Consider the following 71,868-nt stretch of genomic DNA (forward strand, 5'->3'; position numbering starts at 1 on the left):
TTTGTAAAGTATCTGTGATATATATATATATATATGGGTTTCGACATATTCGAGTGTCTTGAGTTTATATAAAATATTTGAGAAAGTACTATCCTTGTTGATTTTGTGTGGGGTACTTAGAATGTTAATTTGAGTGTTATTAGCACTACCTTAGGTACCTCCCCGGTTATGGGTTTTATGTTTGAGAGTTTGTTTTGCCCAAGCCCGTCGGAGTTTGTCCAGGCCCTTCGGAGATTTATTTTGCCCAGGCCCGTCGAAGTTTGCCCAGGCCCTTCGGAGATTTATTTTGCCCAGGCCCGTCGAAGTTTGCCCAGGCCATTCGGAGATTTATTTTGCCCAGGCCCTTCGAAGTTTAATTTTGCCCAGGCCCGTCGGAGTTTGCCCAGGCCCGTCGGAGTTTGTCTAGGTCCTTCGGAGATTTATTTTGTTTTGCTCAAGCCCTTCGGAGTTAGTCCAGGCCTGTGATGTCTTCTTAATACGATGCCTTTGGAAGAAAGTGATAATGTTTCAATGTGTTTTTATCGGATTTAGATATTGGGTTATTATCGGAGTTGTGACCGTTGATGTATCGTTGATTCTGCTTTAAATATTGGTTTATTATCGGAGTTGTGACCGTTGATGGTGAGAACTACGTGTGGCTTGATCCCTTGTCCAAGGGTACGTAGGCAGCCTGGGGTCGCACCTAGGTGCAGCCGCGAAATATTATTGCGTTTAAAAAGTTTGATTGATTCTGAATGTGTGATCGGATTTTTGATATGGTTAATGGATTTAAATCTGGTTTAATGATTATTGGGGGTATTCGTATAGTTGTTCAAGATCATTAATTGTATGGTTTATGTATTGTTCGACTTAAAAGCATTGTTGGTCCTGTTTTGAATTATTTGAAGGTCGGAGGCCTATTTTGTATTTGCATGTTGATAACTTGTGCATGCTGCCAGTTGGGTTATAAATTGTGTTTATATTTTCAGGTTGAAATTTTGGGAAAAGTCAAATTTACAAGGGAGACTCTACCGAAATTTCGGCAGAAAGTCTTGGTTTTTAGTAAGTGGGCCCGGCATTGGTATGTTGTTGAAATTTCCACAGGATTCGTCTCGGGTTTCCGAGGAATTTGGGGCGGGTCTTGTCACAAACAATACCCAAAGAAATTAAAAGAGAAAAAGAAAAAATTCCAAAGAAAATTGAGATTACGAAACAAATCATGAAAACTTCAATGACTAAATGCATATGCCTCTGAATATTTTGGAGGTTTAATCCTCTCAATATGTGTAAATTATCATCACATTATAACATTACAAGATTTCTATCTAATAAATTATTGGAAAATGGAAAGGAATAAATATATTTAATGAAAATTATAATTATTTTGTCAGATCATGTTCCTCTCTTTGCTTGGCACAGTTTCCTCCTGCAAACATGGGGAATGTGAATGGCCAGATCATGTTGCACAATTATTAAAGATCTAGATATTCCTCATCTCCGGAGACTCATTTTGCAAGACCAATACTTAAGTCTTAAAATGCAACTAAAGCTTTCCCCATCTCTGTCCAGCACATGTACACCATGTAGTTTATGTTTTTCGTTCAGCATATTGGCCCCTTGCTCTAGACTACCAACGGAAGCTAACCCCAAGAATCAAATAAAATGAAGAGCTTGTAAAATCCATTGTCGTGCTGAAGCTAGAAAATTGCAGGATTGCAAAGGAGTTTCAATCCCCTAACGCAGATTCCCAAAAGGTAAGTGTAGGTATGAACGAAAAATTGATGTTTTTGCAGAAAAAATTGACTGATCAGAACAAATTAATTGCATCTCTAACCTCTGACAACAAAGCCCTTGAACTTGAACTTAAAAATTCAAAGGAAAGGATTGTTTCTTTAACCATTGGTGTAGAAAAAATTGACAAGATGATTAGCATGGGAAGAAGAGATGGTGACAAACGAGGCTTGGGATTTGAACCAAGTAATAAGTCTTCCGCTGTGTCTAAAACAAAGTTTGTCAAATCCTCTTCGCCTATTGAACCTTCTGTCGCTCATGAAGTCAAGAAATTCATTCCAATTTGTCACTTTTGTGAAACTTGTGGGCACATAAGACCAAGATGCAATAAGCTTCGAAACGAATTTGTTCATTCAAATTCTCATGTCATGGGTGGGAAAGTAAGTATCCAACAGAAGATTTCAAATCTTATGACAGAGGTAAACCTCTTCTCCAAACTATTTTCTTTTCATTGTTTGCCGTCAACTAAGAAAAATTTAGTTTGGAGGAAAAAGGAAAATTATAATTGTATGTTTGCTTCCACTAATGTTGTGCATGAACCCATTGCATTAGAAAATTTGGATCTTAAATGTCTTGTTGCAAAAACTTTAGATAATCATCAATTTGACAATATTAGACAATCTTTAGGTATCTGTGCTCTAGATTAATTCTGAGTCTACTGCATGCCAAAGCCTCTTCTTTGTTTAACAATATTTAAATTACTTTCTGTTTTTATAAATCTGTCCAGCTTGTGCAAGGAATGTTAGGTCGTATCAATCATGTAGCTGTTTGAACGTATTTGATGATCTTAGATTGGGCTCTTGCATTGCACTCTATTGAGAACACACTCTCACAGCTTCCCACACATGTTTCCATTGTCTTGGTGCATGATAAACTTCATTAAATGATCTATACATCAATTTTTTGTTTAATTGCACACCACACTCTTTTCTTTGAAGTTCCTTGAATATCTCCTCTCATGCATTTGTCTCTCTTTGGATTGCCATAACACTACTGTGCGTAAGTTCTTGATCTGTTTATAAATAAAAAATAAAATAAGAATAATAATAATAATAATAATAATAATAATAAGGTGGTGACTTCTCATTGCTCAGTAACCAGGCCTCTTGTCTAACCAACGTCGAGGTTCGAGTCACCAGGCTGTGATGGTTTGCTATCCTTGCTTATCTTTGGAGCCTTCATGATTCGGTTCAGTATTTCCCCAGGGGTCCCTCATCACCCAGTTGCTTCTAGTCATCTGACTTAAGCACACTGATTGACCATCCGCTACATGGATCATGTCGAAAGCTAAATAAAGTGAGCCACAAAATCCATAAAGAAAAATAAAAATCACATAAACTGATCATCATATACTTTCTATGCACTCAGTGTATGTGTTATCTTCGGTGGGGTCAATATTGGGTGGACATATTCTTTGTGCTTAATTGAACAGAGTTCACTTCACACCTTTGCTTCTTGATGGTAGACTCATTTGGTGCTTTTTATTTTTCACCATGACTGTGGTATGCCTCCTCCTTTATCTGTGAGTTTGTGCGTCTCGTGTGGTGTCTTGCTTTTGTCCCTGTCATGCTTTGCTTCACATAAGATTTAGATAGTGATGGGTCTGCTGCTACTTTCTCTTCTTGCTCAAATGCTTGGCATGTTTATGAATGGAAAATAATTACATCTTGAAGAGAGCTTTGAGTTTGCATCTATAGTGTGTTTTCTCTCTTGATTATTTTGAGTTTTATGGCTTGATTGTGTTGTTTTGGTTTTGTACATTTTGTCTTGATTGCACGTTATGTTTTGATGCTTAAAAACTTCTCATTCTTTTTGTTTCAGATTCCTATTTTCTTTTCGTTTTTTTTTTCTTTACAACACACACAAAAAAAAAGAAAAAAAGAATTGTGTTTTCAAACATAGTGTCGTTTTATGATTCTTGTTTAATTGTGCAGCTAGGCTCTACTTCATGTTACTAAGACGAAGACATGATAAATTGATCTAGGGATTGTAGTGTCATTATCAATCCTGTCAGTTGCAGACCTGTGGCATAGCATGCTCACAAGAACATTTCTTTGGAAATATGTATGACACAATGAAGAGCAGAAGACATGTCACCACAGAAGTAAGTATCATATACTATTTATATGATTGAACCTAAACTTGTGTATGTTGTTCTTGTAGGTGTTGCATGGATCTTGGTTGTGACAGATGAGACTTTTGCACCCATTGCACATCTGGAATTGATATGCTCCCTTCTATTCTTTCCTTCCCCTTTGGATTTCTTGACAAAAAGGGGGAGATATGACTGTGTGAAATTATGATAAAAAGGGGGAGAGATTAGTTGTGTTATAATTTTGCTTTGAATTACATTTCTTCTCCCACATGCGTCACTGGTTTTGTTGTTTCATAATGTGCAGGAATTCAGAGCTTTGAGTTTAGAGTAGGATTTCTTTTGTTAAATTCCATGCAATTTCTTTTGAGTTGTAATAGGTGTTTTGTGTAGGAAATGCCAAAGGGGGAGATTGTTGGTATGAAAATTGTATTGTCATTTCCTAGACTCTAGCATAGGTTGAAAATTAGTGTGTGAAGAATTGTTACTGGACGTTTTGGCACAACTCATTTAACCCCATACATCCGAGGCATGACTTGACCGATATGAGAAACTTGACAACAGGTAAATCATGACATAATCATGCATTCATTATAGAACTCCTAGTTGGAATTAGTTTCACTCAAGTATTTTTATGTTAATCCTATTTTTAATATGATTAGATTTTATCTCTTGATATTATTTCCTACTTGATTGGTCTAATTCATTTGTTTTAATAGATATTGTTTTTCTATTAAAGATTACTTGATTGGTGTCTTCATTAAGAGTCCATATTGAATTAGAATTTATATCCTTATTGGGTCAGAACTTATATTCAAAGTTGGACAGCTTTTGGTTAGCTGCTGTGTTGGCGTCTCATGTAGAGACATGGGTGGATCAGGTTTGGAAGTCCAAATTGAATAGAAGTTTTGGTCTATGAGGTTTCTCTCCTTGGAGAGAATACTTGTCTTGATTAAAAACAGAAAAGTTCTTTCTTTTTCATGGCACAGCTTTTGGACGTATTAGGGCTTTGAGCATATTGAATCTATTTTTCTTATTGCTGTTGTGCCTATATTTCTTGGTAAGTCATCAAGTGCTCATGGGTTGCTTGGTGTTTTATGTAATCCCTTGATCATTCATAATACATTCATATGCATGTCGATGACTCATACGGTTGAGGACACCAAGACCGTGGTGGCGGTTTTCCTCCGGCGAGCTTGAAGCAATCGTGACCAGTATTGCGTTCAACATAAGGAGTGTCGAAGATCATCCCGTGACAGAAGTTGAGTTACGAAGAAGTCGGTAAACATTATCTAGAATGTGTCTAGGATAAGTGTGTGAGTACTTCTTGTAATCATCGTTTTATAGTGGATTTGTGTTGGACTAAGGAGTCCCGTGGATTTTCCCCAGAGGTGGGGTTTTACCACGTTAAATAATTCTCTGCGTGTTCTTTTATTTTATGCCCAGCACATTTCAGGATTGATAAGCCATATCAATCCTGCTACCGAAGTTTATTGATTATAATATTAAATTGGCCTATTAACACCCTCTAGGCACATATAGACATCCTACAGGTATTTTCATACCATTTCCATTCGTTGACGTAATTAAACAAATTCAAAGAGGAGTAATTTACGCTTGAGGTTTTTAGGGTTTTTATACAACTCCTTCATATCATGATAATTACACGAACACCCTTTCAAGTTTCAACACTCCATGAACAGCCAAAACACTCTTACGCAAATAGTAATATACCTTTGGTATTAGAATACAGTTGAATACCATCTACACATTATTGCTAAACGGGTCTAGCCAAGTGAATTGCAAAAAAAAAAAAAAAAAAAAAAAAAAAAAAAAAAAAGCCTATCTGATCGGTTCATAATTGTATATCATTTTGTACCCTTCTAGCTTATGATTTGGTTATGTTTTTGAGTTAAACTTGTGCTTTTAATCCTTTTTGTGTTTATCTTTCAGTTCATTGAGCTTTAGGTAATAATGATGGCTTTGGATAGTAAATGATGCAATCCATGCATGTTAGGGCCTAATTTGGATGAATGGATGAAGAGCTTAAAGACAAACTCAATTTTGGCTACGGTCCCCTACCAGCCCAGTTTCGTAGGTCATATTGCAAGCTTTGTTTCAGCAACCTACATAGCTCGGATGAGGCCACATTCTTCATGAAAGTTGTTCCAATGGGTGTGTAATATAACATATCCAAAATTCAGCCCCATTGGATAAATATGGAGTCTGTTACCTAGCAAACACAGAGCCATGCTCAGGATGGATTTTATCAGCGCGCAAAATGAGTTAGCAATTTGTTTTGGCCTTAACTTCCTCCTCCGACCTTGGATTGGCCCAAATGATATATGGCTGGAAAGAAGACATTCTGAACTTCAAGTTTGAGTGCTTAAAGTCTTAATTTGCTTAAGGGAAGCCCAATTCGTAAGCCCTTGAAGTTGCTGGTCATGCTGACCTCAGGATGAGCTATTATTTCTGGTTGGAAGCTTGGTCATGGTGACATGAAGATGAGCTAGGGCTGCTGGTGGAATTTATTAGTGAAGTGCATCAACCATTTCAGATTTTATAATGCAAGTGTTGTATGCATTAGTGAAGTGCATCAACCATTTCAGATTTTATAAAACAAGTGTTGTATGCATTAGCCATACTTAATTCAGATTTTCAGCTTCCTTAGGCCTATATATAGTGAGGTTTCCCAAGCTTGTAAACACACCCCAAGGGGGGGAGCTCTCAAACACTTCTCTAGAGCTCCCTTCCCTTCTCTCCCTCAAATTCTCTTAGTTTCTCTTTCTAGTTTTCAATTGTTGTAATGAAATCTTTTGTGTTGAAATTTTCCTTAAGTTTTTCCAAGTTCTACTTAATTTTCATTGTTATGTAAATTCTTTTCTTTAGTTTCAAGTTTGATTAGTTTCCAAGTTTCAATTATGATTTTTGTTCTTATTCATTATGCTTATAAGTTAATATGCTAGTTTGAATGATTGATCACCATTTAGGCTTGCATGTTAGCTATCTTGGTTTGAATTAAGAGTAGACACCATGCTTTAATTCGAATTGAACTATGAATAGGAAGAGTATGTATGGACATTCGACAACAGGGATTAGATACATGCTTGGTTGTTTAAATTGTTCTTCTATGCTTAATGGGTTCCTAATGCTTAATTTTAGGTTAGACAACAAATGATCAAATTAGGGAATTAGGAACACAAGGTTATGACCAAACACCATGGCTTAATCATACTTTAGCTAGAATCAATCCGTTAATCTAATTGAACTTGGGAACTTATTTGCTTGAGTTATTTCTTCCTTGTTTTATTTATTTCCTTTCTTTTTCATTTCTGTTTTGTGTAGGGAAACTAAATTGGATCATTCAATCACCAATCCTCGTGGGATCGACCTCGCACTTACATACGCTATACTACCGAACGGCTCGTGCACTTGCGAGTATCACAAGTTGAGGATGCAACTGAATCCATTTTGGTGCAGCTGTATCTACACAACACTATCCCAGTGAAAATTGACTTTAATTTATTGACTAATAGTCTACGGTTCAAACTCCTCTGACATCTTGGTAGTGTCTATGTGAGAAACCCCCCTCTCGTTTAAGTTTCAACAATCGCTTGTACTAAAAAAGGGTTATCTGTCGAAATGTCCACCTTGAACTTGTTTTCCTGCCAATTTAGCCCTCATATTAAATTTTCTTGCCAATTTACTCCCCACCGTTAGTTTTTGGCAATTTTCATCCAAATCTCTATTAAAAAGGTCACATGTTAGGCAGATGCTTCACTGTTGAATTAAAAATTGATTTTTTCTCTGCTTCTTTAAAGAGCTCAAATTTCTTCTCCTTCCTCTTTCTGGGTTTTGGGTTTAGGTTGGTTTGAAATTTACATCCTCTTCCTCTTCGTTACAAAGGTTGAGATTGATCAAACGGTGGAGAGATTAGGGTGCAATGGAAGGTTGGTGGGGCTGTGGCGCATAAGATGATTGGGAGAGAGAGAGAGAGAGAGAGAGGTTCTAAGTTATGCGGTTAGAGGCGTTGCGGCTTAAGGGGTGTAAACATTGTATTTTGGATTTATTTGATAAGTGTGATACATGAGAGGTTTATACAAAGTTGAAAACCCTAGTAGAGATGTACAAGGAAACTGATTCAACAATACAAGGAAGGTAAATCAATATTAACACGTATACAAAGGGTAAATGGTCTAATACCCCCCTGGACTATCACGCTAGTTGAAATGTCCACCCTGAAAAAAAAATTCAGCCAATTTAGCCTTCATATTATTTGAAATGGTCAATTTAGCCCCTACCGTCAAGTTTTTAGACTTCCATCCAATTTTCTGTTAACGATAAGGGTAAATTTGTCATTTTACAAGGACAATACTTCAAAAAAAAAAAAACAAAGTAAGTAAAATCATGATTTCTTCTTTCTCTTTCTTTTTTCTTTTTTTTTCTTTTCCGTCTTCTTCCTCTCTTTCTTTTTTCTTTCTTCTCTCCCTGTCTACTCCATATCTGCGTCTCTCTCTCTCTCTCTCTCTCTCTCTCTCTCTCTCTCTCTCTCTCTCATTTTTCTTTCTCATTCTTCTCTCCCTCTCACTTTCTTTCAAGAGCCAGTCCCTTTCTGGTTCAGCAAAACATTGTTGTAAAATATCTCAGCCCAAGAATTCTACAGTAATTAACTTTGTTCTTGAACAGCCTCAGCTGCAAATGATCACCAACTGGGTTTTTGCACACGTTTGGCTGAGACCCGGTTACTTGAAGAACTTTTTCTTCACTTGCAGCAAAAGAAGGCTGAAGCTTGAGCCATTCTTTGCGCTTCAAAGAAGATGCCGGCAAAGTCATCTAAGCCAACGGTCCTTATTGGAGATCCTGACCATAGTTCTAGACATTTCCTCTGAAAATTTAAAATGAGCATAAGGGGTGTTCGTACCACTTCTACAAAAATCAAAGGAGATAGTATCGTATAGTAGTGTAGCTCGGAAGTCCGAGTGTCGTATCCACAGAGAGCAGTGTAAAGAAAATAACAGAGATGAAAAAGAACAAGTGTGATTGAGAGGTAGATTTATGCAAGATTTGATTTGGAGAAAATTTAATTGATTAAAACACTAAGGCATTGGGTTTCCACTTTTAACATAAGCATGCAACTCTTAATAATTTGATCCACAAAATATTTTCCATTGTAGTTGTTCAAAATAATTAAAGCTCTTTTTAATTTCCTTTAGAAGTATTCTAAGCATAACTTGTACCATTGGCAACAAACTATCAAAAAATAATCTTCATCAAAATTCTATTAATCTTTAGTAATTCTCTTCTCTTTTAAAAGCATGAAAGTTTTTACTACACTATGGGAAAAACATGATTGAACCCATGAAATAGATTATCAAACATTCATCAATTAATTAAAAAGAAAACTACAAATTCCATTTGAACAAAAACTACAAATTCACATTAAAGCTTAAGTTTGGATCAAACTAATAAAAATTACACACTTATATTAAAAGTTTCCTCCCTAGCCCTAGCTAGGGAGTTAGTTCCCCATAATAAAATAAAACTAAAAACAGAATTTAAGACTTAGAAATATGGAGGGAAAAGAGAAAAAGCTCAAGATTGTGGAGCTTGGTGTAGTTTTACAATGCCGTAGCTCCATCTATTTATAGGAGGATGGGAGCAATATTCATGATTTTAATATGTCTTCCACTTGCCATCAAACCAATTGCCAAGTTGCTTCCTTTAATTAATTCATTGTGATGATGACTCCTTATCTAAATTCTTCAAAACTTTCTTCCACTCGAACACTTTGTCATGCATTTCCATACTTTCCTTCTTCTCATTGTCGGGTATCACTCTTGAATTTCTCCACACCACTCTCCACTTGCTTCTTTACTCCAAGCTTTTATCATTTCAAATAAGTACCCATCATTTTCAAATATATTCCTTAATCTTGGCCTAGTTCCTTGACTTTGGTTTTCACAAAGATCTTTGAGTCTTCTTATCAATTGCTCCACTTGCTCATCTATCGTATCTTCTCATAAAAACTGCAGCAACTTTCCTCAAATTGTAGCTAGATAACAACTCAAGCATCATCATTCTTCTTTGCATTCATTGGTTGCAAGTAGTCAATTTGAACTTCTCCTTCATTGTTTATTCATTCTTTCTTTATTTCTTCAATGATGGAAGCTTTGCATGCATGTCCTAGAGTATATTCATGCAATTGATTGCTTCTTCTTTTCATTTGTTTTATCTTCAATTGCATTTGCTGCTGCACAAGTTGTCTCGAGCAAATTTCCTTGGCTTTGGCTGCACATATTTCTTCTCATCCTTTACTTTCTTCTTGCAACACATTACTTACTTCTTTTCCTCAACATGCTATTGGTGGAAGACACTTAATATCTACAAACAACCACTCATTAAATATAAAAACAAAGATTGGAAAGAAACAATAAAAATACTTTAATAGATTTATATAAAACAAAAGAAAATACTAACAAATATAAATTTAAGGATAAAACTTGTATTAATTTTGTGCTCATCAAATACCCCCAAACCTATATTTTGCTAGTCCTCGAGCAAAAGAAAATAAAAACTAAGTAGAAAAGAAAACTAAGCCACTTTCGCAGGGATCTCGATTGCATTTAGCATATGCAACAAGCCTTTAAACCCCTAGGTTACCCTAGTGGACGAGTATAGTCTCGTGAGGGCTTTCAGTGATGATACCCACAAACATCGAAATGAGAGTTTAAAAATTTATGCTACAACAAAATTTGAAAATTTAAACAAATGCTTAACCATCATCAAAAGCTATTTGGATTGAAAAATTCATGAACAGTTTTTAAAAGAGCAAACATGTTTCAAATTAATCCCCACATAAAGTTTTGATCACTTATAATCATTTAGTAAATTTTTCATTTGTTTCCTTTGGTGTTTAAGTGAACCAACACATTTTAGAGACAAAAGTTAATTTCAATCATAGTAACCTCATTATTTCAATCATTATCAAAATTCAGTGCAAATAACTAACCAAAGCATATATATACAATTTTTTTTTTCTTTTTTCTTTTTTTTTTTTTTTTTTTTTTTGATTGTGACTGTGCAATGTTTAGTTCCATTAAGCTTTCTAATTAACCCATGTAGCGAGATTTAGGCCAACGACTCTCAAACCAAAGGTTTTAAGGCATTAGGTGTAGAAACACCCTTAAGGGCTTATTAACTCGAGTTAAAAAGGCTACAGAACTAAACTAGTCACAAAATGTATTTACCCCAAAACTTTACCGTTTGACGCGAACACTCGCTGCTGTTTAGGCAAGAGGCCCGGTTACTAAGTAAAACTCTGGATAAATTAACATCATTATTATTATTTTATTTATTTACTTATTTGTTTTTTTACGCCAAGGTCAATCAAGAGCAATGTCTTCTAACTCTACTTAAAACAACAAAGTTAACTATAATTGATCTTTTCTTTCATTCTCACTAAAGTGTTGATGTGCATGTGAGAGTTCAAAGTATAACTCATGAATTATCCACTAAATAGAAATAAGTGAAAAAAAAAAAAAAAAAACTAAAATTATGGGTTTAAAATTTAATAATATGTTTCCAATCGTAAAAATCATTCATGAGTGTTAAATCTGATTTGATGATAGTAAGCATAAAAATCTAGAGATAACACCATTTTTATTTTTTAATTAATTTTTTTTTTAATTTTTGGGTGAAATAAAATAATAAAAAAAACAAAACAAAACTTCTAAACCTTACCCCCAAACCTAAATCAATCATTGTCCTCAATGTGGAAGAATGTAGGTATCAACAAAGTTATAACAAGAAATGAAATGGAGTAAAGCAATTAAATAAAAGAACAAAAAAGAATTAAAATTATAATTTAGTTGCAAAAATAATAAAAAATAAAAATAAAAATAAAGGAAAACAAAAATAACCAAACAAAACAGTAAACCCTAACAAACAGTTCTACGCAAACCGAAACCCAAAAGACGAAGAAGTCCAGCCCATTGGAACCTCCAAATCAATTGAAAACCCAATCCAAACGAAAGCCCAAAATTTTTTATTTTTTATTTTTTTTTCGGAAAGAAAATAAACTAAGTTATAAAAGAAAAAGAAAAATAAACACATTTCCAAAATTTTAAAAATATATATATATATATATAGAAAAACAAAAACAAAAACTGGAAAGGGAAGGTCACGGATAAAAGAAGGAAGGGATGTGTCGGCGTGCAGAGACAGCGTTCAATAATTAAGCAGAAAACACGGAAAGTGAAAGTGAAAGTGAAAGTAAAAAACATGAAGGTAAAAGAAAAAAAATTGTCTCCCCTCTAAAAACACGCGGCTGCAAAACGTTAGGGAATCCGAGAGAAACAAACGCAGAAGCCGAAGTCTATTTAACCCGTCTCTGTGGAGTTGAGCTTGCGTCTGTGTTTCATCCTGAAAACTCAGAGTAAAACATCAATAAGCAAGAAACACAAATCACAATGGCAACCTCACCCACTTCCCTCGATGATTTGAATCTAGAGTTGGCCCTTGCGCCATCAGTGGCTCAAGTAAGTGCTCCTCCTCAATCCGTCTTCCCAAACTCCACATATCATCATGGCTCGGCCTCAAACTTTGCTGAGGCAATGCCGAGAAGAGTAGTGCTGCCAGGAGGGATGACTGTTAGGAGACTCACACCGGCAGATCATCTGTACATGACACAGAGGTCAGACAAGGCCGCGGTGGAGGAGTCTCATGATTTAACTGTTCTCCACGCAACCTCCTCCACAAATCTGGGCATAAGATTACTGGCGAGGACGCGAGAGTGCGCAGTTCTGACCGAGGAAGTAGCCTCTTTGAAGGCTCAGGTGGCGGATTTGCAAAAGCGGCTCTACTGTGCCAACCAGCAAGTAGAAGCACTGTGGAAGAGAAACAATGATCATGCAGAGCTTTTGCAGATTCTACAAATAAGAGAAAATAGAGGCAATTAGTATGATGCCTCAGGTGGCTCAATATCTGGGAAGAAACATGTGATTTTTAAATATATGTATGCATTTTCACGTCTATGTATGTAATCACATGTTTATGAAATGAATAAGTATTCGAGCCAAATTTCCGTGTGTGCAATCAAGAAGCAATCTACTTCCCAAACTTAACAACAAATTAAATACATAAACAAGTAAAAGAAAGAAAGAAAGAATTACAGTAATAAAAGCAAAGAGAAACAAGAAATTCAGAATTGCCTTAGTTGGAGATCGGGTTCCGATCTGTTTATTTATTTATTTATTATTTTTATTTTTATTTTTTTACAGTACTTAAATAGAAAGATAATACCTGGAAAATATGCGTGTCAATCCCTTTGGTATTTATCCCGTACAGAATGAAAGACAAAAATAATAAATAAATAAAATCCAAGCAAAAAGAAATAAAGACCAAAATAAAATAAAACACACAAAAAGAAAACTAAAATCTATACAAATACAAAATAAACAGTCATAAAAAAAATACAAAAATAACCACACAAAGAAATAAGCAAAAATTATATTGTTTTTTTTTTAAAATTTTATTTTTTATTTTTAACACTTTGTAAAAAATAACTTATTTTAAAAACACAAATATACAAGCAACTCACGGATGACCAGTTAAGGGCCTCAGAAAACACAGCCAGGGGATCCGGGAAGGTTGGAGGGGTCACAATGGTCCCGCTTAAAACCCAAACTTCTTAAACACCAAAGGTGTCGCCTATAGAACTCCTAGACACTGTATTGACGAAGACACTCACTGGAGTTACCAAAAGTCAGCTCATATGAAAAATCTTTTTTTTTTTTTTTTTTTTTTTTTTTTTTTTTTTTTTGTGTGTGTGGGTAATTTCTACAGCTTATGAATATCTAAAAAAACATAAATAGCACAAATAAATAATAAATACGAAACTAAAGATAGTCTGAGAATTCAATCCTGATAAACAGGATTCTCCAAGTGAATCGTGTCATCCTGCATAACAAAATTATCCAAAAATGGTTTAAGACGTTGACCATTAACTTTAAAAACATTACCATTTTTTGGATCCTCAATCTCCACTGCTCCAAAAGGAAAAACTCTTGTGACCACAAATGGACCTGTCCATCTGGAACGAAGTTTACCAGGAAAAATATGCAATCTCGAATTATATAAGAGAACTTTCTGTGATGGTTCAAAGTTTTTCCTCAAAATATTTCTATCATGAAAAACCTTCATTTTCTCTTTGTAAATTCGAGAGTTTTCGTAAGCATCATTCCTTAATTCTGCCAACTCACTCAACTGAAGCTTCCTATTTGAACTTGCATCATTTAAACCAAAATTAAACATTTTAATTGCCCAATATGCCTTATGTTCAAGTTCAACTGGTAAATGACAAGCCTTACCGTAGACAAGTCTGTAAGGTGACATCCCTAAGGGGGATTTGTATGCTGTACGGTATGCCCATAAAGCATCAATTAATCTCAAAGACCAATCTTTACGGTTAGGACTCACAGTTTTTTCCAAAATTTGTTTTATCTCCCGATTAGCAAGTTCAACTTGATCGCTTGTTTGTGGGTGATATGGGGTAGCGACTTTATGAGTGACACCATATTTTTTCATTAAAGCCTCAAAAGGTTTATTACAAAAGTGTTTTCCCCCATCACTTATAATAGCTCGAGGTGTTCCAAATCTTGCGAAAATATTTTCTTTTAAAAACCGCAAAACAGTTTTATGATCATTATGTCGACAAGGAACAGCCTCTACCCATTTAGAAACATAATCAATACCGACCAAGATATAAAGATATCCAAAAGAAATAGGGAAAGGACCCATAAAATCAATGCCCCAACAATCAAATATTTCAATTACCAAAATTGGGTTCAAAGGCATCATGTTTCTACGGGTAATTGCCCCCAACTTTTGACAACGGTCACAAGTTCGACAAAAAGAATTAGTGTCTTTAAAAAGCGTAGGCCAATAGAATCCACACTGCAAAATTTTTGCAGCGGTTTTCTTTACAGAAAAATGACCGCCACATGCTTCATTATGACAAAAAGAAATTACTGCATGGATTTCATTATCAGGTACACACCTTCTAATGATCTGATCAGGGCAATATTTAAACAGATAAGGGTCATCCCAAAAGAAATTTCGAACCTCTGTAAGAAATTTCCTCTTGTCTTGAGCAGTCCAATCAGATGGAATTTTACCTGTAGCAAGAAAATTAACAATGTTAGCAAACCAAGGTAATTCTGAAATAGCAAATAATTGCTCATCTGGAAAAGAATCATTAATTGGCAATGTTTCAATGATATCCTCAAAACTCAATCTAGACAAATGATCAGCCACTACATTTTCTACTCCCTTTTTATCTTTGATTGTGATGTCAAATTCTTGAAGTAGTAGGATCCACCTAATCAGTCGAGCTTTAGCATCTTTTTTTTCAAAAAGGTATTTTAAAGCTGCATGGTCAGTGAAAATAACAATAGGTGATCCAACTATATAAGAACGAAACTTATCCAAAGCAAATACCACAGCAAGGAGTTCTTTTTCAGTTGTAGAATAATTCATCTGAGCACTGTTCAAGGTTCTGCTTGCATAATGTATGACATGTGGCTTCTTATCCTTTCTTTGCCCCAAAACAGCTCCAACCGCGTAATCACTAGCATCACACATAATTTCAAAAGGTAAAGTCCAGTCAGGTGGTTGCATAATTGGAGCAGATGTGAGCATTTTAATTAATTTCTCAAAAGCCTTTTGACATGAATCAGACCACTCAAATTTACAATCTTTTAATAGGAGATTACACAAGGGTCTAGATATTGCACTAAAATTCTGAATAAATCTCCTATAAAAATGATCTGACATCTTTAACAGTTTTTGGAACTGGCAATTTTGAAATCAATTCAATTTTAGCTTTATCCACTGCAATTCCTTTAGATGAAACAATATGACCAAGAACAATTCCAGAAGAAACCATAAAATGACACTTCTCCCAATTTAAAACAAAGTTTTTCTCTTGGCATCGAACCAATACTTTTTCCAAATTACTCAAGCAATTATCAAAAGAATCACCAAAAACAGATATATCATCCATGAAAACTTCAAGAAATTGCTCAACCATATCACTGAAAATACTGATCATGCATCTTTGAAAAGTAGCTGGAGCATTACATAATCCGAAAGGCATTCTACGAAAAGCAAAAGTACCAAAAGGACATGTAAAAGTAGTTTTTTCTTGATCTTCAATGGCAATTTCAATTTGATAATAACTTGAGTATCCATCTAAGAAGCAATAAAATTCATGACCGGCTACCCTTTCTAAGATTTGATCAATAAAAGGTAAAGGGAAATGGTCTTTTCTAGTTGCAGAATTCAGCTTTCTATAATCAATGCACATACGCCAACTTGAAACCACTCTAGTAGGTATCAATTCATTTTTATCATTTTCAACCACAGTTATGCCAGATTTCTTAGGTACAACTTGAGTAGGACTTACCCATTTACTATCAGAGATGGAATAAATAATACCTGCATCTATTAATTTTAACACCTCAGTTTTAACAACATCTTTCATGATTGGGTTTAACCTACGTTGTGCCTCCCTAGAAGACTTGGCTTCATCCTCTAAAAATATTTTATGAGTACAAACAAGAGGACTAATTCCCTTAATGTCAGCAAGAGTCCAACCAATGGCAGATCTGTGAGAATTCAACACATTAAGTAACTTACCTTCTTGCAAAGAGTCAAGTTCAGAAGATATTACCACTGGAAAAGTGTTGTTGGACCCCAAGAAGGCATGTTTAAGTCCCATGGGTAAAGGCTTCAATTCTAGATTAGGAACTTCCACATTTGATGGCAATGTCTTTTCCTTTCGAGGTGGAAGCTTCTCAAACCTTGGAGTCCATTTATCAGCCTGTAAGGAATTAAACAACGAATTAAGATAAGCAATTTCTGGCTCCTCAAGTAATTCGGATTCTTTAGAATTCAATAAAAGAGTCTCAAAAGGTTCAGAAATACTAGTCTTCTCAAATTGGTCCTGTACAAGAACTTCAATCAAGTTCACCACTCCACATTCATCATCTTCATAAGGTTTCCTGAAAACATTAAAAATGTTAATTTCCAATGTCATGTTACCAAAACTGAGTTTCATTATCCCACTCCTACAACTGATGTGTGCATCACATGTAGCAAGGAAGGGACGTCCTAAAATGACAGGAATTTCATTTTCAGAATGCAAAACAGGTTGTGTATCCAAAACAACAAAGTCAACAGGGTAGTAAAATTTGTCCACTTGGACCAATACATCCTCAATTACCCCTCTCGGCACTCGTACAGAACGATCAGCAAGTTGCAACTTCATTGTTGTGGGCTTCAATTCACCAAGACCTAACTGCAAATACACTGAATATGGCAACAAATTTACACTAGCCCCCAAATCAAGCAAAGCACAATTGATGTAATTTTTTCCAATTACACATGAAAGAGTATCGTATAGTAGTGTAGCTCGGAAGTCCGAGTGTCGTATCCACAGAGAGCAGTGTAAAGAAAATAACAGAGATGAAAAAGAACAAGTGTGATTGAGAGGTAGATTTATGCAAGATTTGATTTGGAGAAAATTTAATTGATTAAAACACTAAGGCATTGGGTTTCCACTTTTAACATAAGCATGCAACTCTTAATAATTTGATCCACAAAATATTTTCCATTGTAGTTGTTCAAAATAATTAAAGCTCTTTTTAATTTCCTTTAGAAGTATTCTAAGCATAACTTGTACCATTGGCAACAAACTATCAAAAAATAATCTTCATCAAAATTCTATTAATCTTTAGTAATTCTCTTCTCTTTTAAAAGCATGAAAGTTTTTACTACACTATGGGAAAAACATGATTGAACCCATGAAATAGATTATCAAACATTCATCAATTAATTAAAAAGAAAACTACAAATTCCATTTGAACAAAAACTACAAATTCACATTAAAGCTTAAGTTTGGATCAAACTAATAAAAATTACACACTTATATTAAAAGTTTCCTCCCTAGCCCTAGCTAGGGAGTTAGTTCCCCATAATAAAATAAAACTAAAAACAGAATTTAAGACTTAGAAATATGGAGGGAAAAGAGAAAAAGCTCAAGATTGTGGAGCTTGGTGTAGTTTTACAATGCCGTAGCTCCATCTATTTATAGGAGGATGGGAGCAATATTCATGATTTTAATATGTCTTCCACTTGCCATCAAACCAATTGCCAAGTTGCTTCCTTTAATTAATTCATTGTGATGATGACTCCTTATCTAAATTCTTCAAAACTTTCTTCCACTCGAACACTTTGTCATGCATTTCCATACTTTCCTTCTTCTCATTGTCGGGTATCACTCTTGAATTTCTCCACACCACTCTCCACTTGCTTCTTTACTCCAAGCTTTTATCATTTCAAATAAGTACCCATCATTTTCAAATATATTCCTTAATCTTGGCCTAGTTCCTTGACTTTGGTTTTCACAAAGATCTTTGAGTCTTCTTATCAATTGCTCCACTTGCTCATCTATCGTATCTTCTCATAAAAACTGCAGCAACTTTCCTCAAATTGTAGCTAGATAACAACTCAAGCATCATCATTCTTCTTTGCATTCATTGGTTGCAAGTAGTCAATTTGAACTTCTCCTTCATTGTTTATTCATTCTTTCTTTATTTCTTCAATGATGGAAGCTTTGCATGCATGTCCTAGAGTATATTCATGCAATTGATTGCTTCTTCTTTTCATTTGTTTTATCTTCAATTGCATTTGCTGCTGCACAAGTTGTCTCGAGCAAATTTCCTTGGCTTTGGCTGCACATATTTCTTCTCATCCTTTACTTTCTTCTTGCAACACATTACTTACTTCTTTTCCTCAACATGCTATTGGTGGAAGACACTTAATATCTACAAACAACCACTCATTAAATATAAAAACAAAGATTGGAAAGAAACAATAAAAATACTTTAATAGATTTATATAAAACAAAAGAAAATACTAACAAATATAAATTTAAGGATAAAACTTGTATTAATTTTGTGCTCATCAAGGGGGCATTGACGCATTATTGGCTTCAGCGGCCCGCCAATAAAATTTCAAGAGAAATAAACCCAAATTTGGAATTTCATAGAAACTCATGAACTCTCAACTCTCCTCCTTCTCACCCCTCTCTCTCTCCGCTCTGCCTCCAAATTTTTTTGCTCACTCTCACTTCCCGCTCTCTCTTCCCCCCATCTTCTTCTTCTCTTGTTCTATCTACCTCTCACTCACTCGCTGAGCTTTTTCTCGTCGGCAAGATTTCTAGGGTTTTTGAAACCTTTGCGTAATTACATATTCGATCTTCGTTCCCTAGAAATTTACTCGAGCGCCCTGCTTGTTCGTTTTCGTCATTTCTGAGCTTAATTTTGGCTGTTTGGTTCTCAAGCTCTGGACTTGCAGATAGTCTTGGGAGGAAGGGGCTGGGGAAGACGATGACCCCTTCTTCTTTTTTTTTCTTTTTTTTTTCTTCAGTTTTGTAGTTTTAACAATTTAATTATTTTAAACTAAAAAAAAATTAAATTTTAATTAAACAGTGAGTCACGTGCCTAACATGTGACATTTAGATAGAAAATTGGATGAAATTGCATGAAAACTAACGGCAGGGGCTAAATTGACCATTTCAAATAATATGAAGGCTAAATTGGCTGAAATTTTTTTTCAGGATGGACATTTCAATTAGCGTGATAGTCCAGGGGGTATTAGATCATTTACCCCGTATACAAATATGGAAAGAGATTCCTATAATGGAGGAAGGGCCTAACGGCCATGAGTTAATTGCGTGATACTCCCCTGAAACTAGAAGGCGGACCTCGACGGACAAGTTTGTCAGAGAGCCGAAGATGACGACCTTTGTGAAGACCTTTTGTGAGGAGGTCAGCAACTTGATTAGTGGAAGGAACAAATTGAACACGATGACTACCAATGGCAACTTTCTCACGAACAAAATGGTAATCCAATTCAATATGCCGGGTGCGAGCGTGATGAATTGGATTCGCAGCAAGATAGGTGGTACTGATTTTGTCACAGTAGAGGAGAGTAGGAAATGTAATCAGGCAACCAAGCTTATGGAGAACACAACTAACCTAGAGGATTTCGGCATATGCATGAGGTAAAGAACAGTACTTGGATTTAGCACTGGAGCGAGCAACATATGGTTGCTTCTTGGAACACCAAGAGATGAGTGTGGTACCCAAAACGATTAGATAACTGGAAGTAGAGTGAAGGGTATCAGAGGAGCTAGCCTAGTCAGCAGCAGAGTAGGCATGAATAGTCAGTGATGAAGGAGAGGGACGGATATGCCAACCAGTAGGGAGACCCCCACCCAGGTTTAAAAGTACGTAGTAAAATATAATTCTTAAATATAGCCCAGGCATGGTTTATCTTAAAACCAAAATCATAATGCACAACAACATAAAAGAAATATTTCGCTTACTTCCCATTAAATCGGGATGTTAAGATAAAACGTGGATGCTCATACAACTTTTTAAAACCAAGTTTTCATATATCCAGTAACATTCTTTAGATTACCAATCCTCGTATGCCAACTAACCATTCCACAAATTTATCCAACTCAGGTGGCACAATAGCGAGAGTGTCTATTTCATGGCTATACCTCATTGAACTAGCCTCACAGCAGCACGGACTGCAGCACTAGTCGGTCCATATAACTCCTGGCCAAGTTTAGTGGATCAAATCCTAGGGGTGGGAGTGGTCCGGTTTGGTTCAATTTCCACCTCAAATCGAAACCGGAACTGATACTATTTAACCGGTCTGATTTGGTCCAATTTTAGTAAAAAAAAATTATAAAACTAACAGGTTCGGTTTGAACCGATTTTGGTCCAATCCAGCTTGAACTAGATTATTATTATTATTATTATTTCAATTTTATTTTTTTGGGCTTGAAAATGAACAAATGATCAAATTTCATACAAAGAGAGATATTGGGCCTACAAAAGAGAGATGTTTTGAAGTTGGGCTTGGGTAAATGTTAGATATGAGACAAAAAATGTACCATTGGATTTAAATAATTTTGTAAAAAAATTAAAATAATATACAACCAATCCAGTCCGATTTGGTAAGGAGTGAAACCGGAAGCGGAATCGGTTGGAACTTGTTTGGTTCGATTCAGTGCCAGTTTGTTGACTTTTTAGTGAAACAATTTTTTTTTTTCAGTTTTTTCCATTCAATGCAGCTTGGTGTTCTGGTTTTCCAGTCCCGATGCGCACCCTTATCGAATCCCAAGGTGGTCGCTATGCCCTCTTCACTCTCAGGTCATCTCGGAACACCGTCAATGAAGCCGATGCCCAAAGTATGATTAAATCCATACAATAGATATACCAACCAAAAGCAATTGTGAAGTTCTCATGCAATCATATTTATCATTTCATACATAAAGTGAAATATAAGTCTGGTTTAGTGGTCCCTCTACCCAAAGTCCAATGATGATGCTTGGTCCCACACACTTTATTTGCCAAAACTGGTTCACACCAGGTCACGTACATGTTCGACTAACTCGAGCTCCTAATCGTGCCACAACCAATGTGTTAAACCAAGTTAGAAATAAGCTCTTAACGTGCTAGGGTTGGGTCGGGTCATGTTTTATGAACCCTAGGTCGAAGTATAAACCCCAGTTCGGAGCCCTACGTAGTTGTCGGAAACTTAACCTTAAGGGCTCGTTTGGTACACAGGATTGGCTTGGACTGGCTTGGACTAAATTTAGTACCATGTTTGTTTTATCTAATCCTAGTCTTAGATGGGATTGCTAATACCGGGCCCACCAAAAACACCTCCTTAGGAGGGGACTACTAATCCCATGTGGAAGGGGAGGATTAGCTAGTCCCAATTCTCACCAATGTATAAAATGCATATATTATATTGTAAAATTAATAACATATATTATTATTATTAAACTTACTTACACATATACTATAATGTACATATATACATGTATATACACATAAATATATCATATATCTATATATATAAAGCAAAAGGCAGAGAATGGTGAAACATTCAAAAACCCCGAATATGCCCTTGGTTAAACAAAAAATTAAAAGCATACAATTTTAATTAAAAGAGGGTGAAATTGTAAAACACCACTGATTTTAAAAAAGAAAAATGAAAAGAAAAATGGAGTCGTGCTGTTCAAAATAGAGTCGTGCTGTTCACCAAAAAAAAAAAAAATAGAGTCGTGCTGTGCTGTGCTTGACTCAAAGAAGAAGAGCTGATGAACGTGGAGAAAAATTCCTCAGGTTCAGAACCCACGAAGCTGGCGGTTTCCCCAATTTCAGAACCCATCACCACCATGTTACTTATATTTTCTTCCTCCACTTTACTACTTCTCTTTTCTGCTTCAGAAATCCAAATCGAGAGTAACCACCCAGGAACACCCAGTGTAAAGACTGGTCACACCCAAAAACCCTGCTTTCTCATTCCGCACCACACCTGCTACCCTGTAACTGAAGGTAAAACATCAGTTTTTTTGTATTAATGCATGTATATTTCAGATTTTTCATTCAAGTTGTGGGTTCCATCAAATTTTGTATGTTTCAGGAGAGGTTATACACCATCCACCAATAGAGAAAGCACCAGCTAGCCCAAGGCTTATAATTCATGGTCACCAACTCTTGAAGCAGTGAGTTTCAAATCTTCTGCTTCTTTAAATATTGTGGGTTTGCATTAGGATTTCAGTTACTTGATGTGGATTTCCCTGTTCTATTTTCTTCTAAATTTTTAATTCTTGATGTGGGTTTCTGTTACAGGAGCTGTTCTCAACCGCGTCTGTTCTTCTTGCGGGAAACCATGCCGATCCAAAATCGTTAGTCCCTGCTCTTTCTTTCTCTCTTACCATAAAAATATGATAACATAATGTGGAAAATTGATCTAGAAAGTTGGGACAAAGTAAAATTAGGTGAACACAACCCCCAACATTCAGTAATAAAATCGAATGTTCTCAGCTGATGCCTCTCTTTCTCATTGTATTGCTGGGTTGTTGATTCATATTGAAAATTTTGGTCTCTTGAAATTCAATTGTTTTTGTCTTTACTCTGAATTTCCTCATCTGGGTCAGTAGGATTTCAGTTTAATTTTCATATACATTAGTTGGAATTCAGTATCTTTGTTTCTTAGTAAAATTTGAAACTTTTGGTTGTTCTGTTTTCCATTATTCTCAACTAGACTGAACTTAATGACCAGCAATTTTTTCTTAATTTGTCAAAGGTACTTAGGTGTATCCCAGATGGGATTCCTTATTAGATTTTCTTTTCTGGGTTGTTGATTCAAATTTAGTTTCATGTGGATTCATTACCATGACATGCACCAATGAAGAAAGCATTTAGGTTTGATCTGTGTACTATCTCTAATTTTTGGATCCTAATGGAATTTCTTTGATTATATATGTTGTTTCTCCAGAGCACCAATGAAGAAAGCATTTACATTTGATGGGTTTGATGTCAATGGTATGAATTTCTCTCTCTCATTTTGGTTTTGTTTTTGGTTCACCAAATGGCTTATATCAATTCTGATTTTCTGATTTTTAAATTATTTTTTGGGGATTAATGGAGATGATGTGGCTCATAGAATCAAAGCACGATAGGTAAAATGGAGGGTTTTGTTAAGTATATATATAGTATGCTCATCATATGTTGCTGGAATTGAAAGCTAAGTTTATAGAACATCTGTTAGACCAGCCATGCTATATGGGACTGAATGCTGGACAGTTAGAAAACAGACATATTCATAGTTCCTGTAAGTTTCATGCTTCATGATTTGTAATGTTAGAATTCTTTTGTAGTTACACTGTTAGAATCCTGAAATTTAAGTATTTGCTTCAAGTTGGTTTGTTGGTTGTATTTTGAGGCTATGCAATTATGTGGTGGTTCTACTTCATTCTAATTACTGTTTATTTTATTTTTTTCAGTAAGAAAACAATCAGAGTTAGGCAGTCATCCAATTGCTTCAGGTATGACTTATGAAAATTAAAAAGTTTTTCAAATCCACATGTCTTATTGAAACTTTGGAATTTTATCTCAACAGATTTAACCGTCTCTCACCTCTCTGACGTATAAGCAATCACTGAAACAAAGAAGCAAAGATAACTTTCAGGTTAATGTTTCTTCATTTTGTTTTATTGACATTTTTTTTCTTCTTTTGGGTTCCCTCAAAATTCCTTCACAAAATTCAACTTGGCTCTACGTGTTTTCTGCTCTCTTTCTTTCTGTTTTTTTTTACCCTGATTTAATCTCAGGCTTCCATGAAATTTTGATTGTTTCAGGAGAGCTTGGGTACGAAATACAAATACGAGAAGCGGTCGTTTGCCCAAATTGTCTAACCATTCGTCGCTTTAAAGGTATAATTCATGATTGCCTCTCTATTCCTTATTCTCTTTCTATTTTTTTTTTTATACTGATTTCTTTGTTTTTGTAATGTTTGTTTGCTCATCATTTCTGCATTTTCTTATTTTGGTTAAATTGGGAAATTTGTTATATACCTTGGCGGTTGTTTATACCTTTTGCTTGACTTACAAGCTGTTTTTAGATTGTTTTGTTTATCTGATTAGCCATGTAACTTAGGGCTGTTGGTTTTCATGCAAATTTACTGAACAAATGGGCCTAAGTTTTCGTATAAAACGAAGGACAAATATAAGAAAGCAATGCAAACTAATATAAGAAGGCATTCAAGTTAAAAACTTCATTTAGCAAATGGTTTTATATCATTTTGTAAAATGAGTCTTTTAGGATTTCGATTTATACTGTCTGACAAACTTTGCTTCTTTACTGCTCTGCCTACTCTTTTCAACTCATTCAATTGGTTTCAATTTGATTGATTTTAAACCTACATTTCTCAACCAGTTGTCTTCACCACCCAAATAAAAATGTCCAATTGGTTACATGTTTTAATTTTGGGTTTTGTTTTCATTTGTTTTCTTTTGTTTCTGCTGAATTGAAATTACCCCCATTTTGATGTTGCTCCTAATCTCATGTTGCAGGATTCTCTTCCAACGATCTATCCATTGCTAGGTATGGGTGTACGCCCACATTCACCTACCTTTACATTACTTTCTTCGTTTGCTAATTATACTTTTTTACCTAATAAAGCAACAAGCAGCTCAAAGAAGAACAATGAAAACATTGAACAGAGAAAATCATTTTGCTTGCTCCTTTGTATTTGATTATTATTGTACAAACCAAAACAATGAAGACTACAACCTCGACATGCTCAAGGTTGAACTTTGCAATATATGTATTATATTTTGTAATTAATTAATCATTTGTATTAATAACCAATCTTTTGTATTAATAATCGACAATCTTTTGTATTAATAATTGATGTACCCTTATTTGATTTATATAAGAAGTTCATTTTCAACGTATGAGTTAATGCCTTAATTTCAATTTTTATGTAAAGGTTTAAAAAAGATATACAACCATTTTTTTGGGGAAATGTTTATATAGCCATTTTGAAGATATTTTGGCATGTGAAAAATAAATTTGTTGTAACATAAATCAAATATTAATGCATTGTCGTTATGTAAGGAGATGTGTAAAATGTTAGTGCATAAATTCCGAATCTATTTAAAGATAAGCTGTACAAATTTAAGAAATTTAAGTCTTTTCTGTAAGTATCTTACGCCACAAGAGGCTACATGGAATTAAAAAAATGCTAGATTGACAATTATTACATACAAGTAACGAGTTCGAATTAATAAAAAAAACATTAACTAAATTCACAACGGTATTTGTACTCATTCAAATATTTGGAAATTATTATATAATAACTAAAATCAAATACATGGGCAATTATTATACAATTTTGCTTTATATATATAGATAATTAAATTAATGTTAATTGCCTAATACTAATAAATATTGTAGTTATTAATGGAGCATGCACACAACCGTACAAGAGAATGGCGACAATCAATGAGTTCTTCGCAACGTCGACATTATCTAGCTCGCCGGCGTGCAATAGCTCAAGGAAAGCGACCGATAATGAACAATGTACGTGATTGTCACACTGAAGGAGGCCCCAGTAATATAGAAGAGCGACATCCAGGTATTTCATGCATTAACAGTTTATGCTTGACTTGACAATTTGCCAAAAAGTTTTTTGTTGGATTCATTAAATTAATATTTGTACGCTTAGTGTATTTTCAATGTTAATTTTACAGTATCTAATTATAGACAAGTAGTGAATATAATTAATACAAATATTGACAATTTACACTCATAAAACTTAAATTCAATACATTTAATAGAACAAGTTCAACACGAAGGTACGAGTTCAACGGTTGCTTCGCATATCAACAATCCTGGTGAACAATCTACTAGAATGCGTTTAACACATATAAGACAGTTGGCACGTTCAGATAGGCCGCAACTTCCTGATGGTCTTCAATTAATTTCTGCTTCCCATGGTGAGCTTAGTAGATACCTATTTTAAACACATTAGTACTACACAATTTTAAGTTTATAACTAAAATCTTATACTAAAAAACCAATATTGATTAATACAAAACAGAAGCGGCTGAGGATACATTACATCATCGTGAAGCCCAACACAACAATGTCATGCATGATGTGCAACATATAAGGAGAGCGATGAGAAACAACAATTGTGCCAGAAATTATAATGAGAACATGGGTGTCCTAGGATGTCAATTACCAACTTCCACCACATGTTCGAGGTGCAATGCGCGATTATTCTCCCGAGAGACATTTAGTATGTGTTGCTTTGGTGGAAAAATTGTTCTACCTCATATACAATCTCCACCAGAAATGCTGGCTCTTTTCTCTGACCAAACAACTGAGGGCAGACTCTTCAGACAAAACATTCGTGACTACAACAATGTTTTTTCATTCACTTCAATGGGTGTATATGTTGATGAAAGAATAAATTTTGGTGGACGTGGAATTTATACCTTTCGTGCACAAGGTGCAATATATCATAAGATTGGTGGACTTTTACCCAATGATGGTACTACACCACGATTTCTACAGGCTTACATATACGACACCGAGCATGAAGTTGAAAACAGAATGACTCAAAGTGAAGTTTTAGATAGAATTGTGGTTGAGAAGATACAACGAATTTTGAATCAACACAATCCTTTTGTGCATACATTAAGAAGTCTCGGACAACTCCAAGATTTGCCAAGGTGCAGGCTCATTATAAAAGAGCAACCTTCTGATCGACGTCAATACAATTTACCATCGGCATCACAAGTTGCTGCAATTATAGTAGGAGGGGATGATATGGTGAATCGAAATGGAAGAGATATTATTGTTGAGACAATTAGTGGAAGACTTTGGAACGTCCAAGATTGTGTTGGATTCTATGACCCACTACAATATCCATTATTGTTACCGTACGGAACATATGGGTGGGATATTAATACTCATGATGATAACGGAAGAGGTGTATCATGTTGCGACTATTATGCTTACATGTTACAGGTTTGTACTCGAAATATAATTCCTTTTCCAACTAAACATTGAAATATTACATCCAAATGACCGGCTAAAGATTGATTTGCAGATACGTGAGGGTGGATCATCACTTTTGCTTCGAGGGGGTCGTCTCTTACAACAATATATTGTAGATAATTACGTAAAAATTGAATCTCAGAAACTTAGATGGATGCGTTCAAATCAAGAAAAAATACGAGCTGAGCTTTACCAAGGACTCCAAGACTTTTTAAATAGAGGGGTGAATAATGCAGGTACATATTTAATATCAATTATTTTTTTTAAATATAAATATACTGTTCCAGGTTTGTGTAAAACATTTATTAAGTGGAAAATGACAATGGATCAGGTAACATCGGTTGTAGAACCATTCTGCCATCATCCTTTGTTGGAAGCCCCCGTGACATGTACCAACGGTATCAAGATGCGATGACTTTGGTTCAAAGATTTGGCAGGCCAGATCTATTTATTACCATGACATGCAACCCAAATTGGGAAGAAATTAAGAGAGAATTACTCCCTGGAAAAACGCCACAAGATCGTCCCGACTTGCTCACTAGAGTATTTCGTGCAAAATTGGAGGAACTAAAAGAAGACATCAATGGGAAAGGGGTATTAGGTACTGTTGTTGCTTATGCATACGTTATTGAGTTTCAAAAACGGGGTCTTCCACATGTGCATATGTTGGTTGTGTTAGATGAAAATGATAAGCTCAATAACCCTGATGATTATGACCAAATTGTTAAAGCTGAAATACCAAACGAACATGAAGAGCCTCAACTTTACAATGTGGTATTAAAACATATGATTCACGGTCCATGTGGAATTCAAAATCCAAAATCTCCCTGTATGAAAAATGGAAAGTGTAAAAGAAATTACCCTAAATCATTTGCTGCATCCACTATTCAAGGGAATGATTCATATCCAATTTATCGAAGGCGAGGAAATCGCATGCCTGTCCCACTTGATCGACGAGGAAATATAACGGTTGATAATAGTTGGGTTATTCCATATAATCCCTGGTTGTTGTTGAGGTATGACTGCCACATTAATGTTGAAATATGTGCAAGCATAAAAAGCGTCAAATATTTATATAAGTATGTTTACAAAGGTCCAGACAGAGTGGCACTCGAGGTTCAACCAGATCCAGTTTGTGATGAAATACGACAGTTTGTTGATGCAAGATGGGTTTGTGCACCAGAGGCGTTGTGGAGGATATTCAAGTTTGTAATCAATCGGATATACCCAACTGTGGAGCGCTTACAAATACATCTTCCTAATATGCATCAAGTTCGATTTCAATCTGACCAGACTATTGCAAATATTCTGATAGACGAGAGACTTAACAAGACAATGCTCACTGAATTTTTCACTTTGAATCGTAATGATGCAGAAGCAAGGAGATATTTGTACAGGGAGATCCCTGAGCATTATAGATGGATTCGTTCTGAAAGACTTTGGTCTAAAAGAAAGAATCGTCTCAGGGTTATTGGGCGAATATATACAGTCTCACCAGCTGAAGGTGAGAAATTTTACCTACGCGTACTTTTGAATCATATCAGAGGAGCCACATCATTTCTAAATTTAATGACAGTTGGTGGCGTTTTGCAACCAACGTTTAAGGAGGCAGTAGAACAACAAGGTTTGTTAGAAGGAGACGATAGTATTCGACAATGTTTGTTTGAGGCCTCTACAATTCGGATGCCATCGGCCTTAAGAAGATTATTTGTCACCATTTTGGTATATTGTGAACCAGTTGGTGTCCGAGCATTGTGGGATGAATTCTATCCATGCATGATTGAAGATTATGCTTTCTCGAGTAACTTAAGTTGCAATGTTGTTGTGAACAGACTTTTACGTGACTTAAACACACTTCTGGTACAGTTTAACAAGAATATCAAGGACTTTGATTTGCCCCAAATGACAACAGAAGTAGTTTCTGCAATGCCTAGATGTATTGAAGACGAACTCTCATACGGTATTTCACAAGAAGATCTTCTTGCAATTGAACGTCTTAATGACGACCAAAAGTCTGCATTTAACATAATAATGGACACAATTGAACGATGTCAGAATTCAATTTTTTTTGTGGATGGTCCAGGTGGAACTGGAAAAACTTACTTATATCGTGCATTGTTAGCAAACATGAGAAGGTTTGGCCATATAGTATTAGCAACAGCAACATCTGGAATAGCAGCTACAATATTACCTGGTGGGAGAACGGCACATTCTAGATTCAAGATACCGCTTAGCCCAGATTCATCATCTACATGTTCGATCAGTAAACAATCTGATTTGGCAAAGTTAATACAAAAGGCAAAGGCAATTATTTGGGATGAAGCAACGATGGCACATCGTCATGCCTTTGAAGCACTGGATCGAACTTTCAGAGACATAATTGATGTTGACTTACCATTTGGGGGGAAAACAATGATCTTTGGGGGAGATTTTAGACAAGTACTTCCTGTTATTCCTAAAGGAACAAAGTCAGAACTGATCCAGGCCAGTGTGGTGAAAGCATCATTTTGGTCACAAGTAAAGATTTTGAAACTTAGACAAAACATGAGATCCAGGAATGATCAACAATTTTCACAATTTTTACTTCGTGTTGGTGATGGGGAAGAACCTATTGTTGGAGATGGTATGATAAGAGTACCTGAATGCATGGTAATACCATGGGAGAATGAGTTATCCATCAATGAATTTATTTATCAAGTTTTCCCTAATTTGGAGGATCATATAAATGATGCAAGTTACATGGTGGAAAGGGCAGTGATAACTCCTACAAATGAAGATGTTGACATGTTGAATGAAAAGATGATCAATATGTTTCCAGGCGAAGAAGAGACAATGTATTCGTTTGATTCAGTTGAGGATGACACGAGGAATTTGTATCAGCCGGAATTCTTGAACTCAATTTGCATTGGTGGGTTGCCACCACATAAGTTAACTTTGAAGAGAGGTGCTCCAATCATGCTTCTCAGAAATATTGACCCAAAATTGGGATTGTGCAATGGAACAAGATTATTATGTCGTGGGTCGTACCAAAATCTCATTGATGCTGAAATTCTAATTGGACAATCTATTGGGACCAGGGTTTTTCTACCACGTATCCCTCTAAAGACAACTGAGACTGCTGGGCTACCATTTGAACTAACAAGAAAACAATTTCCAGTGAAGTTGAGTTTTGCTCTCACTATAAATAAATCTCAAGGTCAAACAATACCACATGTGGGTATTTTTCTTCCAGATCACGTTTTCAGTCATGGGCAATTATATGTGGGTTTATCGAGGGGTGTTTCGAAGTTGACTACAAAAGTGTTAGTGAAAAAAGGGTCAATAACCGGTCAAGAAGGCGTTTTCACTCGGAATGTGGTGTACAAAGAAGTCCTACTTCATTCGAACTAATGATGGCGATTAAAAATAAGTAAGCATAATTTTAATCATGAATACCTTTTCAAATAACCACAACATGTTTTTATCATTTATTGTTGTAACTGTTTGTTTGTTGTTACTTGACTCAAAGAGTTACATTAGTTACATATATACCTATTTTGTCTAAGAGTTAGACAATGCACATAATGCCCTTCTTTTTTAGAACCTCAAGATAAATGTGATGTTTTGTACATGGTTTGGTTATTAAATTTATTTAATTTTAATTTTTCATGTTACATCAATCATTTTGTATTCCAATATTGATAGGAAAAGTGGAGCGTCATGGGCTTACAAATAGAGTTCATGTTGGTTTGGTTCAGCGTGTTAATACAACAAATGATTATAACAAGGTAAACTTTTATTACTTTTCAGCAAGTACAACATTAAAAGTTATGTTTCTGCAATTTATTTAAATCCATATTTAAGAGTATGTAACCTTCCTATTGCTTATGGTTGTACATGAAAATAGTGTATTTGACAAAATCTCATACCAGGATGCAGAGTGTAATAGGCATGTTTCAGTTGTCTCTTCGGGTTGGAGTTATTCGATTACAATGAACAACAGTGATCTTAGTCTTCTAATTTTGAAAGAATGGAAAAAAAAAAGAAAACAGAGCAGTAAGTATTGTTTTATTGGAGAAATATTTACTTTACCTACCTATAAGTTAATGATGACAAGTTTCCAAATATAGGTGGCATAAAAATGGTGCACTTGAGCAGCTTAGACATGCAAATGTTTGTCATATCATTTGGACCTACAAAACAGTTTGTCGGATTAGGTATTGTTTTTATTTCAAATTAGAAAGAAAAAAAATTCATAACCTTGATGATGATACTCTAATCACTACTACAAAAATTGCAATAGACGACGGTAATCCACCGTCGTGTATTCCGTTTTTCAACCGTCGTGAAATCCACCGACATCTTTTGATGCATAAAACCACGACGGTAAATCCCCGTCGTCTATTATTTGTAAAGACGACGGTTTTGAGAAAAACCGTCGTCTATTTCATATAATAGACGACGGTTCTTTAATCAAAACCGTCGTCTTTACACCTAATAGACGACAGTTTTTTCTCAAAACCGTCGTCTATTATATGTAATAGACGACGGTTTTGAGAAAAAACCGTCGTCTATTAGGTGTAAAAACGACGGATTTGAGAAAAACCGTCGTCTATTAGGTGTAAAGACGACGGGTTTTTTTTTAAAAGAATTGTGTTTTATTATATCCAAAGACGTCGGTTTTGTTAAAAAAGCATCGTTGATTGTATATAAAGAAGACGGTATGGTGTTACATTTTTAGTTATTTTTAGTTTTTTGTTTCCTATGATTCTATACAACAATTTTAACTAGAATACCAATTATAATGCTGTATTAATAAATACATACACTCAAAAATTATTTCTTTCATAAAACTTGATGATTCAATAGTTATTACATAGTCAACCAATTTTTGTTCCATTACATACATACTTCCTACCTATAATTAGAAATAATGGAGCTCACAAATTCTGCTAATTTGATTTTAACTTCATCAATTTGTTCTTCAGTGTATGAGTTGGCTTTGCCTTCGTGCACATTTTCCAAGCTGCTTTATTCCCCTCCCAGCAATATCAGCAACAGCACATTTTCCAAGCTGCTTTATTCCCCTCCCAGCAATATCAGCAACAGGTTATGTGCATATCTGAAATCATAGTTGCAGATGATTCTGAATTAACAAAGAGGAAAACCATTTTCTTTTATAACTTTTGTTTTGAAATATATAACAAAATGCAAACCATTGATGACAACAGTTACAAATTGGACTAACACTATTTCACAATGAAGCAACAGTAACCTGTTCAGATATTTCATCAATAACCTTCTTGTCACCAGCACCATCAAGAATTACAGTGTCATCTTTTGAATTTGTGACCTGTAGTATTACCCCATTCGTTAGGAGAGTGGAAGAAAAACAAGATATGGAAAAATATCATTAAATCGAATGGGAAACTCCATTAAAAATTCTCCTCATCAAAGAACTACATGTCATGGTTAGACTGACAACAACGCAAACAAAACCTCAAGTATATCAAAGCTCACCTTTTTCCAAGTGCCGAGCATATTCAATTCCACTTTGTCAAGATTCAACCAAGCTCCTCTCCTCAGTAATAATCTAAAATACAAAAGAGATGTCATTTCCAGGTCAATAAAATTCAAAAGAGATGCATTTGATTAGGTCAGGTAATAATAATACAAAGCTAATAATAAGAAAAATAAACTTACAGAACCCCCAGTGAGAACGGCAAGATCCTGGAGACTGGATTTCCTATTTTCACCAAAACCAGGGGCTTTGATTGCACAGACCTGTAGCAAATCACATTAGATTAGCAAAAGCTGACTTCCCTACACAAAGAACCAAACGATTACATAGGAAAGAAAAAAAAAACCTCAAACAAGAGCATAAAAACAACTGAAAGCAAACCTTGATTCTAGCACGAAGCTTATTTAGAATAAGGTCACTCTCCACATATGCAGCGACAATCAGCAAAGGCCTTTGCTTCTGAAAAGGAGGAGCAAAAGTTTGTCAACCAATTGAAAAAAGAAAAAAAAAAAACTAGTGAACCTAACCAGAGAAATGCTAACCTGCAAAGCCAACTCCAATACTTTAACCACGACATTAATACTTGAGATTTTCTTCTCATGGATTATGATTAGAGGATTTTCCAATTCCTATCAGCACATACAGTTGTTTGAAGATAATCAGCATCAAGCAAAAAGGGACTTGAGGTGCTGCTAACTTTAACAAGCAGCCCTCTAACAGTTTCAAGATATAGTTATCGCTGAGTCAAACTAAAACTTACACATTTCTGATTTTTCTGGTTGGTGATGAAATAAGGGGATATGTAGCCCTGTCTAGCTTCATTTGGGAATAAAAAAACTAAAATAAAATTAGTTGGAGTAGTGCTACTTCCATTTCTCTATGCATATTTTACTATTATGACTCAAATCTCGACATGAATAACATAAGATGCAAGCACCACCCACACTTCTGCATATTAACTCAAGCTAAGCATGACTTAGACCATATAAACAGCACCAACAAAAGTTAACTTACCATATTGAAACTGCCAATCGAGATAAGTTATGCTCCCCTTTTTTAAATCCCTTTGTCTCAGTTTTCACAGCATCCAAATAGAAACTCAAATCGACACAATCACAAGCAAAATCTGTTCTCCATAGACGCTTTGTTTCCAAGCTTCAATCAAATGGATTTCTCTGATTCAGAATCTCATAAACAATGGAGGAACAAACACAAATTCACACATATATAAATCCCTAAAACAGAAAGAAAAAAATTTAAAAAAAAATCAGAAAAGTTGCCTTAATTTCTATACAAATCGAAAATATTTACAAAAAATATAACAATTTGCCCAGATAATTTACAATTAAACACCCAAATATTTTAACCCTAAATCATATTAGAGATATAGAAATTTATTCTTCAAAAATTATAGAAAATAATCCTAAGAGAAGGAGAGTTGTTACCTGGGGAATGGAGGAAGGGAGGCTCTCATGGAGCCAGCCAGCGAGAGAGATGGAGCGAGCCAGCGAAGAGATAGAGTGAGCTAGAGAGAGACAACAAGAAAGATAGCGCCAGCAAGAGAGAGCCATCGAGAGATAGACGACGAGAGAGAGCCGTCGAGAGGAAGATGGAGAGGGAGCCATCAAGAGAGAGACGGAGAGAGGAAGATGGAGAGACAGAGAGCCATCGAGACAGAGAGTCGTTGAGAGAGCCAGAGTGAAGATAGCTAGAGAGTTATCGCGATATTGAAACCAAAATGGCGACCTCAGTGACCTGGAAGGTGAGATCTGTGACCTGGATGGCGAGATTTGTGACCTGGACGGTGAGCTCGTAACCAAGACGGCTTTTCAGAGATGAGAAAGGGAATTGAGAGTGAGTGAGAGAGAGAGAGAGAGAGAGAGAGCGATTTCTGAAAACGTCGCGAGAGGAGTGTTTGAGAGAGAGAGCTGTCCGTGAAAATTTAAAACTTAAATGAAATTTTGGTCCAGCGCGTTTTAAAGCACGACGGTTATATAAATGAATGGTCGTAATTTTTATCTCCTCCTTTTAAAGCACGACGGTTCCTTTTAGAACTGTCGTGGTTTTTCATGGTTTTTAAAAACAAGACGCTTTTTAGTTTTACGGTCGTCTAATACGGGTCGTGGTTTCCCATAATTGTAGTAGTGAATTTTGTAACAACATTTTTCTTTTGGTATAGGAGAAAACTCAATCAAAGACATAAAGACTTTCTACGCCAGGTACTTCATATCACTTTAGCATCTCAAGTGAATGAGTTTACACTTTAATTTATTTTTATACTTTATATCACTTTAGAATCTCAAGTGAATGAGTTTACACTTTAATTTATTTTTATACTCATATTTGTACCAGTTTTACAAACATCGTACCCGTTGCTATATGGAGAAATTAGAGCACAAAATTAAGGTAGCAAATCTTGAAACTGTTCCGTTAATCCTCTACCAATTTCTTATTAATTGTTTTATTGTTAAACTTGGCTTCTTATATAGAAACGAAAGGAGCAGACCTTTGTCTCTTGACCTTTGAAAATGACACTATTTTTGGTACAGTTTTCTTCCGATAATTGGAGTAGGCATGTAGCAAAGGATAAACTATCAAAAGTGAAGGTGAGTATACGTGTTCCCAAATTTAAAGGGGAGTGTTTAAACGTGGTCTCATCTCATGTTATTTATGTATAGATTGACAATGAAAAAGTGAAAGATCATTTAGAGAGGAACGGGTGGCGCAAGTGGTCTTGATCGTTGCATGTCTTCCTCCTATGTGCATATTATGTAAATATTTATGTCCATAATCTAAAACTACGATGTTGTGTAGAATGAAAATATTATGTTACTTAAATTATTTGAGATTTTCCTATTAATGTTGGATTTGCTTTGGATAATATTAACGTGTGGGTAATTAATTGAATAAGAATCCCCCTAGCTCCTAAAGTTCATTAGACTAGCCTCCCTGCACGCGCTTCCGCGCGTGCGAGAGGCTTTTTTTAATAACGCGCGCTACGCGCGACTTCCAAAGTTTCGTAAATATTTTTTTCGCAATTGTATTTATATAGATGTCTGTTTTCACAGTTTCATATTTTAATCGCGCGCGAGTGATATATCGTCGTCTTAAAAGTTTTCCTTTATCGCACGTATTTTTATAGACATCCATCTTAGCAGTTTCTTTTTTTCTTTTATAGCATGTGAACTGTTAAGATGGATGTCTAGAAAAATTCGGGCGTTAAAGGAAAACTTTTAAGACGACGATATATCACACGCGCGCGATTAAAATATGAAACTGTTAAAAAAGACATCTATATAAATACAATTTCGAAAAAAATATTTACGAAACTTTGGAAGTCGCGCGTAGCGCGCGTGATTAAAAAAAGCCTCTCGCACGCGCGGAAGCGCGTGCAGGGAGGCTAGTGTATATATATACATACACATATATACATATATAATATATATAATATACATATACATATATACATGTATATTATTATTATAATATACACATATACATATTAATATTATAATAATAGCATACGTGTAAATATGTATATGTATATTATATATATTATATATTATAATACATATATATATATATACACGTATATATACATATATGTGTATATATATTATACCCATGTGTGTATTATAGTATACACATACATACATATATACACATATACATTATATATGTATTATATATATTGTAATATACATATATACATGTATATACATGTATATATATATATATTATAAAATACATATATATACATATGTATGTATTATACCCATGTATATATTATAATATACATATATACACATATATTATATATGTATATTGTATATATATATATATATATATATATATATATATATACACATACATGTATATACATGTATATATATTATAAAATACATGTATATTATATATATATATATATAATATACATATATACATGGGTATATATATATATATATACATATGTTTATATTATTTATAATATACATATATACATGTATATACACATACATGTCACATATATTATAAAATACATATGTACACATACATAATACATGTATTTATACATATATACATATACATAGATAGTTTTGAAAAAAAAATAAAAAATCTAGTCCTAGTCCAAGCATACACCAAACGCAGGATAAGTGTTATCCAACTTAGACCAAGCCAAGCCAAGCCAAGCCAGTCCCTAAGCATAGTCCATGCCAAGACAGTCCTGTGTACCAAATGAGCCCTAAAAGCCTAGGTCGGGTTATGTGGTAAACACTAATCGCATTTTAGGAAATTTAGGAAAGCTCAAAAATACATTTGGATCCTTTCGATAAGGTTAGGAACAAGTTTAGAGGTGGTCCGAAGCTTTAGGATTTTGATTCGGGACTTGAAATATTTTTCGAAGGTTCAAAATAATTTTTAAATAATTAAAATAAATTTTGGAAATTTAAAACTAATTTCCAAAAGTCCAAAATTTATTTAAAATAATAAATTACTAATTAAAAGTCATTTTCGAAATTAAAAACTAATTTAAAATAATTTTTGAAATCTAATTACTAATTTTTAACTCCACAAAATAATTTAAAATAATTAAACACAACTATTTAGTATTTGTTAAGTAATTTCAAAAATTATATAAAATAACTAAATACTAACTAAAAATTATATAAATATTAAATAAAGTCTTATTAATAATACAGTAATTAAGAAAATCTAAAATAATAATTCATTACAAAATTAAACTAATTAAACTAAATTAGGAAATTACAAAACTAATTAACAAAATAATTAGTTATTTTCGGAATAACTAAAACAATAATAAAAACTAATTAATTAATTTTAAATAGAACAACTAATAATTAAGCTAACTAAGATAATTAAACTAAACTAAACCAAAATTAAAGGGAGGAAATCAACTCCCAAAGGAAATTTGAGGAGATGGGCGGTGCAACAAGGGTCATTGGCTCTCACCCAAAAATCTTATTGGAGGGTCCAGATTGCGCTAAAAACTGAAGAACAATGACGAAGAATTGGCTGCAGCACGGAGGCACACGACATGTCGTACTGGAGGGATGGTCTAGATCGTTTGACGATGTCAGATAAACGGCGGAGAAGAAACCGGGTTAGCCCGACCCGTTTGAAAATACCCAATTTTAGTCCAAAAATTTTCTTTTTCAAGTAAATGGCTCCAACTAAAAATACAAATATTTCTAGGGGCTCATAGAGGGATCCCTTAAATAAGTTTACAAAGAGCTTTTATTGAGGGATCCATCAAATAAATTTATTTGAGGGACACCCATGTAAGGCCCACTATGCAATATATTTCACTAATCCAAACCGTCTATTTTGTCTTGATAAAAAAAAAAAAAAAAGGTCTATTTTGTAGGTATTCATTTCAAAGATCATTTGTATGAAAAATCACTTGAATTTGGATTCATTTGATCACTCAATTAGATTATTGATATGTACTTTTTCTTAAAGCACCATGTTAAGATTCTTCCTCTTCATCTTTAAGAGATTCAACTACTACATCTCAAAGGTCTTGAGCCAACAAGTAATTTTTAACCAAAACACTCCAATTCACATAGTTACGTTTGTTCATAACTTCCATAACAATTGCACATGCGGGGACGCCAGCCATTCTTACTTAGTCAAGCTATCACACATATGCACACGAGAGACTGAGGAGGCTTGCTATTTATGTTTTATTTACTACCCACTTAATAAGGGTCCGTTCGGTAACGTTTTCGAAGAATGTTTTCTGAGAATGAAAATAAGAAAACGAATTTGCATTTTCAGAATTCGAAAATGTGTCTGGTAGATTAATTGGAAAACATATTTAGAAAATAAAAACAGTGAAAACGTATCTGGTAGGACAATTTGAGAATAATTATATGTGAGTTATTTTTCAAGTATATTTATGCTCATTTCTTGTTCTATTTTTTTAAAAAATAAAGGCTAAAATTATTATAAACAATGAAAAACGCACTTTGAGAATAATAATGTATAATTTAAAAAATTATAATGTTATAAAAACCTAGATAATAAATTCTATTATTTTTAGTTTAAAATAAATATTTCAAGAAAAATATGAAATTGAATAATATATGATGATTTTATCATAAAATTAATATACACTTGTGTAGCAAAATAAAATAATGAAGAAAAAAATGAAAATTGAAAAAAAAAATAATGAAAAAATGAAAAATTAGACCAACAAAAAAATGAAAAAGAAAAAAAAAATGATTAAAAGCAATCAGACCAATACACTAGGTAGAAAATTTAAAACGATAATTTGGTGTTTCAGTTTTTGTACATGAGTTTGAATTTGTTTTCAGAAAACGAATTTCAGTGAAAATGGAAACGACATACCGAACGCGTTTTTGGTAGAAAATGAAAACATAAAATGAAAATGGGGCCTTGAAAATGTTACCTAGCAGGACCCGACCCAAATTCCACTTTGGAATCTGTGTCGAACCCGGTGCGTGTCCTACACTTGGCAGGTGTCAGGCATAAATGTCCAGAGTACCTCTCTTGCCCTGAACTGCAAAAGGAAAAACACACTTGAGGGTTTAACTTCTGCCGGAAAACCGGCAGAGCTTCCCTTATAAAACGAACATTTCCCAATAAATTTTCCACCTGTAAAAATATACAGTTAAAATCGAAAATCAAATCTCAATCGTTCAACATGCATTAGACAAATAACTTTAAATAGTTTCAGACCTCTTTATACCAAATAAATCATTCTGCCATTTGAACTGGTCTCAATTCTCAGAACAACATGAATACTTTATCAAGTTCCAATATAACTTAACTGAACAAATTTTCAACACTTGATCTTGTGGCTGCACCTAGTAACTTTATGTTGCCTACGTACCCTTACTAAAAGATCAAACCATACGTAGTTCTTTCTACAAAAATTATAAGTAAACATAGGTATAAATAGAAAGATCTTGATTTAGAAAATCTGCCGCCCATTTTTCAAAGATTAAAAATCCCACTCCAACATTTTCTATAAATATAAGAGGAGATGAACAGACCATGGGACATTCAATCAAACAACCAAAAATCAGTCAAAAGACAAAAGTTCAAAATGATCACTTGATCTCAGAGAGCCTTCAAGCAAACTGAAACAACCAAAAGCTAGTTAAGCCACAAGAAAAAGCCAGCTACAGGTCGAAACTTCCAGTTTTCAGACTTAGAAGAAAGTCATTTAAAAAGAGATTTTTCTCGTTACAAATTTGGTTCAGCAAAGCCAAAGCAAGCAGAGTTTGAGTTTTTACAAATACGAAAACCTCAACAAATTTATGGAGAGCCCTGACTAAGAAAAACAGGTACCACAGTGCAGTTCTAGCTCAAGTAAATCCTCAAATCCAGCCACTTCTGCCCCTTTCAGACTGAAGAGGCCGCAGTTCTGCCAGTTCAAAGAGCCTTCCAGGGCTTGAAATAGATTAAAGCTCTGCCAAATTCAAACTTTGGTATCGATTTACAACTGAAGCTTGGCAGTTGAAGTTGTGGACAGTCCAGTCCAGCACGGGCATGTCCAATCCAGCCCGGATCAGAAATATTTACTCAGACAGAGATGGAAGTCCAGCATTCTTTTTATCTTTCTAGAGTCAGTTTTTCCCTTTTGAGCTGTGTAAAAGAGAGTTCTGCTTGAAAACAGATCACTTTCTTATCATTTATTCTGGCCAGAACTACCAGTTTTGTACTGTGAAAAATTATAAAGTCCTCACCAGTCTGAGACAAGAAAAGAACTTACTTGGGAGATCTTCCTCACCCAAATTCACAATCGTTTGTTCGGAAATCAATAACTTGGGCCGCAAGTTATCTATTTCAAAAAGTCTGCTAGGATTTTTTATTGCTAGCAGTGGCACGCTCGCACACTAAAGAAAGTTGACTTGTTGACCAGTCAATGGTTTTCAAGGCAATGGGGAACTTTGCCCTACCATTACAGGAGACAAATCAAAACGGGTGAACAGAAAGTGAGCCTTGGGCTCGGTTATGATTATTAGTAAATCAGTCGACATTTGTTATTAAGAGTACGTAGTTCTTTTAATATGGAATTGCTTGCTTAATGAGTTTAGCTTGGGAAGTGATTTGATAAGGGATTTTCTTTAAAGGTTAATACTTTTCATTGACTAAATTACCATGCAATCTACTATGGATTTATATGCATTATTGGAGGTGATGAAATCTCCAGGGATAGTAGTTATTTAATTATTTAGTTATCTATTTAGACTATTAAGATTATTATTATAGTATCGAAATGGAATGGTTTGTTAATTGGATATCTAATTACATGTCCATATTTAATATATATATTCAGTGGTTCGAAGATGATGAATTATGGACTCTAGTTCTCAACAGTATGTGGTGGAAATTCATCAGGTAGTTGAGAACTGATTTTTGGAAAGTTGAGAAAAGATTTGAAAAATAGATTTGTGGAATAAAGGAAAGTTTGTGATAAGTTTCGGATATGGTTTTCAAAGCCACCACAAAAGTACCCCCAAGTTGCTTTGAAACAGTTTGTCCTTCATAAATAATGCCCCACGAGTTTCGGGGACACTTGAATCGTGTGGTGCAAGGATATGTGTTCTTGGGCCGATTACATGTCCCCCGAGTTCTGCGAGGAATGCAGCTCTAGTCGACTTTGTGTTCTCGAGGCCTGCGAGGAATGCGGCTCTGGTCGACTTTGTGTTCCCGAGGCCTGCGAGGAATGCGGCTCGGATTGACTTTGTGTTACCAAGGCCTGCGAGGATGTGTCATATTATGTGACACAAGGAATTGACGGTATATTGTGGAAATTAAATGGAAAATCATGGAATTGATGGAATCTTATTGGAATTGACGGAATATAAATGGGGCTACACCTAGGTGGAGAGTAAATGAGATGTCTAAACTAAAATTTGTGATTTTATCTTGGAATTCATGGGTAAAGGCTGTTGTAAAATTGGCTCACATTTAGTATGCAAGTGAAGGAAGAGGCGACCGGTCGCAAGGGAAAAGCGACCGGTCGTTTTTGCACAGAGTCGAAGTCTGGAGAATCGCAGGAAGCGACCGGTCGCAAGGTATCTGCGACCGGTCGCAAGGTATCCAAAGTGCATCTGCGACCGGTCGCAAGGTATTCGCGACCGGTCGCACGCAGTGCTGTTTCAATTTTTCCACGCATTTTCAGGATTCTCTTCACATGTGCTTGTTCCCTCCTAACTCCAAGTGCCTCCAAAGAGTTTTATGGGTTCTAGGAAGTTTGGCAACGTGCCTTAGAAGCTGGAACACCATTTAAATGTTGTTTGTTGTCTTGTACCAAAGGGTTTTCTAGGTGGGAGACAAGGGGACAAAGGGTGCATGCTTTATGGCTTGTTTTCTGGTTTGCCTAACCTTGTGTTTAGGTGGGTAGCTGAAAGCAAGAACGTGAAGGAGTAATTGTAGTCCTCTAGTAAGTCTAAAGGTCTGCCTACAAAAGGAAAAGAAGATGCAAGACAACATAAGTGTGTGGTTAATCTCAAGGAGTGGTCAAGTAGCTGGAGCTATTGTGTCCAAGAGGTTGAACTAACCAAGGGAGGAAGAGAGAGAGGGCAATCAGTTCAGGAGTGAGCTGAGTTAGGTCTTGAGTGTCTAGACACCAAAGGAGGGAAACACCAAGTGTGAGAGAGTGTTCACAAGTGCATCAAAGTGTTGAGCAAGGGGTGAGAGAGAAAAGAGAGCTTGAGAGAGAATAGAGTTCTAAGGGGGTTTCTTTGTAAACCAAAGTTGTAACTTATTCTTTCATTAGTGAATTTCTCAAGGGGATCACCAAGAGGATGTAGGCAATTGCTGAACCTCTATAAATTCTTGTGTCACTTTGTGCTTGGTTGGTTTCTCAAGTGTGTGTGTGTGATTCATCCATCCTTGTGTGTGTCACAAAGTCCATCAACAACAAGATCATTAGGGGAGTGAGTGAAAGTGTTTGTCCATTTTCACAACAAAGGCTTTAATGCATCTTTTTCAATGTGTGAGACAAGGGTTGAGGATTTCTAAGTTTTAAAGAGTTTATACAATTCATAACTATTTTCTTCAGTAATAAATTTGTTGTTACATGAGAAAGAGGGAAGCGGATTTTTATTTAAATTGTTGATAATGACATTTAGATTTTATGGAGTCAGCGCTATTTTAATAATTTTCTCGTTTGCTATTTATCTGTAACAAGTGATTAAATATATATTTGTATATGCTCGTATGGGATGAGTAGAAGATTGTGCTGGAATCAACAACCCTTGCTGGAATTTCAATGGTTTGATTTGCATATTTCATTGAGAAATAACAATTGATGAAGTTATATAAGTGCAAATGTGAAAAGAGAAAGAACTACGTATGGCTTGATCCCTTTGAAAGGGTACGTAGGCAACCTAGAGTTACTAGGTGCAGCCACAAGATCAAGTGTTGAAAGATTGTTCAGTTGGGTTATAATGAAATTTGATGAAGGATTCACATTATTCTAAGAACTGAGTTTAGATTCACAGGGTGGAATGTGTTATTTGATTTATGGAGGCCTGAGGCAAGTTAAAGCTATTTGTCTTATGCATGTTGAACGATTGGGATTTGTTTTTCAATGATTAATTGTATATTTACAGGTGAAAAGTTATTGGGAAACGAGCAATTTACAGGGGAGACTCTGCCGAATTTCCGGCAGAAGTCAAACTCGAAAAAGAATTTTGAGACGTAATTAGAAGGGCAATTTGGTCAAGTGTGCCCGGCACCTGCCAGGTGTCGGACACACACAGGGATCGGCTCAGATTCTAAAGCAGAATTTGGGTCAGGTCCTGTCAAATCCAATATTGCATACAATAAATATATATATGTTTTAAAAAATATATATAACGTGTTAAAGTACTGGCGAAACAAGGACCGCGCTTTTTCATTCCAAGCATTTTTTTTTTTGGTAAAATAATTCCAAGCATTCTTTAATACAAGCCAGGGCGACGAAAGGAACAAAAACAGAAACTGGATCGGTGTTTGTGTGAATGCTGTGTTGTCATGGTCTTTGTTCAGTTAGCATATTGTCTAGTTCTTGTTTTTGCTTGTATGGTCTTTGTTCACACATGTGAATCTGTGATGTTGCGAAGTCTTACTAAGGATTTTTCTTAGTTAGTCTTTAAAGAAAAAAAATTTAAAAATAGCTCACCGAGTATGTCTACTAATAGTCTTTGTTTATATTAACATCTACATGGTCACAACTAAAAAAGAAAAACAACAGAAAGTGAGGAGAAACTAAAGGACAATGGAGATTAATAGGAAGAGTAGAAATCTGACTTCAGCTCGGGTGACCATTTCAACTTTCCATTTCCGTCTGATATCAAATTGGGTGATGCTATGGACCGACACCCTAAAATAATCTTTAGACACCAAGTCCCCCACATTTTCGGTTTATGAAATGCTCACTGCTTGCAAGTTGCATATATCTTATCTTAACTGAGTACTCTCCCCAAACTTTATACTCCCAAGTCCCAAGAACAATGATATTGCCAAAGAAAAATAAGATGAAATAATTCAACACTTTACAGGACCATGGAAGAGCATTTTCTTCTCATCACCGTTGCCCGACTCTTTTGTATTGGTTTGTGTGTACGGCATTCTTCTTCCTCCAATCCTTGAACCGATGGGTCATCTTCTTCTGATGTAAGAGGTTCAACTGAAGGCTCAATGACATTCCAAAGGTCTTGAGCCAACAAGTAATACTCAAAAGTAATTAGGGCTTAAATTCATAAGTTTATTCTTCTCTGAAGGAGCGATATATATATATATAATAAATCTCCTAATTCTACTCAAATTAGATAATTATAATAAAATACAAATAAATCTAATTCTAAAACAATCAAATACACAAGCAATAAACTACGCAGTGAATTTTAATGTGAAAAAACCCTAAGACGGGATTAAAAAAAACCACGGGTTGGATTAGTTTTTCCATCTTTTTCACACACTCGTAGGAATGACCTCGCACTTACACACGCCTATTCTCCAATTGATTCGTGTTTATAAATTTAAAACAACACCTTTGGGTGACAAACAATTAAGTACAAGTTAACACAGCGGCAGTCTAGGTAAAACGTCGTCTTTAATGTCTACGTCGGTCGCTTTATACCTACTGTCATTGTTTAGGGTTAAGTGTTTACATAACTGAAAAATAACATGTTTCATAAGACGACGGTTTTTAAGTTTGAGGTGTCGTGTTTTAAAAATACCCCAACGGATCTCGATTTTTGAGGTGTTTAAGTTTCTGATCCACGACGGTTTTCTATTACCTTCGTCTTTCTAAACACAACAATAGTATTTATTTCTTCTGTCGTTGTTTGACTGTCGTCCTTTTTCATTTTTGTAGTAGTGTTTAACCATCTAATGGTTTTTGAATTAACTTTCTTTCGTGCCATTGTTAGTAGATGATACCCTAACAGATTTGAGTGACTTTATATACTTAAGCCCCAAGTAATAGACTTTGAACAAATGATTGTGATTTTAGGTGGGGAAACCTCCCAAGAGAGTTATTTTCTCTGCCTCAGACTGGTGAGGACTTTACAATTTATCGAGACAAAAATGGTAAGCAAAGCAAAATACACAAGTATATGGAAAACATAATAAACAAATCCAAGCAGAACTATCTGAAGAACAAAGTATCAAATGATAATCTCTAGATCTAGGTAGTTCTCAGAGATGTTGGACTTTGACTTCTGCTTGAGAACATAGTCACGATTATGAGTTATGATCAAGCTAGACTGGACTTTTATTGACTGGACTGAATGTTTATGAACTCGAATTGCATGTTAGCACCTTCAACTAATATAGATTAGCTGGAAATCGATACCAAGTTTTGAGTTTGCACTACTACAAAAAACGAAATAGATGACTGGGATCCACCGTCGTTGTAATGCTTTGAAAACCATCGTTAAATCGACCGCCATCTTTTTGGGTGTCAAACTACGACGGCTTTTCACCATCATTGTTTATCTGTAAAGACGACGATTTTTAAAGAAAATCGTCGTTGTTTAGTGGTAAAGATCGTTAATTATAGGAGGAAAGACGACGGTTTTATTAAAACCATCATGGATTGTAGGTTAAGATGACGGTTTTTTATGAAAATCGTCGTGGATTGTAGGTTAAGACGACAATTGTTTTATAAAAACCGTCGTTAATTATCTATAAAGCCAACGGTTGGTTTATAAAAACCATCGTTAATTATCTGTAAAGATCATGATTTATTATGAAAACCGTCGTCTAATAAGTTCCCAAACTGCTACATTTTAGTTCTTTTTGATTTCATATGATGCTATACAACAATTTTAACTGGAAAACCAACCATAATGCTTTATTAATGAATATATACACTAAAAAATAGTTTCTTTCATAAAACTTGAAGATTCAATAGTTATTACATAGTTAACCAATCTTTATTCTACAACAAACATAATTCCTACCAATTAAGTAGTACAATCTTTTCCTAACAAGACCTACGTACTCCTAATCCAAGCCTTCCTCATCCAAACATACAAATGATGCACAATTGAAGTCTCCTCCATCATCCCTGTAAATAAATCAAAATGACAGAGAGAGCAAAAAAGCTAAGATTATAAACATATAAAATTAGGTGGAAGAGAAATTTTACCATTGGACCATATTTCCATAGAAAACTTGTAAAATGAGCATAAAAAAGACCATCGAGAACCTGCAAAAGGAAAAATATATAAATAAACTGATGGTGAAAAGAGAAAGTAACAAATTTTCAACAACAAAAAAACATACGACTCACATAGAAAACCTGCAAAAGAAAAAGTTATAAATCTGCAAGCTTCCTCCTCATCTCCTGAGAACCAAATAAGAAAATCTAAAAAGAAACCAGAAATAAAAAAAATATGTAAACAAACCAAACAAATCAAGAGAGACAGAAAATCTGAAATCAGGGAGACAAAGAACATACCAAAAATGCAAAGAGACTAATCCAGAATTCAGAGAGATTAGGTGACTTTCAAATCAAACCTTTCATGAGGGTGTTTTAGGGAGCTCAGGAGGGTTTCAAGGAGGAAGAGATAAGGTTTTCAGAGACGGGGGAAAATCTGAAAATTTGTCGAGCGCGAATTCACTTAAGCGGCCTTTTGTTCAGCGTGTTTTAAAAGACTACGCTTGTTAATGAGAGATAAGGTTTTCAAAGACGGGGGAAAATTTGAAAATTTGTCGAGCGCGAATTCACTTAAGCGGCCTTTTTTTAGCGTGTTTCAAAAGACGACGCTTTTTTTACAAAAACTGTCATCTTTACATATAATAGACGATAGCTCTTTCAAAAAAACCGTCGTCTTTACATACAAAAGACAACGGTTTTTTAAAAAAACCGTCATCTTTACATATAATAGACGACCATTTTCTAAAATACCGTCGTCTTTACATATAATAGACGACCCTTTTTTCAAAAAAAACCGTCATCTTTACATATAATAGACGACCCTTTTTAAAAAAACTGTCATCTTTACATATAATAGACGACCTGATCGGTTCATAATTGTATATCATTTTGTACCCTTCTAACTTATGATTTGATTATGTTTTTGAGTTAAACTTGTGCTTTTAATAAATTTTGTGTTTGTTTCAGTGTAATAAGCTTGAAACTCATTAAATGCATTTTGGAGACAAGATGGCTCAAAACGGTGTCTGCAGATCAGTCAACTTCACGGATTGGACTGTACTTACTCAAGAAGAACCAGATGATGAGCCATACATCATTGGAAAGATGCGGAGGTCTAGTTTCTGGAGAATTTTACGGTTTATGATTCCGAGTCTTCTAGAGAAAGTTATACAAATTTTGGCAACTTAAGGTCAAATTCAGCAGCATCTGCGTTACTGGACCAAATATCACATTTGAAGGGCTTTCCGATTTTTCCTTGAGCTGGGCTGCATATGCTTGGAAAGATAATTCAAAGGGTTTGAAGATTCATATTTTTCCAGATTTTTTAGGAGGGAAGATCAAGCCCAAAACAAGCCCACAAGCTGACTGCAATGAAGTCAATTCCAGTCTATTTTCGGCAGTCAATTTGCAAGGCCCAAACCATACACTTGTATTGCTCAGATGGGAATGCATTCTTCATTCAAGTTGTTCCAATGGGTGTCTATTATGACATATCCAAATGTGAACCACATTGGATACATATTGAAACCTCAGCCCTTCCTACACCAAGCCTAGTTCAGAAGAATCGTTTTTTTCAGCAAAAGTGAAGAAAACCCACATGGGTTGGCAGCAAAAGGCAGTCACAATTGCACACCTTTGATAATCCCATGTGAAGAAAGGTTGGAGTGCAGCAAAAGAAGTATGGGATGGAATTGATTCCAACCACACTGTTCGCACCACTTTGCAAAACCCAAGGGAGGTGTCGTATAGCAGTGTAGCTCGGAAGTCCGAGTGTCGTATCCACAGAGAGCAGTGTAAAGAAAATAACAGAGATGAAAAAGAACAAGTGTGATTGAGAGGTTGATTTATGCAAGATTTGATTTAGAGAAAATTTAATTGATTAAAACACTAAGGCATTGGGTTTCCACTTTTAACATAAGCATGCAACTCTTAATAATTTGATCCACAAAATATTTTCCTTTGTAGTTGTTCAAAATAATTAAAGCTCTTTTTAATTTCCTTTAGAAGTATTCTAAGCATAACTTGTACCATTGGCAACAAACTATCAAAAAATAATCTTCATCAAAATTCTATTAATCTTTAGTAATTCTCTTCTCTTTTAAAAACATGAAAGTTTTTACTACACAATGGGAAAAACATGATTGAACCCATGAAATAGATTATCAAACATTCATCAATTAATTAAAAAGAAAACTACAAATTCCATTTGAACAAAAACTACAAATTCACATTAAAGCTTAAGTTTGGATCAAACTAATAAAAATTACACACTTATATTAAAAGCTTTCCCCCTAGCCTTAGCTAGGGAGTTAGTTCCCCATAAAATAAAACTAAAACAGAAATTTAGAACTAGAAGAATTGGAGGAAGGAGAGAGAGCTCAAGAGAAGATTGTGAGCTTGGTGTATTTTACAATGCCATAGCTCCTCCTATTTATAGGAAAATGGGAGCAATTCTAAATTCATTAAATCCCTCCATTCATGAATTTAATATGTATTCCACTTGCCATCAAACCAATTGCCAATTTGCTTCCATTACTTATTCCATAGTGTTGATGACTCCATTCTCCAAATTCTTCATCTTCTTCAATGCACAACCGTAACCCTCATCTTAATATTTCTTCTTTTCTTCAATTGATGCTCCACTTCTAATTGCTTTTGTTATTCAATCCTTTCTTTTGGTTAAGTGTTGCACCCATTTGCCTACTAGCATCCAATGATCTTCTTCAACCTTAAGATAAAATAATGAAATCATCATCAATTATGTAATGGGTATGTAAGCAAGTGCAAAAGTGAAAAACAAACCTAATTAACTAAAATTGTAAGAAAATCAATTACTAACAAATATATTTAGGGATAATAAATGTGATAGTTTATGTGCTCATCAAATACCCCCAAACCTATAATTTGCTAGTCCTCGAGCAAACTAAAATTAAAAACTAAGCATAAATGAAAACTAACTAAGCCACTTTCGTAGGGATCTCGATTGCATTTAGCATATGCAATAAGCCTTTAAACCCCTAGGTTGCCCTAGTGGACGAGTTATAGTCTCGTGAGGGTTTTCAGGGATGATACCCACAAACATCTGAAATTTGAAGTAACTCTCCTGTCAAATCATCATCAAGAATGTTAAAGCTCAAAAACTAAGATTCTCAATTCATGAACAAATTTAAAAGAGCGAACACAAATCCAAAACTTTAAGTTCTCCCAGTCTAAAGTCAAAGTCATTTATCACCATTAATAAACTTTTCATTTGCTTGATTTGGTGTAAAGTGAACTAACACAGTTGAGAAGACAAAAATTCAATCATAATCACACCATCCTTGCTATCTTAGATTTTTTTTTATTTAATTTTTTTATTTTATAAATAAATATATACATGCTATTATGTGGACTGTGCAATGTTTAGCTCCCTTAAGCTTTCTAATTAACCCATGTAGCGAGTGTTAGGCCAATGACTCTCAAACACAAAGGCTTTAAGGCATTAGGTGTTGAAACACCCCGATGAGCTTAATAACTCGAGTTAAAAAGGCTACAAAGCTAAACAAGTCACACATGCATTTTTTTTTTTTTTTTTTTTTTAAGAACTTCACGGTTTGACGCGAACACTCACTACTGATTAGGCAAGAGGCCTGGTTACTAAGTGAAAGTTCTCTTTTTATTCTTTTTATTCTTTTTTTTTTTTAAGACAACAAAGATAAATATAATCAATCTCAAACTCTATCTTCTCAAGCGCATTAGTGTGAGTGTGAATTTTTCAAAGCCTAGTTCATAAATCATTCATTAAGTAGAAATAAATGAAAAAGACTAAAGACTGGATTAGTTATCGTATCGCTCAAGTGTTCCCAATTTTAAACTCATGCATGAATATCAAATCTCAATTTAATGCAAGTATGTTTTGATGACAACAAGGGTGGAGTTTTTTTTTTCTTTTTTTTTAATTAATTAATTTTTTTAAGGAGAAAATTTTAGAAACAAATTGTGATAACTAATTCCACTCCCCCCCAACTTGAATGAAACATTGTCCTCAATGTGAGCATGCATAATACATTAAAGAGAGACAAATGATTATAATTGAGCAAAATAGAAGGATTAGGAAAAAGATCACCTGAAAAGAAAAACAGAAAGTCTTCAAAATATATCCTACAGCTTGTTAGTATCCAAAAAAATATAAATAGCACAAATAAATAATACAAATAAATACCAAATACTAAACTAAAGACAGTCTGAAAATTCAATCATGATAAACAGGATTCTCCAAGTGAATCGTGTCATCCTGCAAAACAAAATTCTCCAAAAATGGTTTAAGACGTTGACCATTAACTTTAAAAACATTACCATTTTTTGGATCCTCAATCTCCACTGCTCCAAAAGGAAAAACTCTTGTGACCACATATGGACCTGTCCATCTGGAACGAAGTTTACCAGGAAAAATATGCAATCTAGAATTATATAAGAGAACTTTCTGTGATGGTTCAAATTTTTTTCTCAAAATATTTCTATCATGAAAAACCTTCATTTTCTCTTTGTAAATTCGAGAGTTTTCATAAGCATCATTCCTTAATTCTGCCAACTCATTCAACTGAAGCTTCCTATTCGAACTTGCATCATTTAAACCAAAATTAAACATTTTAATTGCCCAATATGCCTTATGTTCAAGTTCAACTGGTAAATGACAAGCCTTACCGTAGACAAGTCTGTACAGTGACATCCCTATGGGGGATTTGTATGCTGTACGGTATGCCCATAAAGCATCAGTTAATCTCAAAGACCAATCTTTACGGTTAGGACTCATAGTTTTTTCCAAAATTTGTTTTATCTCCCGATTAGCAAGTTCAACTTGACCGCTTGTTTGTGGGTGATATGGTGTAGCGACCTTATGAGTGACACCATATTTTTTCATTAAAGCCTCAAAAGGTTTATTACAAAAGTGTTTCCCCCCATCACTTATTATAGCTCGAGGTGTTCCAATCTTGAGAAAATGTTTTCTTTTAAAAACCGCAAAACAGTTTTATGATCATTATGTCGACAAGGAACAGCCTCTACCCATTTGGAAACATAATCAATACCGACCAAGATATAAAGATATCCAAAAGAAATAGGAAATGGACCCATAAAATCAATGCCCCAACAATCAAATATTTCAATTACCAGAATTGGGTTCAAAGGCATCATATTTCTACGGGTAATTGCCCCTAACTTTTGACAACGGTCACAAGTTCGACAAAAAGAATTAGTGTCTTTAAAAAGCGTAGGCCAATAAAATCCACACTGCAAAATCTTTGCAGCGGTTTTCTTTACAGAAAAATGACCACCACATGCTTCATTATGACAAAAAGAAATTACTGCATGGATTTCATTATCAGGTACACACCTCCTAATGATCTGATCAGGGCAGTATTTAAACAGATAGGGGTCATCCCAAAAGAAATTTTTAACCTCTGTAAGAAATTTCCTCTTGTCTTGAGCAGTCCAATCAGATGGAATTTTACCTGTAGCAAGAAAATTAACAATGTTAGCAAACCACGGTAATTCCGAAATAGTAAATAATTGCTCATCTGGAAAAGAATCATTAATTGGCAATGTTTCAATGGAATCCTCAAAACTCAATCTAGACAAATGATCAGCCACTACATTTTCTACTCCCTTTTTGTCTTTGATTGTGATGTCAAATTCTTGAAGTAGTAAGATCCACCTAATCAGTCGAGCTTTAGCATCTTTCTTTTCAAAAAGGTATTTTAAAGCTGCATGGTTAGTGAAAATAACAATAGGTGATCCAACTATATAAGCACGAAACTTATCCAAAGCAAATACCACAGCAAGGAGTTCTTTTTCAGTTGTAGAATAATTCATCTGAGCACTGTTCAAGGTTCTGCTTGCATAATGGATGACATGTGGCTTCTTATCCTTTCTTTGCTCCAAAACAGCTCCAACCGCAAAATCACTGGCATCACACATAATTTCAAAAGGTAAAGTCCAGTTAGGTGGTTGCATAATTGGAGCAGATGTGAGCAATTCAATTAATTTATCAAAAGCCTTTTGACATGAATCAGACCACTCAAATTTACTGTCTTTTAATAAGAGATTACACAAGGGTCTAGATATTGCACTAAAATTCTGAATAAATCTCCTGTAAAAACCAGCATGACCTAAAAATGATCTGACATCTTTAACAGTTTTTGGAACTGGCAATTTTGAAATTAATTCAATTTTAGCTTTATCCACTTCAATTCCTTTATTAGAAACAATATGACCAAGAACAATTCCAGAAGAAACCATAAAATGACATTTCTCCCAATTTAAAACAAAGTTTTTCTCCTGGCATCGAACCAATACTTTTTCCAAATTACTCAAGCAATTATCAAAAGAATCACCGAAAACAGATATATCATCCATGAAAACTTCAAGAAATTGCTCAACCATATCACTGAAAATACTGATCATGCATCTTTGAAAAGTAGCAGGAGCATTACATAGTCCAAAAGGCATTCTACGAAAAGCAAAAGTACCAAAAGGACATGTAAAAGTAGTTTTTTCTTGATCTTCAATGGCAATTTCAATTTGATAATAACCTGAGTATCCATCTAAGAAGCAATAAAATTCATGACCAGCTACCCTTTCTAAGATTTGATCAATAAAAGGTAAAGGGAAATGGTCTTTTCTAGTTGCAGAATTTAGCTTTCTATAATCAATGCACATGCGCCAACTTGAAACAACTCTAGTAGGTATCAATTCATTTTTATCATTTTCAACCACAGTTATGCCAGATTTCTTAGGTACAACTTGAGTAGGACTTACCCATTTACTATCAGAGATGGAGTAAATAATACCTGCATCTATTAATTTCAACACCTCAGTTTTAACAACATCTTTCATGATTGGGTTTAACCTACGTTGTGCCTCCCTGGAAGACTTGGCTTCATCCTCTAAAAATATTTTATGAGTACAAACAAGAGGACTAATTCCCTTAATGTCAGCAAGAGTCCAACCAATGGCAGATCTGTGAGAATTCAACACATTAAGTAACTTACCTTCTTGCAAAGAGTCAAGTTCAGAAGATATTACCACTGGAAAAGTGTTGTTGGACCCCAAGAATGCATGTTTAAGTCCTGTGGGTAAAGGCTTCAATTCCAGCTTAGGAACTTCCACATTTGATGGCAATGTCTTTTCCTTCCGAGGTGGAAGCTTCTCAAATTTTGGTGTCCATTTATCAACCTGCAAGGAATTAAACAATGGATTAAGATAAGCAATTTCCAGATCCTCAAGTAATTCAGATTCTTTAGAATTCAATAAAAGATCCTCTAAAGGTTCAGAAATACTGGTCTTCTCAAATTGATCTTGCACAAGAGCTTCAATCAAGTTCACCACTGCACAATCATCATCTTCATAAGGTCGCCTGAAAACATTAAAAATGTTAATTTCCAATGTCATGTTACCAAAACTGAGTTTCATTACCCCACTTCTGCAACTAATGTGTGCGTCACATGTAGCAAGGAAGGGACGCCCTAAAATGACAGGAATTTCATTTTCAGAATGCAAAACAGGTTGTGTATCTAAAACAACAAAGTCAACAGGGTAGTAAAATTTGTCCACTTGGACCAATACATCCTCAATTACCCCTCTCGGCACTCGTACAGAACGATCAGCAAGTTGCAACTTCATTGTTGTGGGCTTCAATTCACCAAGACCTAACTGCAAATATACTGAATATGGCAATAAATTTACACTAGCCCCCAAATCAAGCAAAGCACAATTGATGTAATTTTTTCCAATTACACATGAAAGAGTAGGACTTCCTGGATCTTTGTATTTTGGAGGGACCTTATGTTGCAACAATGCACTCACATGTTCAGTCAAAAATGCAGTTTTCTTCACCTGATGCTTTCTTTTAAATGTGCACAGATCTTTTAAAAATTTAGCATAAGAAGGGATTTGTTTAATAGCATCTAACAGAGGAATATTAACTTTGACTTCTTTAAAAACATCCAAAATTTCATAATTTTGACTCAATTTCTTTGGAGGATTTAAAGCTTGGGGAAAAGGAGCAGGAAAATGATATTCATTTGATTCACTCAATTTGGACTTGTTTAGTTCATCATTATTCTTAGATTTTTCAACTTCCTTTGGTGAAGGTGTGCTATCAATTATTTTACCACAGAGTAATGACAGACTTAGCATGTTCAATTGAGGTTCCACACGAATTAACATTCTTTGGATTTGGTTGAGTTTGGGAAGGAAATTTTCCTTTTTCATTTATTGCAAAAGAATTTGTCAATTTAGAAATTTGGCTTTTAATTTCTTTATTTTCTTCAACCATTTGACCAAACAATGTATCATACCTTTGATTTTGCTTCTGTTGTTCCTGCATAAATGCTTGAAGAGTATCGCTCAAAGAAGGTCTAGCATTAAATGTATTAGTTGCAGGAAACTGATGATTGAAAGAATTTCTATCACTTACCTGAGGTTGTGAATCATTGCTCCAACAAAAGTTTGGATGATTTCTTGTTGCTGGATTGTAAGTGTTGGAAAAAGGAGAATATTGTTGTTTGAAGTTTCCAACAGCAGCACAACGCTCCTCATAAGCTCCTTTCATTTCCTGAAAAATTGGGCAATTTTTAACAGTATGACCAATCTCATAACAAGAATCACATACTTGATTAACATCAGCTTGAAAAACAGGTTGAGGCAAATTTGATTTTTCCGTTTTCAAAGCAGCTATCTCTTTAGTCAAAACCTCAAATTTTAATTTCCAATCATCTTCTTCTTTTAATTGGTAAATTCCTTTATTAGTAGAAGATGTGACAATTCTTGAACGATCAGTGGTTTCAACTAGACTGGGGACAGTCCATTGATGAGCTTTTTCAGCAATTTCATCCAAAAATTCTAGGGCATCATCAGGGTCTTTTTGCATAAAATTTCCATTACACATAGACTCAACAAATTGGCGATCACGAGGGAGAAGTCCCTCATAGATATAACTAGCAAGACGCCAGTTTTCAAAGCCATGGTGTGGGCACAAATTCAAAAGCTCTTTAAATTTTTCCCAAGTTTGATACAAAGTTTCATTTTCCTTTTGAGAGAAATTTGAGATTCTTTTCTTAAGAGCAATTGTCTTGTGATTAGGAAAATACTTGTTGAAAAATGCTTGAGTCATTTCCCCCCAAGAACCTATGGATCTAGCCCTTAATGAATACAACCAACCTTTAGCCTTTTCTTTTAAGGAAAAAGGAAAAAATTTCAACCTTATGAAATTAATCCTATCAAGTTGAACATTGTAAAAGGTGCCAATTGCTTCTTCAAATTCCCTAACATGCACATAAGGATTTTCACTTTCCATGCCATGAAAAATAGGTAGTAATTGAATCATTCCAGGTTTGAAATCATAATTTGGCATGTTAGGTGGAAACATTATGCATGAAGGATTTGGTGCATGAATAGGATGCAAAAATGTCTCTAAAGTTCTAGGTGCAACTACTTCTTCTCTCATTTCATTATTCAAAATCTGAGCATTAACCTCTTGTTCATTATTCGCAATTTCTTGTTCATCATTCACAATTGCTGCCATGCTTTCAGATTTGTTGGATATTTCAGTTGAAGAAGTTGAAGCAGAATGTTCTAAATTAACAGTTTCAGACTTTTTGACAAACCTTCCTAGATGATCTCTAGGTCGCATAAAGTAAATAAATAAATAAACACAAACAAAAACAAAAACAAAATAAAACAAAAACAAAAACAAAACAAAACAAAAAAAAAATTCAACAAAAATTATTAACAATAAGATGAAAGTTGGAAAGAGTGTACCATATGTGAAGAATTTCACATAACCAGTAAACCTCTAACGAAGGGGATCTCTGTACTCTTTGACCAGCCGCTCCCCGGCAACGGCGCCAATTTGTTCGCACCACTTTGCAAAACCCAAGGGAGGTGTCGTATAGCAGTGTAGCTCGGAAGTCCGAGTGTCGTATCCACAGAGAGCAGTGTAAAGAAAATAACAGAGATGAAAAAGAACAAGTGTGATTGAGAGGTTGATTTATGCAAGATTTGATTTAGAGAAAATTTAATTGATTAAAACACTAAGGCATTGGGTTTCCACTTTTAACATAAGCATGCAACTCTTAATAATTTGATCCACAAAATATTTTCCTTTGTAGTTGTTCAAAATAATTAAAGCCCTTTTTAATTTCCTTTAGAAGTATTCTAAGCATAACTTGTACCATTGGCAACAAACTATCAAAAAATAATCTTCATCAAAATTCTATTAATCTTTAGTAATTCTCTTCTCTTTTAAAAACATGAAAGTTTTTACTACACAATGGGAAAGACATGATTGAACCCATGAAATAGATTATCAAACATTCATCAATTAATTAAAAAGAAAACTACAAATTCCATTTGAACAAAAACTACAAATTCACATTAAAGCTTAAGTTTGGATCAAACTAATAAAAATTACACACTTATATTAAAAGCTTTCCCCCTAGCCTTAGCTAGGGAGTTAGTTCCCCATAAAATAAAACTAAAACAGAAATTTAGAACTAGAAGAATTGGAGGAAGGAGAGAGAGCTCAAGAGAAGATTGTGAGCTTGGTGTATTTTACAATGCCATAGCTCCTCCTATTTATAGGAAAATGGGAGCAATTCTAAATTCATTAAATCCCTCCATTCATGAATTTAATATGTATTCCACTTGCCATCAAACCAATTGCCAATTTGCTTCCATTACTTATTCCATAGTGTTGATGACTCCATTCTCCAAATTCTTCATCTTCTTCAATGCACAACCGTAACCCTCATCTTAATATTTCTTCTTTTCTTCAATTGATGCTCCACTTCTACTTGCTTTTGTTATTCAATCCTTTCTTTTGGTTAAGTGTTGCACCCATTTGCCTACTAGCATCCAATGATCTTCTTCAACCTTAAGATAAAATAATGAAATCATCATCAATTATGTAATGGGTATGTAAGCAAGTGCAAAAGTGAAAAACAAACCTAATTAACTAAAATTGTAAGAAAATCAATTACTAACAAATATATTTAGGGATAATAAATGTGATAGTTTATGTGCTCATCACACACTAACATAGACAAGATGAGGTGGGAGTTATGGGTTGTATTAAAGAAGGAATGGTGGTGTTGAATTTCATCATGATGTTCCTCCCTTTTAGCCCTATAAATAGAGAAGTCTTCAAGCTTCATAAATCACACCCCAAGGGGGGAGCTCTCAAACACTTCTCTAGAGCTCCCTTCCCTTCTCTCCCTCAAATTCTCTTAGTTTACTTTCAAGTTGTCAATTGTTGTAACAAAATGATTTTACTAAATTTTCCTTCAAGTTTTCAAGTTCTACTTTAATTTTATTTGTAATGTACATTCTTTCTTAAGTATTCAAGTTTAATTAGTTTCCAAGTTTCAATTATGGTTTTTGTTCTTATTCATTATGCTTATAAGTTAATATGCTAGTTTCAATGATTGATCACCATTTAGGCTTGCATGTTAGCTATCTTGGTTTGAATTAAGAGTAGACACCATGATTTAATTCGAATTGAACTATGAATAGGAAGAGTATGTATGGACATTCGACAACAGGGATTAGATACATGCTTGGTTGTTTAAATTGTTCTTCCATGCTTAATGGGTTCCTAATGCTTAATTTTAGGTTAGACAACAAATGATCAAATTAGGGAATTAGGACCACAAGGTTAGGACCAAACACCATGGCTTAATCATACTTTAGCTAGAATCAATCCGTTAATCTAATTGAACTTGGGAACTTATTTTCTTGAGTTATTTCTTTTTTTTTTCTTGTTTTATTTATTTTCTTTTTCATTTCTGTCTTGTGTAGGGGAAATGAATTGGATTATTCAATCACCAATCCTCGTGGGATCGACCTCGCACTTACATATGCTATACTACCAAACGGCTCGTGCACTTGCGAGTATCACAAGTTGAGGATGCAGCTGAATCTATTTTGGTGCAGTTGAATCTACGCAACACGACCCTTTTTAAAAAAATAACCGTCGTCTTTACATATAATAGACGACAGTTCTTTCAAAAAAACCGTGTCTTTACAAAAAAAAGGCCACTTGATTTTTAAAAGACGACCCTTGTCACTAACAAGCGTTGTCTTTTAAAAATCAAGCGGCCTTTTTTTTGTTCAGCATGTTTTAAAAGACGACGTTTGTTAGTGACAAGCGTCGTCTTTTAAAAATCAATCTAACGCTAGTAGTGTATAAGATGATATATCATGACTGTTTTAAAAACACCGTCGTCTTTTAAAACATAACGATGGTTTTAAGATGCACCGTCGTCTATTTTATGTCGTGGTTTAACTATTTTGTAGTAGTGTTGGCAGAGCTATAAACGAGTTGAGCCTTAAAGAGGCTGGTAAAGTTATCAGAACTACAGGCAGGTACTTGTTCGAGTTGATTCTGAGTGATCTGGAAGCTATCTCAACAACTTCAAGATATTAAGATGTCTTTGAGAAATTTGTTGATGTTTTCATATAATGACTATCTGATTTCTTCTTGTTCTTATCTAGTTTGCTGAATCAAATTTGTAAGAGAAATTAATCTCTACATAATTTACCTTGTGTGTGGATTGCGAGGGAAATCTTGTTTCCTTCTTGATTTTCTGAACTTCTTCTTGAGCTGGATTGCTTCTGAGGGAAGACTGCTTGTGTGCTTTTGGTAACTGCAAGAGCGTATTATCTTTGATTTCTTTTGATCAATCTGGATTGATTGTTGAGTTTTTATTTGATTGGTTTGTTGGTTGTGTGTCTTTTCTCCAGTCCAAGCACTCTCGTATTTATAGGAGAAAATGTGATCATGAAGAATCTGGATATTTTTTAGTTTTGGACTATCCTTTATTTAATGCACAAGTGGTAAAAGTTTTGTCAGTTCAATGCGTTGATCACTCTTGGCATCCGCTCATCAATGTTCCTGAATGCCTCATTTTCGTTCCTTTTGCAACAACCTAGCTGAAGTGAACAATAATGCCCAAATTGTTCCAACATTGGTACCATAAATATCCCAATATCCTGGTGGTAGACCAAAATCCGGCGATCTGCAATAAATAGCTGTGACTTATTAAAGCAAAACTAAACTTACATTCCAGCTTTTTAAGGTCATCAATTTTTTTTGGATTTTAGCCGCCAACAGTGAGAGTTTACTTTGACAAAACCTTAACTGCTAAGAAACTATGATCTTTTGGATTGAATTACCATTGGTGGTAATTTTCATTTCTCAATTGTAAAAATGAATTAAAATTAATTCTCAATAATTAAATAGTATGGGTCATTCACAATTTTTGGTAAACGAAGCCCAAATAGCGTTTAAAAATGAGCCCAATAGCTAAGTTGGGCTGGCACACAAATTCTAGGCCCAAACAATACCCAAAGAAATTAAAAGAGAAAAAGAAAAAATTCCAAAGAAAATTGAGATTACGAAACAAATCATGAAAACTTCAACGACTAAATGTATATGTCTCTGAATATTTTGGAGGTTTGATCGTCTTAATATGTGTAAATTATCATCAAATTATAACATTGCAAGATTTCTATCTAATAAATTATAGAAAAATGGAAAGGAATAAATATATTTAATGAAAATTATAATTATTTTGTCAGATCATGTTCCTCTCTTTGCTTGGCACAGTTTCCTCCTGGAAACATGGGGAATGTGAATGGCCATATCATGTTGCACAATTATTAAAGATTCCCCATCTCGGGAGCCTCATTTTGCAAGACCGAGACTTAAGTCTTAAAATGAAACTGGAGCTGCTCTGTCCAGCACATGTACACCAAACTTCAAAACCTAAAACAAAGTCAAACAAACTTCAAGACTTGATCCCAAATTCTTTTCTCACACGCTTATTTCACCAAGAATCATGACATATTATCAGGGATATGGGGAGGGGAGGTGAGGGGAGCGAAGCAAAAGCTTATCCAACAATTATATCTTCACAAGAACAAATAAATAGATATGTAACTTTTAGTTTTATTATAGGATGCCAAACACATACATGCATGGACAATGCATACAAGCTTCTTAGAAGTTACAACATTACGAAAGTTATACATTACCACTTACATGTACCATCAAGAAGTTATGTCCATGATTTCACTTTCATATCAAATATTCCTCTTCCAAGTAGAAGAATTTATGCCCTTGATTTCACTTTCCTGTCAAATATTCCTCGTCCATAAGTAGAAATGTACATCTCAACTAGAAGAGGAAATTGCATCCAAATAAATAAGGTGACTGGAACGCTAGAAAGGAAAATCAGTGGAATAACAATCCACCACTGTTTATTGATTGTAATGAAAAGGGCGGAAGAAAAGGCAACCATCATGGTGGCAATAGAGATGAATAAGGTGGAAAGGCCTATTATCATCTTTGTTGGTAAGGATTTGAGGAAATCATGTTCCGCATAACGTGATGTAAGGATTCTTAAAAACATCAACACCGAAGTTGTAGATGAAAAGAGCGACATAGCATCTGAAACTATAAAAGCCATAACTATTGGGAAGCTTGTTTTTATGTCGTTTCCACCAGGAACTGTGAATGCTACAGCAAACATGATGGTAATAATGAGAGCACCTACAACTGTACAAGAAGTTGCACTTTCTTTCATCCATCTTTCTCCCTCCTTCACCAATTCCTTGTGGCTCCTTGTAAACAGCTCACACGGCATCATACCGTCGTCATAATTAGGAGATTCTTTAATCCAGGGTAATACAATAGTCTCGACCTCCTACATTTTTATTGAACAAAAAGATTCATATGAGTAAAAGATTATTACTCTATTTTTCCAATAATCAAACCTTGAATCTTCGAAATTTGAGAGAAGCCATACAAATCCAAACCATTAGAGAGCAGAGGTAACAAGAAGACTAGCATGCTGACCGTAAAGTAAGTTGAATAAGACATCTTAGGGCCGACCTTTATTCCAATTTTTATTTTCATTCTGCATTTGAAGTTTCTATTAAAGGTTATAGTTTAACTCGTGTTATTTTGCTCTAGTTTTCGATTAGAAAATGCGTTTGATGCATTAGTTTTTAATATTGGAATGAATAAACTACATAATGTAACTCAGCTGACCACCTTTTTGTAACGAAAACTTGCTCTCAATACATGTAATGACTCATTTCAGCCCAAACAATTTATTTTCATCTATGTTACAATTTGTATAAGTTGAAAAAGTATAAATTAACTAAGATTTTCTTTAATTTTTTTAGAACAGTATCCGTCTATCTGCGGATGCAAGTATCGGTCTATTTGTTTTACAACAAATAATGTATGAAAAGTCATATTCCCACAATGTTCACAGTATATATACATATGACATGTAATGTTAGATGCCTTAGTGATTTATTATTTTAGCTAGTTTGTAGCAGACCATGCCGATTAATAAATTACTATAGAGTGCGCCCATGGCCGATTCCCACAATTTACAAACAAAAAAGGGTGTTTAGAAGGGCATATATGTAGGAAAGCTAATTCATAAAAGAGAAAAAAAAATTTAAAAAAACTCTGAATTATATAGATCTAATATGTTCTGACCTTAAACCATTGCAGTTCTCTCTGCATTTGCAAAGCTGCACCTGAGATATTACCGAGCTTTGCCAATGGGGATAGCATACCGGCCACATGTAGCGCACAATTGCCAGACTTATCAGCTATATGTCCAATCATTATTCTTTTTCTTTTATTGAGTCTATAAATAAGGCTATAAATTTTTTCTTGGCGACATTCAATGGCAAAATGAAAGAGGTTCCTATCGTTTTGATTACAGATCCACATGAGATCTGGTCTTGCTTGCAATACAGTGTCAGTAAACTCAAACATCCCTCGCTTGATAGCTCCGAAAATTGCTGGAAATACAAAATCATGGCTATGTCGATGTTTTGTCACTTCACACATGTGATGTAGGAGTTCAAGTGATTGAATGTGGGCCTGTTTTATTTCGCGTATGCGGTTGATTCCTAGGTTGGCATTGAAAAAAACATGTCTTACCACTAATTCATGAAAAAATTTATTGCTAAAACAATTAATGGAGAACAAAGGAAATATGAAAAAAAAAAAAATGTAGCATACCCAAAAGTTCAAGGAGATTTGATTTCAAACCTTGCAAGAAACCTACCACTGCAATGGAAATTCAAAATCTAAATATAAGATGCTGAAAGCTGTATGTATAATTAGATGATGACAAAATGTGTAAAAGGGAAGAAGTATTAGCTCACTGGAAAAGTTTCATAAAATGGGTGCAAGGAATATTTAGATAAATACATGGATGCGAACATGTATAGTGGGCTGGGCTGAATAACCCCTAATCCCACCGGGTGTTGCATCTGTGACTCCAACCCTCGCAAAATATGTGCGGCTTTTCGCCTACTCGCGGATATTCGGATTGTTCATCCACACGTCTTTAATATAGTCGTTGTTGATGTAATTCAATATATGTTTTTTTTTCTCTTCAAATCAATGTAAAATTTCAACAGCTAGTCTTCCAAGTATCCAAAATTGCAACTCCTTTTTTTGTTTAATCTAATCATATTTTCCCTATAAACACCCAATTAATTGCAATAAAAAAATTCACCACTCTTTTTTCTTTTGCTCAAATTTCAAGGACATTTAAATTTAGTTAATTAAATTCTGAAAAACAGAAAACTCAATTCAGCTCCATATTTCGCCCACATGTGTTTAATAATATCATTTCAGACGGTAATGTGGGCTAATGGACATGCCCCTTTTGACTAATTAGATACTCAAGAATGATTGGTCCCTTTTGACTAATTAGATACTCACGAATGATTGGTGTGTCTGAAGGAAGTTGAGGTTCCATCCCAAAACCAATTGGCAATGGGGTGAGTAGTCCAACACCTTACAAGCCCTTGCAAGGTTTTCTAACTTTCTAATGTGGGACATTTTCACCTTCACATTCTCACAGTGTCTCGTTCAGGCTCGACGAAAGCGTCCTCCATATGATATGCACGTGATGTGGAAAATTATGCATGCAATCTTTATAATGTCCCAAATAGATTCTTGATTCCATTTCCAGGCAGGACCCTTGATAATCGCAAACCAAGCTTGAAGGATGTTGAAAAGGTCTCTCAATATCCTTCCAATACGTCTTGCATTTTGGACATAATTGGTTCCCTTATGGTATCAGAGTGAGTTTGCCCACGTGTAAAGCGCAACGATCACACGTGCTCCACGTCACCCAATATATGTTGTCCACGTGTTAAATTAGAAAATTCGCCACACATGCCAGAGAATGTGAGAATGTGAAGGTGGAAATGTCCTACATTAGAAAGCTTAGAAACCTAGCAAGAGCTTATAAGGAGTTTAGTCCAAATGTCCCATCAAATGGTAATACAAAATGCGTATGATATGATGGGAGTGCAGCTAACGATGAAGGGAATAAACTTATGCATCAAGAAGAGATAAAGGCTAGTTAGATGACAAGATGAGGAGGCTTTCAACAATTCCAACATATGCAAAGCAAAAGAACCAATGGGAAATGATGGGCTTGCTGCTATACAAAGGACAGTCGCTAGAGTCTCTAAACATATGAGAGAGTAATCAAGAAAGAAAATGAAGGAGAAGTAGGAAACTATGCCACCATAACAGCCCCTTGTGGCTCATTCATTGATAAAAAAATCTATAAAATTATATCTTCATTATGTTTATGTTACCATTTTTATTTTCAGTTAGTATAAGGAACTAAACCTCTAAGCCCTAGGTTAGAGGTTGAAGCACTAACATAATTTTCAAATTACTCCGTTTCATGCTATTATGTTTCTTGTGATGCCCATGCTCTCTTCAATGTTAATGGATTCCTTTATGTTTAATCGAAGTAAACGCTATGCCCAAAAATTGGTATGGTTAAGGGTAGGGAGGCCCTAAGAGATGTCATTAATAAGAGCAGTATTAATAAGGGTAATTCCACTGTATGGTATAAATGGGCTGAGAGTTTTGTACAGATGTGGTAGACTCTTAGACCTCCTGTACATGTGTCCCTGAAAGCCTTAATGTCAGAGTTGGAAAGTTCAATGATGCTACACAAGATAACATGGATACTGTCCTCCCTGAATATATTGGCTGAGGAAGTGCGTATGGAGGATGATTGATGATGGGCTTGTCCCTGGCGTTTTTCCCCTTCCCCTAAATTTTAATGTTGCCCAAGTTTTTTATTTGGAATGTGAGAGGTGCTGGTGTTGACCAATTTTCTGGTACAATTAATGATTTGAAGAAATCGCATCATTTTGACTTCTTTGCAGTTTTAAAGCCCATAATTAGTGGGGTCAGAGCAGCAAAGGTAATTGTGAAACTTCATTTTTACAGGAAAGAAGTTGTGGAGGCCAGTGGGTTCTCCGGAGGAATCTGGTTTCTCTTGAATGATTCTAAGATCAGGGTGCAGCCCATTGTTCTCATGAAGCAAGCTACCACATTGATTTCTTAGGTGGGTCACTGTTTGGGGGTGGTGCAAATCGACCCAATATGGGCACTTTATGAAAATCACGGTCGGGCTAAAGGAACTTGGTGGCTGAGGTTTGGGGCCCAGCTTGAAGGAACTTCACGGCCGAGGTTTGGAGCTCAGTTTGGAAGGAGCTTCACGGCCGAGATTGGGAGCACGAATTGAAGGATATTGCGGCCGGATTTATGAGAGTGCGGCCGGGGTTTGTTGGATGGAGCCCAAGAAGATGGGGCCAAGTTTTGGAACTTCGCGGCCGAGCTTTGAATCGTAGGGCAGCTGGGGAAACTGGGCATTGAGTCCCAAGGCACAGCCGGAGAAGCTAGGCTGCAAGAATATGGTTGGGCACGACCGGATTGAAGGATTGCAGCCGTGATTGTGCCTAAAGGAAGTGCGGCCGGGTTTTTGGGCAAAGGAAGTGCGGCCAGGTTCTTGGCCGGGCTAAAGGAACTTGGTGGCTGAGGTTTGGGGCCCAGCTTGAAGGAACTTCACGGCCGAGGTTTGGAGCTCAGTTTGGAAGGAGCTTCACGGCCGAGATTGGGAGCACGAATTGAAGGATATTGCGACCGGATTTCTGAGAGTGTGGCTGGGGTTTGTTGGATGGAGCCCAAGAAGATGGGGCCAAGTTTTGGAGCTTCGCGGCCGAGCTTTGAATCGTAGGGCAGCTGGTGAAACTGGGCGTTGAGTCCCAAGGCACAGCTGGAGAAGCTAGGCTGCAAGAATACGGTTGGGCACGACTGGATTGAAGGATTGCAGCCGTGATTATGCCTAAAGGAAGTGCGGTCGGGTTTTTGGGCAAAGGAAGTGCAGCCAGGTTCTTGGCCAAAGGATGTGCGGCCAGGTCTTCAAGTTGGATAAGGTGCGGCCGAGAATTCCTAGCGGCGGGATTCCTAGTGGCAGAAGAATTCCTAGCGGCGGAATTCCTAGCCGAGAAATCCTAGTGGCCGAGGTGCTTTCTCAAAAAGGTGGCCGAGGTGTTTTTTTCAAAGGCCATGGTGCCTTCTAAAAAATTTGGCCGAGCGCTTCACTTTGCAAAAGTGATTGGGCGTATCCTTGCAAAAGCGGCTGAGCATATCCTTCTTAAAAAGTTGGGCTGGGCACTCCTTAAATACCTTGGTCGACCACTCCTCTTGCAAAAAGTTGGGCAGGGGCGGATTTTCTCCTTGCTCACCCGGGAACCTTTCTCGCAACACTTGGGCAAGCAAAGTTGGGCCAAGGGAGTTAAAGTTCGGCGGGAGGTATTTCCGCCGAGAGAGTTGAACTTCGACTGGAGGTATGTCCGCCGAGTTCCCAATATTCGAATATTTTGAGAACTCAAAGATAGTCCAACGTGGAGCCAAGCCCAACATCCAAATATTTGGAGTTCCCATACCACCCACCTTGGCGGATGGTCAGCCAACTCTAGAATTCTAAAAACTCAAAGGGCACGAGGTTCCACCAAATGTTAAGATGAAATCTCGGAGGTCCAAGCCCAAGCCATGGATTCGCGCCCAAGATTCCCGGAGGTCAGTGTGCACGTGACGAAGGCCTCACAAGGAAAGAAATCAAGGAGGTTGATTACGATTCAGAATTTTCCAAAATGAGAGAAAATCAAGCAACCATAATATCTCCGCCGACGTGATCCACGGATTTAGGGGGCCTTGAAAGGAAAGAATTTTAAAGAGTTGACCTTTGGCCATTCAATGGCCAGCCCATGGGCCAATGGACGCCCTATATAAACTTCACCAAACGAAGATAGAAAACACACAACATCAGACAGACAAACCTATTTTTCGTCTCGCACTTTTCTTTTCCTAGACTTAGGATTTTACTTTTCATGCACCTAGTATAGCGAGTTCTTCCTTTTCATAGTGTAAGTTTAAATTCTTGCAATTTACATTACCTTGTCATTTAAATTCAAGTTTATTTCAATTGCTTTACTTTTCATTGTTATTGCACTTCAATTAAGTTTAATTTCAAGTTCATTTTACTTTATCGTTCTTATCGCTTTCATTTCGTTCTTGCTTTATTTATTGCTTTGATTCATTTTATCGCACTTTAATTCTCGTCTTTACGTTATTTATCTTTCGCACTTTACTTTACGCATTTGTCTTTAAATTATATTAAAGTTTAAGCACCTTTCCTTTACGCACTAATTCTTCGTTTCATTACCTTTCACCTTCAATCTTCATCTCCACCCACTCCACATCATTTAGTCACTCACATAAAGCCTTGACCTTGAGGTAGTGAAAGAACCTAGGCCGTGAGGAGGTTCCTTGCTTGACTCACATTCCATTCAAGCCCAAATTCGGGGCTTGGTGGTGGCACGCCCCGCACTCAAAAAAGAAGAAGGACTAAAAGTTCCTTCCGTCGGCCTACCCGGCCGAAAAGAGGGAAACAGTCACTCAGGATTTGCTGTTGACAGTTGTGTATAGGAAGCCCTTGCCCTAGGAAAAGAGATTGTTTGTTGAGGCATCTAATTGATGATGGTGTTGCCCATACTTTACCAAGGACCATTATTGGAGATTTTATGAGATTCTCAGATGAGAGGAAATGTGGAGGTGATAGATGGAAACCATATAGCCTTCCTCATTGGATTCAGGCTCATAAACTTGTGGACCTTGGATTTATTTGCAGCCCTTTCACTTCGATTGATAAAAAGGATAATGGTAAAACTATTTGGAGAAGGATTGATAGAGGAATTTCTAATACTTCTTGGAGGATTCCCTTTTTTGAGACTTTTATCAAGCATCTTCCGAGAATAAAATCTGACCAGAGCCCCCTACTACTAAATCTGTTGTGAAATTGGCTCACCATTAATGCAAGAGGAAGAAGGGAATTAAGGGACTGCCTGAGATGAGTAGTTAGGACTAAGAAGAAATCGCAAGACGGAGGAGCTGTGTTCAAGCAACCAGTCTTTTTGGCCATGTGACCAAGAGCTCAAGTCATGATTTCTACTCTAAGCGACCGATCGACACGTGAACAGTGCCGCACACTAGTTGGGAGTTGTTGGCGTGTTTTGATGTGGTTTCCTATTATTTTGGGGTTTTCTAGCCTTATTTAATAGGGGTTTAGTTTCCTATTCCTAGTTAACTTGTAGCCCAAGTTCTATTAATTATAAATAGGACTTTTAGGGCTAGGTTAATTAGGAGAAGAGAGGAGAAAATTCAAGAGTGAGAATTTTTGAGAGAGACATAAGAGAATTCAAGAGGGCGAATTCTTGGGTGTTTACAAGGGCATCAAATGATTTGGGCAAGGGTGAGAAAAAAGAGAGCTATGTATCTTGTAAAAGATAAGAGGGTTCTTGATTGTAACCCAAGTTGTTCTTACATACTAGTGAATTTCTCGGATGTATCACCAAGAGGAAGCAGATACGAGGACGAATCTCTATAAATCTTTGTGTTCTTGTGTATCTCTCTTTGTGGTGTGTGTGCTTTATTCTAAAGGGGTTTGTATGTGTGTCGTCGCATAGTTCATTAACTACAAGGTCTTGGAGTGTTTTCGCACAACTCAATACCAATTGGTATGGAGTCCACTAACTGTCCAAACTTTACACTTCTTTGTGGGCCCAAGAGAGTATGGACATCGGATTGTTGGCCTAGCCTTTTGTGCACGTTCGTCCTTGGACCTAACCTCGAACACATCTTCGATCGGGTCCAAGTATGGCTTGCAGATATCTACGTCTCGTCTGGGTGTTGAACATCACATTCTCGTTCTCTCCCCTGCTCGTTTATCCCTGTCATACCAGCCTGGGATCTCTCGAACTGTGCGCCCGTGCATTGTTCTCTCCTCATCCTGGGTCCAAGGCCAAGGCCTCGAATCAAGTTGATCTATCTGAAGAGCTGGGCAAACAAATTGTTTTGGTCATCGACTTTCTGTATAAGTTGATAAACTCGTAAGTTAAGGTCCACCTAATTGCGTGGATAGGGAAGAGAGAAGTGCGTAGAGCCCAAAGGCACACGGGTGCATACGTCAAGTGTGACGGCAAGGGAGGGAAATGCAAGGATTTGTTCCAAAACAGAGTTATGACTCATGGAGACAATGGAATTGCCGTGAATACTGGCTCTGGTGCTTGGTCCTTGTGGCTATACTGTTGAGGTGTAGTTCTAGCCGTAGCTGCAAGTGGCTGAGAGAGTTCTAGGCAACAAGAGGCGGCTGCAAGGTAGGTTCACGGCATCCTTTGCGGTTGCAGCGTGGTTTCCATCGTGAAACCTCGGGATGGAGGGTTTGGGCCCGTCGCGGATTACGTCGTTGCGGCAGCCTTGCTCCTCGTACGTTTGCTTCCAACCATGGTTATTTGGAAGGCTTCGGTTGAGTGAACAAAGTATGGAAATTGTTTTGGAGCACGCGTTGAGTATAACTCGTGCTCTTAATGAAAGCACCAATTTGTGAGAGTGATTTTCCCCCCTAGGAAATATTCTTCTCGTGATCCCTTCTTCCTCTTCGTCCCTCTTTCTCCTCATAAAATAACACGGAGTGAAAAGACCATACCCGGGGGACTTTGACCAAAGGCCCTCGGATGCCTAAGTCAATTAAATGATTTTGAGAAGAATGCAGAAATAATTGAAAGGTAGGAGGTCCTTTTCTCACGGGGAGAACCGGATGGTCAGAGCCTTAGGACTAATTATTGCAAGAATCCCCAATTTAATCAATTAATCCCCAAATTAATAGGACTAATTATTTGACCTAGGATCTTCAAATATTCGCTTCCACACACCTAAATATCATAATTCTTGTCTCGACACATATTAGTACAAATTGGTTTCCTTCTTGCCTTCACAACTATGCAATGACAGATTCTTATTTGCTCATGAACATTAGTTATTCTTCAGTACTCTTAATGCAAAAACAAACAAACGTAGTATTACAAAGTCCGAAGAGTTTGATAACATAAGAAGAAATTATTTAAATTTTACCAGATAAAACCATAATCGCAACATACCTGACCAAGTGATCTTCATTCGATTACATTCTTCATTTCCTTCATTTTGAACACTTACATGAATATCACTGATAGCACGCTCTATGTGTATACCTTTTAAAAAATGACAGTTATGTGTATAACCTCAATTAATATATTTCGAATTACTATTTCTATTACAATTATGGATATCTCGTCATAATTGATTTGCATATATACGTTTTGTGTTGTCAACTTTTTCCATGTTCCTATGTTAATATTCTGTCACATGTCCTCTTAGATAACAGAGTGAAAATGCCTTGAACTCTTAATTAAAAATAGAATATTGAAAAGAAAACCTTGAACAGACCCACCGCTCAACCCCTTCCAATTCTTTGAGATGATAAGTTAAAACAATAATTAAAAAAACCAAATCAGCATTTCCACATCTCTCATCTGGGTGTTTCATTTCGTTCTTTGTCACTGAAGTTGCCATTTCTTAGCCATTAAGATCAATAAGTATTATTTGAGGTTTCAAGGCTCAAATTCAAATGCGCAGTCAATTTTGAAGTCTTAGGTTCATTACAGTCAATGTAACATTGAAAATATATAATTGTAATTGTAAGAGGAAAGAGAATGTTGATACTAACAATTATAGATCCATCGTTGCCAAAATTTGAGGCATGTTCCACTCGGAAATGCAGAAGGCATAAATCCTTCCATCGGGAATGTCTCAAAGAGGCCCTTGGTAAAGACCAATTGTGGGCAACACTGAATTAATTCCCGAGCAATACCTGTAGTGGAGAAAAACAAGTTTTTATAATTAAGGAAAAAAAGGAGTATTCAATTTCATTGTTATAAGATTAAAACTCTTACCAAATTTCATGCCAACAATAAAGTTGCGAAGAAGCATAGCGCCGTATGGTCCTTTCTCTGGCATTAGATCTTGGAGGGGAGTGACGGAGTAAAGATAATCAACGACATCCCATTGTTCATTGAGAGAAGCATAGAGAATTGGAGTCATATTGTCCTCCTTAGTGGGAATACTAAGTATTTTCTTGCTCTTTCTAACCATGCATTCAACCATTATGAGATTTCCTCTCTGTGCAGCAAAAGCAAGAGCTGTCCAACCCCATTTATCTGTTAATTCCAAGTCTTCCTCTGACATCAACTGCACCAACTCTTCCACAATATGCTCGTGCTCTAGATCTGTTGCCAAGTGAAGAGCTATCTTGTCTGTAGATGGAAGTCTTGCTCTTATTGCATTGGGATGTAGGGTAAGAAACTCCTTTGCTTCATTCCAATCCCCACTCCACACAGCATCGAACAACGGCATATACTGATTGTAGTCATTGTAATATCCTGCGCAAAGTTTGGTTAATTAATTTATTAATGATTTCAGATAACATAATCCATTTATTTTTTGTGTTAATAATTGAATGAATTGTACCCATGCATATAATATGTATGTAGCTCTTTTATTTTTCAGTCATATAAAGAATATGATCGAAGAAAAAGAATCATTATTTATCAGTTTTTATTTTTCGCTATCATTCCCAAAATTTTGATCCAAGAAAAAAACAAGTTTATCATATGCGAAACGGCCCTACAAAGTGTCTCCCCAATAATGTGATTGGAGGGATATACCTCAATTGAAGGGGATGGCTGAAGTTAAAACCTCCACTCTTAGTTTTTTTTATTAATTTTTTTTTTAATAGTAAAACCTCCACTCTTTGCAGCACGTTTGTTACATTAATACATGATTACGATATGAAGTATACTTCGTTTTCCCTCCCTCATGAATTATATAGATTGTGTCAATCTACCCCCAAACTTTTATTTCAACCAAATTTTCCCATAAACTATACAAAACTGGTTGATTTACCCAACTGTAATTCCTACCAATTACATCAATTAAAGTAATGTTTTTAAGAGACTCATGGTCATTTGACATCATATTCTTTACAAAAAGTGTCGCTAATTGTCATTTTGAAAAGTAATTGACTCA

General features: G+C 35.5%; 5 protein-coding genes, 1 non-coding gene and 1 pseudogene across 16 annotated transcripts in view; 4 read left to right on the top strand and 3 right to left on the bottom strand.

The window, feature by feature from the left end:
• The first annotated feature begins 22,042 nt into the window (after positions 1-22,042).
• On the top strand, positions 22,043-25,229 carry LOC110758553 (uncharacterized). Of its 3 annotated transcripts, none has more exons than XM_088248154.1 (9): positions 22,043-22,131; positions 22,237-22,344; positions 22,433-22,514; positions 22,642-22,697; positions 23,291-23,337; positions 23,799-23,840; positions 23,915-23,983; positions 24,153-24,227; positions 24,867-25,229. In XM_088248154.1, exons 1-5 carry the CDS (start codon positions 22,107-22,109, stop codon positions 23,299-23,301), a joined length of 282 nt encoding a protein of 93 aa, XP_088104280.1. In that variant the 5' UTR covers positions 22,043-22,106; the 3' UTR covers positions 23,302-23,337; positions 23,799-23,840; positions 23,915-23,983; positions 24,153-24,227; positions 24,867-25,229. The 3 variants fall into 3 exon arrangements, with proteins under 3 accessions (XP_088104280.1, XP_088104279.1, XP_088104278.1); XM_088248153.1 differs by having other exon boundaries at positions 22,052-22,344; positions 24,867-24,897; positions 24,976-25,229; XM_088248152.1 differs by having other exon boundaries at positions 22,052-22,344; positions 24,867-25,228.
• A 640-nt stretch (positions 25,230-25,869) lies between these two features.
• On the top strand, positions 25,870-27,778 carry LOC148296680 (uncharacterized). The gene is made up of 5 exons (XM_088248602.1): positions 25,870-25,933; positions 26,136-26,294; positions 26,399-27,333; positions 27,416-27,599; positions 27,651-27,778. The coding sequence occupies exons 1-5, from the start codon at positions 25,870-25,872 to the stop codon at positions 27,776-27,778; spliced, it is 1,470 nt and encodes a 489-aa protein (XP_088104728.1).
• LOC148296681 (uncharacterized) lies at positions 27,775-30,753 on the top strand. The gene has a single exon (XM_088248603.1). It carries the CDS (start codon positions 27,775-27,777, stop codon positions 30,751-30,753), a length of 2,979 nt encoding a protein of 992 aa, XP_088104729.1.
• A 1,413-nt stretch (positions 30,754-32,166) lies between these two features.
• On the bottom strand, positions 32,167-34,994 carry LOC110758554 (chaperonin CPN60-1, mitochondrial-like). 9 transcript variants are annotated; one of them, XR_015833514.1, is made up of 9 exons: positions 34,309-34,993; positions 33,878-34,018; positions 33,624-33,700; positions 33,406-33,492; positions 33,245-33,322; positions 33,046-33,126; positions 32,863-32,935; positions 32,618-32,695; positions 32,167-32,464 (listed from the first exon to the last, which is right to left on the bottom strand). XR_015833514.1 is itself a non-coding variant. In XM_088247983.1 (8 exons), the coding sequence occupies exons 2-6, from the start codon at positions 33,878-33,880 to the stop codon at positions 32,900-32,902; spliced, it is 285 nt and encodes a 94-aa protein (XP_088104109.1). In that variant the 5' UTR covers positions 33,881-34,038; positions 34,309-34,993; the 3' UTR covers positions 32,167-32,464; positions 32,618-32,695; positions 32,863-32,899. The 9 variants fall into 9 exon arrangements, 3 of the variants coding, with proteins under 3 accessions (XP_088104109.1, XP_021816130.2, XP_021816129.2); XR_015833515.1 differs by having other exon boundaries at positions 33,624-33,679; positions 34,309-34,992; XR_015833513.1 differs by having other exon boundaries at positions 33,406-33,679; positions 34,309-34,994.
• Positions 34,995-50,745: 15,751 nt separating this feature from the next.
• On the bottom strand, positions 50,746-52,790 carry LOC148296682 (uncharacterized; annotated as a pseudogene).
• A 2,720-nt stretch (positions 52,791-55,510) lies between these two features.
• Positions 55,511-55,617, top strand: LOC148296683 (small nucleolar RNA R71). The gene has a single exon (XR_015834198.1). It is a non-coding gene; the product is annotated as a small nucleolar RNA R71 (small nucleolar RNA).
• Positions 55,618-60,507: 4,890 nt separating this feature from the next.
• LOC148296684 (uncharacterized) overlaps positions 60,508-71,868 on the bottom strand; it is a 12,716-nt gene continuing 1,355 nt past the window's right edge. The window contains exons 2-7 of the mRNA XM_088248129.1: positions 70,737-71,222; positions 70,511-70,654; positions 69,903-69,995; positions 62,602-62,649; positions 62,068-62,489; positions 60,508-61,258 (exon numbers count right to left, since the gene is read on the bottom strand). Coding sequence (XP_088104255.1) covers positions 60,665-61,258; positions 62,068-62,489; positions 62,602-62,649; positions 69,903-69,995; positions 70,511-70,654; positions 70,737-71,222 — 1,787 coding nt within the window. The 3' untranslated portion in view covers positions 60,508-60,664. The remainder of the gene's footprint in view (positions 61,259-62,067; positions 62,490-62,601; positions 62,650-69,902; positions 69,996-70,510; positions 70,655-70,736; positions 71,223-71,868) is intronic.

This window comes from Prunus avium, chromosome 2 (genome assembly GCF_965620075.1).
Source record: "Prunus avium chromosome 2, drPruAviu1.hap1.1, whole genome shotgun sequence".
NCBI classification, from domain to species: domain Eukaryota; kingdom Viridiplantae; phylum Streptophyta; class Magnoliopsida; order Rosales; family Rosaceae; genus Prunus; species Prunus avium.

Bases quoted from the DNA above. Each gene is read 5' to 3' on its own strand.
- LOC110758553 (XM_088248153.1), top strand. From the start codon at position 22,107: ATGAACGTGGAGAAAAATTCCTCAGGTTCAGAACCCACGAAGCTGGCG. The intron at 22,345-22,432 runs GTAAAACATCAG...TGTATGTTTCAG, and splicing joins CTGCTACCCTGTAACTGAAG to GAGAGGTTATACACCATCCA. The intron at 22,515-22,641 runs GTGAGTTTCAAA...TTTCTGTTACAG, and splicing joins GGTCACCAACTCTTGAAGCA to GAGCTGTTCTCAACCGCGTC.
- LOC148296680 (XM_088248602.1), top strand. From the start codon at position 25,870: ATGAACAATGTACGTGATTGTCACACTGAAGGAGGCCCCAGTAATATA. The intron at 25,934-26,135 runs GTATTTCATGCA...TACATTTAATAG, and splicing joins TATAGAAGAGCGACATCCAG to AACAAGTTCAACACGAAGGT. The intron at 26,295-26,398 runs GTGAGCTTAGTA...AATACAAAACAG, and splicing joins ATTAATTTCTGCTTCCCATG to AAGCGGCTGAGGATACATTA.
- LOC148296681 (XM_088248603.1), top strand. From the start codon at position 27,775: ATGACTTTGGTTCAAAGATTTGGCAGGCCAGATCTATTTATTACCATG.
- LOC110758554 (XM_088247983.1), bottom strand. The intron at 33,323-33,405 runs GTTAGCATTTCT...CCTCCTTTTCAG, and splicing joins TATTGGAGTTGGCTTTGCAG to AAGCAAAGGCCTTTGCTGAT. The intron at 32,936-33,045 runs GTAAGTTTATTT...TTTGTATTTTAG, and splicing joins CCGTTCTCACTGGGGGTTCT to ATTATTACTGAGGAGAGGAG.